We start from the raw sequence: 71870 nt of genomic DNA, 5'->3' as shown, positions 1-71870 counted from the left end.
GCAGGAGCTGAATGAGTCTCCAAATACTGAAAAGTCATCCATGAAGACTTCCAGAAATTTCTCTACCATATCAGAGAAGATAGAGAGCATGCACCTCTGAAAGGTTGCAGGTGCATTGCACAGACCGAAAGGCATCCTTCTGTAGGCAAACACTCCAGAAGGACATGTAAATGTTGTTTTCTCTTAGTCCTGAGGATCTACTGCAATTTGGTTATAGCCTGAATAGCCATCCAAAAAGCAGTAATATTCATGACCTGCTAGTCTCTCTAGCATCTGGTTTATGAATGGTAAAGGAAAGTGATCCTTTCTTGTGGCTGTATTGAGCCTTCTGTAGTCAATACACATACGCCACCCTGTAACTGTTCTTGTAGGAACCAGTTCATTTTTTTCATTATGAACCACTATCATGCCTCACTTCTTGGAACAACTTGGACAGGGCTCACCCAGGGGCTATCAGAAATAGGATAAATAATCACAGCCTCCAGTAACTTAGTGACCTCTTTCTGCACCACTTCCTTCATAGCTGGATTTAGCCGCCTCTGTGGTTGAACCACTGGCTTAGCATTGTCCTCCAATAGGATTTTGTGCATGCATCTTGCTGGGCTGATGCCCTTAAGATCACTTATGGACCACTCATGAGCTGTCTTGTGTGTCCTTAGCACTTGAAGTAGTGCTTCCTCCTCCAGTAGATTTAAAGCAGAGCTTATGATCACCGAAAAAGTGTCACCTTCTCCCAGAAATGCATATTTCAGGGATGGTGGTAGTGGTTTGAGCTCGGGTTTAGGAGGTTTCTCCTCTTCCTGAGGAAGTTTTAGAGGCTCTTTCAATTCCTCTGAATCCTCCAGATCAGGCTGAACATCTTTAAAGATGTCTTCCAGCTTTGATTCGAGACTCTCAGCCATGTTGATCTCCTCTACCAAAGAGTCAATAAGATTAACTTTCATGCAGTCTTTTGGTGTGTCTGGATGCTGCATGGCTTTGATAGCATTTAACTTAAACTCATCATCATTGACTCTCAGGGTTACTTCCCCCTTTTGGACATCAATGAGAGACCGTCCAGTTGCTAGGAAAGGTCTTCCTAGAATGAGAGTAGCACTCTTGTGCTCCTCCATTTCCAGCACTACAAAGTCAGTGGGAAAGGTGAATGGCCCAACCCTGACAATCATGTCTTCAATCACGCCTGATGAGTATTTAATGGAGCCATCAGCAAGTTGGAGACATATCCGAGTTAGTTTGACTTCTTCAGTTAAACCAAGCTTTCTGATAGTGGATGCAGGTATTAGGTTGATGCTTGCCCCAAGATTACATAAAGTTGTCTTGGTGCAATTATCCTCTAATATGCAAGGTATCATAAAGCTCCCGGGATCTTTAAGCTTTTCTGGGAAGCTTTTCAGAATGACTGCACTGCATTCTTCAATGAGGAGAACTCTTTCAGTTTCCCTCCAATCTTTCTTATGACTCAATATCTCTTTCATGAACTTGGCATAAGAGGGTATTTGCTCAAGTGCCTCTGCAAACGGAATCTTTATTTCAAGAATCCTGAGATAGTCTGCAAAGCAGGCAAATTGCTTATCCTGCTCCTCTTGGCGGAGTTTTTGAGGATAAGGCATCTTGGCTTTGTATTCCTCAACCTTAGTTGCTGCAGGTTTATTTCCTATAGAGGTGGTTGGAGAAGCCTTCTTAGAGGGGTTGCTATCAGCACTTGTGTGTGTCTGATCCCTCACTGGCATTTGAACGCCAGAACTGAGCTTCCATTGGGCGTTTGACGCCAGCTCCTTGCCTGTTTCTAGCGTTTGAACGCCAGAGCTGTGCGTAGGTTGGGCGTTTAACGCCAACTTTGCATCCTTTTCTGGCGTTTGAACGCCAGAGTTATTCCTCTCTGGGATCTTACTGTCCTCAGAGGGATTTTGGATAATATTTTGCTCATCCTCTATCAGTTGTTCTTTTCTTGGCTTTCTGCTGCTCTGAAGTGAGGTATTTAATGTTTTCCCACTTCTTAATTGAACTGCCAGGCACTCTTCTGTTATCTGCTTTGATAACTGCTGTTTTGTCTGATTCAATTGTGCTTCCATATTTTCATTAGCATTTTTAGTGTCTTGTAGCATCTCCTTGAATTCTGCTAGCTGTTTTGTTAGAAAACACAATTGTTGATTGAGTTCAGCAACTTGTTCTAGAGGACTAAATTCAGTAGTCACTGCTTTGGCTTCTTCTTTTATGGAGGACCCACTATTTATGTACAAATGCTGATTTCTAACAACTATATCAATAAGCTCTTAAGCCTCTTCAATAGTTTTTCTCATGTGTATAGATCCACCAGCTGAGTGGTCTAGAGATATCTGAGCTCTTTCTGTAAGCACATAGTAGAAGATGTCTAATTGCACCCACTCTAAAAACATTTCAGAGGGGAATTTCCTTAGCATCCCTCTGTACCTCTCTCAGGCATTATAAAGGGATTCATCATCCTCTTGTTTAAAGCCTTGGATGTCCAGCCTTAGCTATGTCATCCTTTTTGGAGGGAAATATTGATTTAGGAATTTGTCTGATAACTGTTTCCATGTTCTTATGCTTACTGTGGGTTGGTTATTTAACCACCTTTTAGCTTGATCTTTTACAGCAAACAGAAACAGTAACAGCCTATATACATCCTGATCTACTTCCTTGTCACGTACTGTATCAGCAATTTACAAGAATTATGCCAGAAACTCAGTAGGTTCTTCCTGCGGAAGACCGGAATACTGACAGTTTTGCTGCACCATGACAATAAGCTGAGGATTTAGCTCAAAAGTGCCTGCTTTGATGGGAGGTATATAGATACTACTCCTATATGCAGCAGTAGTGGAATTAGCATATGACCCCAGAGTCCTTCTGGACTGTTCATTTCCACTTAGATCCATGATGGATAAAATGGAATTGATATGAATTGCAAAGAAAATATATTTTTGTTTTTATTTTATTTAAGTAGGACAAACCAAATTGTTAAGATAAATAAAAATAATAAGATAAAATAAAATAAAATATTTAGAAATTAAAATGTAAATTTCGAAAACCAAGAGAAAAATAAATTTGAAAATGAAAATAATTGCTTAATTAAGAAGATTTGAAAAACTTTGGATATGATTTTTGAAAAAGATTTTGAATTTTGAAAAGATTTGATTTTTTAAAATAAAAATCTGAATTTTTAAAAGTAATTTTCGAAAATTCAATTTAAAATAAAGAGAAAAGATATTTTTGAGTTTAATAAGGAAAGATAAAAACAATAAAATGACACAAGACTTAAAATTTTTAGATCTAATGCTCCTTGTTTTTCGAAAGTTTTGGAGGGAAAACACCAAGGAACACCAAACTTAAAGATTTTAAGATCAAAACACAAAGAAGCCTCAAGAACACCTTGAAGACTCACAAGAACATAAAAAGAACACCAAACTTAAAACTTTTAGAAAACTAAAAATAAGTTTTCGAAAATAGAAAAAAAAATAACAAGAGAACACCAAACTTAAAAGTTTGACATGAGATTTAATCAAAGAAAAATTATTTTTGAAAAAGTTTTAAAAGGAAGATTCCCAATTACCAAGACATAAGCACAACGCTCTAGCCAATTGAGCTATAAATTTAAAGTGTTTTTTTTAAGTATTTAATGTATAAAATTTTTTTGAATACTGATAATTTGAAAACGCACAAGAAAAACAAAAAAAGACACAGAACAGAAAAAACTAAAGATCAAACAAGAAAAATAGCAAGAACAACTTGAAAATCAAGAAAGAACAATGAACACAAATTCGAAAATTTAAAGGAAAATAAAAAACATGCAATTGACACCAAACTTAAAATATGAAACTAAACTCAAACAGAAGACTAAATCATGAAGTTATTGGTTTTAAAAATTTTCGAAAATAATTTAGAAAAATAAAATAAGGATTTTAAAATTTTAACCAAAAACAATAATAGAAGACTCTAAACCAAAAAGAAAAATTTTTCCTAATCTAAGAAACAAAATAAACCGTCAGTTGTCCAAACTCGAACAATGCCCAGCAACGGCGCCAAAAACTTGGTGCACGAATTGTAAATCACACTTTTCACAACTCGTACCACTAACCAGCAAGTGCACTGGGTCGTCCAAGTAATACCTTATGTGAGTAAGGGTCGATCCCACGGAGATTGTTGGCTTGAAGTAAGCTATGGTTATTTTGTAATTCTTAGTCAGGAAATTAGTAATAAAAATGATTGGGTTTATGAAGAGTAAATAGCATAAATTAAATAATACTTGTTATGCAGTAATGGAGAACAGATTGAGGATTTGGAGATGCTCTGTCTTCCGAATCTCTGCTTTCCTACTGTCTTCTTCTTCACGCACGCAAGGCTCCTTCCATGGCAAGCTGTATGTTGGTGGATCACCGTTGTCAATGGCTACCATCCGTCCTCTCAGTGAAAATGGTCCAAATGCGCTGTCACCGCACGGTTAATCATCTGTCGGTTCTCACTCATGTTGGAATAGGATCCATTGATCCTTTTGCGTCTGTCACTACGCCCAGCACTCGTGAGTTTGAAGCTCGTCACAGTCATCCCCTCCCAGATCCTACTCAGAATACCACAGACAAGGTTTAGACTTTCCGGATCTCAAGAATGGCCGCCAATAGTCCTAGCCTATACCACGAAGACTCTGATCATGAACCAAGAGGCTAAGAGATATACACTCAATCTAAGATAGAACGGAAATGGTTGTCAGGCACGCGTTCATAGGTTGAGAATGGTGATGAGTGTCACGGATCATCACATTCATCAGGGTGAAGTGCGAGTGAATATCTTAGAATAGAGACAAGCGTGATTGAATGGAAAATTATAGTAATTGCATTAATTCATCGAAACACAGCAGAGCTCCTCACCCACAACCATGGGGTTTAGAGACTCATGCCGTAGAAGATACAAAATTCAGATGTGAAATGTCATGAGGTCCAAAATAAATCTCTAAAAGTTGTTTAAATACTAAACTAGTAACCTAGGTTTACAGAAAGTGAATAAACTACGATAGATCGTGCAGAAATTCACTTCTGGGGCCCACTTGGTGTGTGCTGGGGCTGAGACTTGAGCTTTACACATGCCTAGGCTATTTCTGGAGTTAAACGCCAGGTTGTAACCTGTTTTGGGCGTTTAACTCCAACTTGTAACCTGTTTCTGGCGTTTAACGCCAGAATGCAACAAAGAACTGGCGTTGAACGCCAGTTTACATCATTTATCTTTGAGCAAAGTATGAAGTATTATATATTTCTAGAAAGCCCTGGATGTCTACTTTTCAACGCAATTGAGAGCGCGCAATTTGGGTTTCTGTAGCTCAAGAAAATCCATTTCAAGTGCAGGGATGTCAGAATCCAACAGCATCTGCAGTCCTTTTTCAGCCTCTGAATCAGAATTTGCTCAGGTCCCTCAATTTCAGCCAGAAAATACCTGAAATCACAAAAAAACACACAAACTCATAGTAAAGTCTAGAAATGTGAATTTTAAATAAAAACTAATAAAAATATAGTAAAAACTAACTAAATTATACTAAAAACTACCTAAAAACAATGCCAAAAAGCATATAAATTATCCACTCATCACCTTCCTAGACCCATTTAATGTAGCACTACACCAATCCTTGCTCCTAAACTTAGATGAGACAACCACAGTGAACCTTGAATTTGGTGCCTACCACTAACTAACGCTTTCTTTCTTTCCATTCCACAAAGAGCTCTAAGTTGGCTATCCATTTCAAGCAAACCATATTCAAGTGAAATTACAAAGCTTAGAGATAAGAGATTTACCCACATGAATGAAATAATGGATGGTTGCTTAGTGAGGAAGGCTTCCAGTGGCATTGTAATTTCCACTCCCTTAAGCTCTTCTTTGGTTGCCTCCATCTCTTGACAAGCATCTTCCATGTCCACTTCTTGACAAGGCTCTTCACATTCAATCACTTTCTCACTAACCTCTTCTAGCTCTTCTACATTCTTCATGTCACAACTCAGAGGTAATGTGGAACTTATCTCAATATCAACCTCAATTTCAATGGGAGAAGACTCCTCAATCTCAAGAGGCTCATGTGTTGGTGTGGATTCATCCTCAAGATGCTGATTTGTTGTTTGCTCAACTTCTTCCAATTCTTCCTCATTCACCATATGCTTTGGAGGTTGCGCACCCTCCTTGACATTGCTTTCAAGCTCAATGGAAGAAGGCTCAATGGGATCTTCGAAGTGATTCGTTAGTGTGGACAAGAACTCATCAATGATTGAATTGAATCCAATTCTTGATTAACCTCTCCTAATTCTTCAACCACTCCTTCCGGCTCAATTATCTCAACTTCAGCCTCTTGTTGCAATTCTTGCTTTAACTCCTCTTCTTCACCCTAAAGCTCCAAACTCACTCCCTTACTATGCTCCTTGGTTGATCTTCTACATTTGTCAATGAAAGTGCCTTGAATATATGAACTTAGGTGGGAGGCCATGCGGTTAGCGGCTTCAGTCATCATAGCAACCATGATTTCTATCTTCTTTAGCTCCTTTTGCTGTTCTTCTTGCCTTTGGATATAAGAGCTAATATCTCTTTGTTGTTCTTGCAAGAAGGTTTGGAGAGCTTCATCCATTGAAGGAGGTGGTGGAAGAGAGGGTTCATTGTTTGGTAGAAAGGGTTCATAGTTAGAAGGTGGTGCATCTTGGTAAGGGTATGGAGGAGATGTATATGGAATTGATGGTTCTTGAGAATATTGATGTTGGAATGGTGGTGGCTCTAAGTATGGCTCATATGGTTGTTGGTATGGTGGATATGGATTAGGATCATGTGGAGGTGAATGGTGGTATGGGGTATGGGGCTTGTGAGTAAGGTTGTTGAGGGCTATGTTGAGGGAATGGTCATATGTATGTGGTGGTTGTGGTTGACAACCACAATGAGGGTCACCACATCTATTAGGTTGGTATGCATTAGATGTTGGATTATACCTATAAGAAACCGAAGGAGGTTGTTGCCAAGAATATTGTCTATATGCTTGAGGCTCCTCCCATCTTTGATTTCCAAATCCTTGATGCAAACCTCCATTGAAGCTTTCATTTCCACTTCCTACAACACAGTTTGAACTAAACTCATAGCCAAAGTGATGAGAATTCATAGTAGAAAAGGGAAAACAACAACAAAAACTAAGGAGAGATAAAGAAAACAAACTCCTAAACCAAAACTAGCAAACCAACAAAAAGTACACTATTCACACTATTCACATATGAACAATAACCAATAATAAACACACATTGCAACTCCCCAGTAATGGCGCCAAAAACTTGATGTAAAGGTTTTCGTCAGTTAGGAATTTCACAAAAATAAATCCGTTGCAAGTATAGTCCCAACCAACAAACAACCTTCAATCAAAGTTTTAATATGGTTGTCACAAGTACAAACCCTAATAAAAACCGAGAGTATTTAAACCTTGGGTCGTCTCACAAGGAATTGCAATGAAGTGCTCAATTATTGGCTATGAAAGAACAAGGGGGTTTGATTTGGTGATTGACAAGAAAAGTAATAACAAGAAAGTAAATGATAATTAACTAATAAAAGGAAGAAAAAGAACTTTTAGCTAAGGCATGGAAATTGAGATCACCATCATTGTCTACAAACCATATATTGACAATTATGAGGGACCAACCTGTTCCAGGGGTTATCTGAAACGTGGAGTTTGGACCGGACGTGAGATCCGGGTCATCTCCGAGGGTTGGTTTCCAACCTTCGGATGCTGAGGTGCTGCCTTACCCGAGCTCCTCGTGTGGTTCTGTGGTGGTACCTGCAAGAGACTCTGATACTTAAGTTAGCATGGACTTTAGGCAGGTTTTTAATAGAATTGGAATATGAGTTATACCTGGAGGATCCAATGTATTTATATTGGTTTTTGGTGATCTTCTTTGGGACGAAGATCCTTATCTTATCTTATATATCTTGTGGGTAAGATCATATCTTTTGGTGACCGTCTTCTAGTGGGCAGTGGCCATGATGGTTTGGGCCTCTTTGGGCCTTCTGATGGTCCTCTGAGCTCTTTAAGAAGAGGTCGGTGGAGGTGAGAGAGCCTTCTTCGAGGTCGGTCCCTTTATCCTTTGGCGACCTGACCCTAAAGCTCGGGTTAGGGTATGAACAGTGCCCCCTGCTTGAGCTTTGATCTTTTTGATAGGTCATGCTCAAGCATCCTTAGGTCGGACACCGCTGCCCTAAGTAGGTCGGTCGTTCTGTCCTTCTCGGGTGAGCTGTGTCCTTTGAGCTGCTCTTTAGAAATACGAAGCGTTAGCTTTAAATGCTGCACTTGTTTCGAGTGCGACAGTTCCCTTGGGTAATCATGAGCGCTTTTAAGGCTCATTAATTTGGGCTCCTTCCTATTTTGTCGCTTCGTTTTCCCTCTCTTTTGTTTTGTTTAAAACCAGAGGGACTTAGTTCATTTTCCCTTTTCACTTCCGTCTGTTTCGTTTTTGTTTGGGGAAAGAAACTTTCTTTCGCTCGTTCTTTGGCTGCCCCAGCTTTCTTTTCTTCGAGTTTTCGAAGCTTTTATCATTTTCTGGTGGGGATCATTCATGACTTTGCTGCTCGCTTGTCACTGTTTCTGCTTCTTCTTTCTAGGTTGGTATTAACTTCTTCATTTTGTGCCCTTTGTTTGATGATGATATGGGATTCTTCTTCGTTTTCTCTTTTCCTTTTCGATGATGTTGCATGTTTGCTTTTGCTTCAAAATTTTGGTGAAGCTTTTGATTTTTTTGCTACCGGCTGTTTAGGGTTTGCGGGTTTTTGATTTTTTGATCTTTTGAGTTTGTGCTTCTGTCTGTACTACCTCCAAAGGGTGTCTCTGGGTCGCAGCGTCAGTCGTTTTGTGAAACTAGGGCCCCATTTGTCGTTGTTTACTGTTTTTTTTCTTGGCCGGGTTGCTGATGGTGATGTTTTTTCATTTTTTCTTGCTGTAGGTGGTGGAGTGGGCTTCGCAGAAAGAGAAATTCTCGACAGGGGAGAAAATGGGTCGCTCATGCTACAATTCCTTCGCCTTGCTTGCCTTCCAACCGCACTGCCTCCGTCACGAGCTTCTGCCACCGTTTAGCTCACCGGAAATCATCACCGGAGCTGCATCTGCTTCGTTCCTTGGATTTTCTCTGAGTACAATAAGCTATCTTGCTTTGAAAACTTCTTTTTTTGCTTTTTCGTTATATATTACTAAGGTTTCTGCGGTGTTTTTGCTATAGGGTTGAATTACAGTGATTGTATGTCATGTTTAGAGTTGTCGATGTCAGTGCAAAGATGAAATAGAGCTGTGATTATGGTTGCTTTTGCTGCTAGCCGATAGAAAAAAGTGTTTTGCTCATTTTATAACTTTCGGGTTCGACTATTCGAGGTAGGGTTTTCTTAGAATTTATTTTATATTACAGAATTCTTATAAATAGATATTGATGTGAAACATATATTTTTGTGACTATTTTGTCTTATAGATGTGGCTGTTTGCTGTATTGAATTACTGATTGCTTTAGTGGTGTGTGGTTGTTGATAAGAGAGTGGTTTGTAAAGTTATTTGATTGAATGTTATTAAATGTGTTTTTTCCTGATTTTGGAGTTAGTTTGTTAATATAAATGAGTCACCTTTGGAAATGATTTGAGATATGAAAATGAATTGATTTTAGAAGTGGTTTGATTTTAAATTAGTTTGATTTTATAAATTATTTAATATTAGAGCTGTTTGATTTTGAAAAGGATTTATTATTGGAATTGGTTCAAACTGGATGAATTTTGAAAAATGGATGAGATTTAGAAATGGTTGAGAAAGGTTTGAGAAATGTTTGCATGGGACCCAAAAAGGGGTGGAGAGTCCAAGTATTAGAGGAGATACTGTCGAAATTTTTATAAAAATCAGAAAGCTTCTTTAAGTTTGATTTATTTAAAATAGAATGAATTATGTTTTGAATAGAAATTGTTGATGAACGGAATGGGAGGATGGATGATGATTATTGAATTTTGAATGATGATGAGGATTTATTTTAATGTATGATTTTTGGAATGAATTTGGAAATGAGATATGAATTGATGATGAAAATGAATTAAAAGTAAATGAGACTTGCAAAATTGAGACAAATTGTTGACCCTCTATACGTAAGATGTGACTGGGTACTTTAACTCTCCAGATTCCCCCATGGGCATACATGTATATATGAGTTTGAGCTTGGGGCTTTGTCTCTCTCCATGGATGAGCTTGGGATTTTTTCCATGGATATTATTGAGCTAGGGGATGCGCATACAGAGGGACTTTCCAATGGTTAACTACCAGGACATGTCAGGTTGGCTGTATAACCGACAGATGAGCTCATTAGCCATAGGACAGGCATTCATCATATGCATTTATGTGACATTATTTGGGTATGCATATTATAATTGGTTTGCCTATGTGAATAATTCTGTTTAATTGCTAATTGCTATACTTGACGTAACTACTCTTGATTGTGTTTGAACCTCATTACTTGTGTTTGTAACTGAAATTGGTTGAGTTGTGGTGAATTGAATGTTGATTGAGCTGTTTGGGCCTGAACCCGTGATTGATTATGTAATGGGCCGGAGGCCGTGATTGGTTTGAGTTGTGGTTTAGTAAAGTATGAAATATCAAGCTTGTTCAGTATAGACTTAATGAATCTATGTTTAGAACAAGTTGGTCATTCATATTATTAGGAAAGTTTTAAAATTCTTTTATAAGGAAAGTGAGTTTGGATTTCTGGTTAATTAACTGATTTCTTTTAAAAAGGTTTTGATTTTTTTATGGTTAAACCATCGGTTTTTAAAGGATTCATAAGACAACGATAATCACTGAGATTGAAAACGATTTTCTTATTAAATATCTTCTTATGAAAATTCTAAAGGTCTGTGGTGAGACCATATGGTTAGGTTATCACTCCCCTACAGCTTTATCTTTTTAGGAGACGAACGAAGAGTCTTACAAAGAGTTTAATCGCAACTTTGCTTATACGATTTTGTTATTATATTAGTTTAATTGTTATTTATTTTTCCCTCGCTATCAATATTGTATTTTAAAATAGGGACAGGAAATGTAGGTTCTGTATGTATATTATATTCATAAGCTACTTATGTAAGATAAAATCTTTTTCCGGTTTTTCAAAGAAAACAGCGATACGGTTTCGAGTCAAAGGTTCCTATTTTATTATAAAGTATATGAAGTTGTCGTAATACTTCTTGTTATCAGAGTGGCGCAGCCAGAAGCATGACATTCTGATAGTGAGGGTGTTACAGTGGACCTAGGTACATGATGAATAATTGCAAAGATGCATTTGCGATTTGTAGATATGCAAGATATCCTAGCTATTTTATCACTATGACCTGTAACCCTGAATGGGATGAGATAAAGAGAGAAGTGACTCCCGTTAGATTGAAAGCAGAAGATTGCCCTGATATATTGTGTCGAGTTTTCAAAATCAAGCTTTATGGTTTGATTGATGACCTAAAAGAGGAAAAAATCTTTGGCAAAATTTTGAGATGTAAGTCTGTGTCTATGCAACACCTTATTAAAATCTTATGTTGTAGATAATGTTTTACTCATTTATTTTTTCAATTTTCAGATGTTTGCACTATAGAGTTTCAAAAGAGAGGGCTTCCACATGCACATATCCTTGTATTTATGAGTGATGAGTTCAAGCCACAAATACCAAGTGACATAGACAAACATATAACGGCTGAGATTCCTGATAAAAATGAAAGGTCAAATCTACATGAAGCTGTTCAAAATTACATGGTATATGGTCCATGTGGTCCGTATAACAAGAATTCACCTTGCATGAAGAATGGATCCTTTTCAAAGTTTTATCCTAAAGAGTTTAGGTAGCGGACACTCATTGATGAAGCTGGATTTCCCAAATATAGGCGTACTGATAACGGTCGAACTGTGACGAAAAAGGAATGTGTACTAGACAATAAGTTCATTGTTTCATATAATCCATAATTGTTGTTCAAGTTTGGGTGCTACATAAATGTGGAATACACATTCCAAATAAGTTCTATTAAGTATCTGTTTAAGTATGTACACAAGGGCAATGATCATGTAACAGCTACCCTATACAATGCTGGTGATTCATTAGAAGCCACACAAGTTGTTGACGGAATTAGGAATTACTATGATTGTAGGTACATTTCAGCATGTGAGGCAGTTTGGCATATATTTGGATACGAAATCCAAGAGAAAGAACCATTTGTGATTAGACTTCCATTCTGTTTGGAGGATAAGCAACATATGGTCTATAGCGAAACTTCGAATGTGAATGATATTGTCGAAAGAGCAGTATCTCATAAGTCCATGTTTTTAGGATGGATGGCGGCGAACATGTCATATCCCTATGCTCGAAGTCTTACTTATGCTGAGTTTCCAACCAAGTTTGTTTGTAAGGACGATGTTTCGAAGTGGCTTCCTCGAAAGCAAGGTTTTACAATTGGAAGGTTGACTCATGTACCTGCAAGTAATGATGAGTTTATATTCAATTTTGTTCTTATTTTTTTGATTATTTAAATTTAAAATCTTAACATCATGTACCCCACATCCATTTTATTTGATTTATCTACACTGGAAAATAAATGTTCAAATAACTTTCAACAGTTATAATCTAATGCCCTATAAATTATACAATTTTATCATTGTTTTTTATTTTTTAGAAAAATAATTTTATACGCATGTGTAGCTGCATAATAATTGAAATCATGTAGCATAATCAATTTAGCAACTTAGAAGTGGGATTTTAACCAACTTTTTTGCAGCGAATACCGAATAATATTACCAATAGCTTCTCTTGAATACTCAAAGAGGATGTATGAATTTTCAAGATATAAGAACAGTAGGAGGAACAATTCATGCTACTTATAGAGATGCATGCTTCGCTCTTGGACTCTTGTAAGATGACAGAGAATTCATGGATGCAACTAAGGAAGCAAACTTGTGAGCCTGAGGATCATACATTAGGAGGTTATTTGTCATTCTACTAACATCTAAAAATATCTCAAGACCAGAACATGTTTAGGATAGATGTTGGCACGAAATCTCAGACAATGTTCTGAAAATTGGACCAAATCGGCCGGTTGAATCGGTTCAATCGGGAACCGGCATGGAAAATGATCCGGTCTTCCTCCTAAAACTGCCAATCTCCAAACTGCTCTGAAACCACAGAACTGGCCGGTAACTAGCTGGTTGGACCAAACAGGGAACCGACTAGTTCTTGTGAAACGATTTCGTTATTTAAAAAAAAATCCCCCACCCCACTCTAGTCCCTCACCCGGTTACCCCCCCCCCCCCCACACCCCTCCTTCGATACACACTCACCAGCAAGCCCTAAGGTTCCCCAAAGTCCCAAACCAAAAACCCAGCTTGGTCAACGAAACCGCAGCCGCCGTTCGCAGTTGTCGGTGACCCCGCAGCCTCCTCCTTCCCCTGTCCCAACCTACAACTTGTGCCCCCCTCCCCCTTTCATTTCTAACCGTGGTTCTTTTCAACTCAGAGAGAAAACCCTAACTAGCCTCCACCATCGCCGAACGGAGTGAGTGAGTCATTGCCGCCGTCCGTGGTTGTTCGAGGCTTCTCTCTTCGTCCTGTCCTCAACTCCCTGTTCGCACTTCGCTCTCTTCTTCCTCGCTCGGCATCCATCCTCCATCATCTTCGTCCTGCGCGCCATCGTCTTGTCGCCCCTGTTTCCGATTCTAGGGCTTTCCTCGTTCCTAATTCGATTTGGGAACCCGATGCGCTAAGGTTTCTGGGCCTTGCCAGATCCGATTGTTTCTTTTACCTCCTTTAAGAATTCAAGATATTTTGGCACATGACTGGCTTGTCTACTGCGTCTCCTGTGAGTTTCGTACTCTCTCATTTCATATACTTTTTCAATTTTTGTGCGTTGTTCTGCAAGCTGCTTTGGCACTGATTTGTTGGTTATTTTAATTTGTGTGGTGTTTGCTCGAATTTAATTTTCCATTTGGCTCTATGGTAAACGTGGTCATACGGAAGGTTCTTGCAATTAATTTACTATGCAATTGATTTGATTTAGTTTTTGGATTATTGATTATGAAACCTGATGATGTTGCTATTGCTATTGTGAGAATCAAAGAGATCGAAAGTTTACCATGATTGGTCGATGTGAATTTTTCTTTTTGGTGGTGAAATTTGCATAATGTTACATGAAATGATTTTTTTGAAATTTGATATACTATTCCATAATCTTAGATGTTTTGATTGGTGCATGAAGATCCCTGCCTGAATAGAATGGCGACGGATTTCTTGTACGTCTTACTGTTTGTGGTTACTGTCACATGAGTTTTAGGGATCTTAGGGCAAATTCTTTGCAGATATTATACTAAACCAATGATACTGAGAGCTGGTGGTTGGCTTAATTTTTCTTTAATGAATTCAGAAATATTTGAGTTTGTAAATGATCAGTATAATAGTAGTAGTATGTACATAATCTGTTGCATTGTAATTTATGAGAAGTGAATCCTGAAATCATGAAATGCTGATAAATTTAAAATTCTTGTTGTAGTGTTTTAAATTTGTAAGGTATTTTAAGATTTATATTAGACAATAATTATATTTTAGGATGTTTGTTTATAATTTATTTATTATTTTATTTAAAATAATTTTTCCAATTGAACCACAGTTAAACCGATTGAACTAATAAACCAGTGAACCAGTGACTAGAGCGGTTTAATGACCAGTCCAGTTCTCAAAACCTTACTCTCAGATGATATTTTGTATTGACAAAGAACCATGATGAACATGAGAAGTGAGTTTTTATTAATTGTAATTATAAAAGTCCTTCATTATGGATAATTTTTAAACTAATTGAATTTTTACAATATCGTATAATATACAGAGTTAACCATGTCAGATGATGAGATTAAGTAGTTGTGCTTAATAGATATAGACAAGATCTTACATTCCTATGTTAAAACCTTGAAAGACTATCCTCCTATGCCTTTAGCAACTGAAGTTGATAGTTCTTTGTTAACCGAAATGGTTATCGGGAAAGAATTAAACTTTAACAGGTATGAGTTATAGAAAATTGCCTCAGACATGTTGGCCATTGCAACACCTGAACAGAAACATTCATTCGATAAAATTGTTACAACTGTGTATTGTGAAGAATGGGATTTTTTCTTTGTGTATGGTCAAGGGGGTACTGGAAAGACATTTCTCTGAAACTTTATGTCTGTTGAAATCCGTTCAAGGGGTGATATTGTATTAAACATTGCTTCAAGTGGTATTGCATCGTTACTTCTTTCCAATGGAAGAATGGCACACTCAAGGTTCAGAATACCACTGAATATAACTGAGGATTATGTATGTAACATCAAACCTGGTTCCCCTCAAGTAATGCTGCTGTTGAAACTAAACTTATAATTTGGGTTGAGGCTCCAATGATTGGTAGGTACTGCTATGAAGCACTTGATAAAGGCTTGGGTGATATCATGAGATTTTCTCCAATGTATAACAAAGATTTGTCCTTTGGAGAAAAAGTAGTTATACTAGGTGGAGACTTTAGACACATCCTTCCTATCATTCTACGAGGATCGAGACAAGATATCGTTCATTCAATTGTGAAGTTGTCTTACTTTTGGAAGTTTTGTCAGGTGCTCAAACTAACAAAAAATGAGACTTTCTATAGGGACAACTGCTTCAGATCAAAATGAAACAAAGTAATTTAGTGAGTGGTTATTGAAAATTAGTGATGATCTAATAGATGACAATATAAATGGTGAATCTGAGATATTTCTTCCATAAGATATTGTACTGTTATTCCTTCTTCAGACCAGACATTTGATAAGTTGATTCATTTTTTTTATCCAAATATTTTGGAAAACATGTCTTCAAAGAATTTTTTTTAAAGCAAGAACTATACTGGCTTCCACGCTGAACATTGTTGAAGAGGTCAACAGTTATTTAATGGCTATCATCCCTCGAGGAGAAAAATTATATCTTAGTTTGGATTCAATTTGTGTGGATGAAGGGAATATGAATAGTCAACTAGATCTTTATGGTCCTGAATTATTGAATAGCATAAATTGATTTGGTTTTCCTCCACATAAATTAATACTCAAGGTTGGTGTTCTGGTGATGTTACTGAGAAATATTGACTAATCCAGTGGTCTTTGTAATGGTATAAAGCTACAAATTAGGAAGCTTGAAAATCATATCATATAATGTGAAGTCTTAACGGGTAACATCGTTGGTCATATTGCTTTGATTCCAAGAATGAATATGGTACCAACAAATGAAACCGTCCCAACTAGATTTCAATGAAGACAGTTCTCCATAATAGTATCTTTTGCTATGACAATTAATAAGTCTTAGGGACAAACTTAATCTCAAGTTAGATTATACTTGCTTAAATTAGTTTTTATACATGACCAACTATATGTGGCACTTTGAAGAGTTAAGAGCAAGAGATGTTTAAAAGTTTTACTCATGAATCACGTAGAAATGACTGTAAATTCAACCATCAATATTGTTTATAGAGAAGTCTTTGAAAAAATAGGATTCTAATGTAAATATTTTGATTTTATTTTAAATTCTATATTAAAATTAATAAATAATTATTTCACTTCGAAAAAGTATAAAATAATAATTATTCACTATTTTCAAGTTAAACTTTGATTTTAATAGTGATTTTATAAACTTTTTGAAATAGTAATTGTTTTAGTGTTTTTTTTAATATTTAAAAATATAAATATATTTTATTTTTATGAATTTTCTCCTGCTGCACTCGAGTTCATACACTAGTTTGTTATAAAAATAGAGTAGTTTTTTTTATTTTGCTTTCTTATTAGTTGTCCAAATTTGGACTATTGTAACCATTCTATTTACATGAAATGAATGAAAGTCTATGTTTGATTAAAAAAAACTAATGGTATATTATAACATTAATAAAATAATTAATTTTTAATTCTATTACTTAAAAATCAAATTTGATAGATAACTAAATAAAATTTTTCATATTGTTAGTATATTAAAATTTAATTTAAATACATAATTAAATATTTATATTAAACTCTTTTAATTAATATCTATAAAACTTTTATATAAATTTAGAGTGCTTTTAAATTACAGTTGAAATTACTGCGTGCATTTCAAAAATTATACAAATATCAACATCGAATAAAATAATTAGTATATTTTAAATTATCCATTCATATCAATTGAAACGGAAAATAAAATCTTTTTAGCAAACTAACAAGAAGATTATGAATGAAGATCTCTTTTTAGTATAAATCCCGTAATCTCCTACCACATTAGATTATATTAATAAGTGAATTCATATTGTGAAAATAAAAAATAAAAAAGAAAAAAAGAGGGTTAAATTAAACGGGGATGGGCAATAGAGTCACAGCGTTCCGGAAACCAAAACCCTTTGACGTAAATACCCTCGTTGTGTGGTTAGCCTCAAACCTGTATTTCCCTTCTCAACCCTGAGAAGCCGATCCCTCTGCTACCCTTCTAATTCCCATTCTTCCTCTCCTCTCCTTACCTTTTTCACCCTAAATTCCGATTTTCTCCACTTCTTCCCCGCCAAATTTCTCCCCTTTTTAAACCTCCCTTTTCAAATCCCTCCTCCTCCTCTTCTTCTTCTTCCTCCTTCCAGTTCTTCATCTGATCCGTTTCCTAGTTCTCCGAATCCTTCTTGTAGTGCCTTTCTCAACATTCTTCACTTCGTTTTCGTGTTTCTGGAAAAAGGTGAAAGCTTTCAGGTAGTTTCACTGTTATTCTTATTGTTATCGAACTACTCTTTATATGTATAATGGTTATCTTATTGTGTCTTGTGTTTTTACCGAGTTGTACGTTTTGACAATCAATTCAATTCCGTTTGTGTTGTGCTTTATGAAAGTTTATTTTTTTCAAAGTGTTATTAACTTCTGTTCCGCCTTTTTCTTAAGTATAATTAACTTCTATTGACAGGTTTACTTAATTATAGTTAATCGGAGATTTTAAGTCAAGCTCAGTGCCTTTTTCTTTCCCCTTGGAGAGTGATGACTTTAATCTCAGTTTCTGGCAAAATTTATAAAGTAACTGAAGTGTGAATGGAATGTTTGTGGATAGATATCGAGTCTATTTGAGCATCGATGTGTGGGTTTGAAATTCCGGCTGTGCAATTGTAAATCTGTAATTAGCAGATTTTGCATTATGCAATTTATGATTTATAATGTGTGATAGTAGTATAACCTGCTAACTTTGGCTAGCTCCTCTTTCATGTTTGTATGTATAACTGTAATCTTTAATTATTGGAGCAATTTATTTGCTGTGTTTTCTTCTTAGAAAACTCACATGATTCTGTTGCATGTATATACCACCAAAATGAAACTGTCCATTTAATATGTACAGAAGGTGGGAGTACTTGAAGAAAGGAAAGAAAAATATGTTCATTTGTGTAATTGATACTGCATTACCTGCCCTTCTATTTGTTTGCTACATCTTCTGCCTACAGATCTCACCTAACATGTTTGGTATTCTCTGTGTGTCACGGTTGTATGAATTATCTACACTTTGTTCCTGTTGTAGCTTTCTTGTGATGCATGCAATTCAGGAATTTTAATGTTTCTGTGCAGAACATATGGTTGATATGGTATATCTGACTTTTCCATAGTATCTACAGGATCTTGCAGGCAGTGTCTCGGCCCTTGTTATACTTTGTGCAGTAATCATTCATATCGTTAATGACTAATCGAGATTTGATGCTTGGTCAAAATCATAACTTAGCAATTGGCCATGACCAGCAATTAGTGATGGGCCATGATCATAATATGGACCTGAGCCAGAATCATGCATTGGAACTGGGGTCTGCCCATGAGCATCACATGGATCTGGGGCAAAGTCATGATCATGAACTTGGTCTGGAAAATGCCCACGACCAAGACCATGGGTTGGAGATGGGACAGACCCATGATCAAGAAGGCGAGCATGGTCACAGTTATGGGCATGAGCATGAACTCTCCAGGGATCACAAACCTGAGCATGATGACCGGGAGTTACCCCTTCCTGAGCATAACCATGAATTGGTACTATCAGAGAACAATGATTTGACCGTTTCTGAGAACCAGGAATTTGATGAGAACACAGCCCTGACTGTGATTCAGAACACGGAAATGGGCATTGAATCTGCCGATCATATGGATATTGAACAGTCCCAGCTTATGATATCTACTCCTGTAATTCAGGCTCGTGTAGTTGCTGTAAATCCCACTTATGAACTCTCAGTCGGGCAAGAATTCCCTGATGTGAAGAGTTGTCGAAGGGCATTGAGGGATGCAGCAATTGCTTTGCACTTTGAGATGCAAACCATAAAATCCGACAAGACCCGCTTTACTGCTAAATGTGCAAGTGAAGGCTGTCCTTGGCGCATTCATGCGGCCAAGCTCCCAGGGGTTCCAACATTTACCATTAGGACCATTCATGAGAATCATACATGTGGAGGAATCGCTCATCTTGGCCATCAACAGGCCTCAGTTCAGTGGGTCGCTAACTCTGTGGAGCAAAGGCTGAAAGAAAACCCTAATTGCAAGCCAAAGGAAATATTGGAAGAGATCCATAGGGTTCATGGTATCACCTTATCTTACAAGCAGGCATGGAGAGGCAAGGAGCGTATCATGGCTGCAATGCGTGGTTCTTTCGAAGAAGGGTATAGATTGCTTCCGCAATACTGCGAACAATTGAAACGCACAAACCCCGGCAGTATTGCATCTGTTTATGGAAGTCCCACTGAGAATTGCTTCCAACGTCTCTTTATTTCCTTTCAAGCTTGTATATATGGCTTTTTAAATGCTTGTCGGCCACTCTTGGGGCTTGATAGAACATATTTAAAAAGCAAGTATCTTGGTACCTTACTTCTTGCTACCGGATTTGATGGTGACGGTGCCCTCTTTCCTTTGGCATTTGGTGTCATTGATGAGGAGAATGATGATAATTGGATGTGGTTTCTGTCTGAGCTTCACAACCTGCTTGAGATTAACACTGAAAACATGCCAAGGCTTACAATTCTGTCTAACAGACAGAAGGGAATTGTTGATGGCGTTGAAGCCAATTTTCCCACAGCGTTCCATGGATTTTGTATGCGTCACTTGAGTGACAGCTTTCGGAAGGAATTTAATAACACCTTGCTTGTTAATCTGTTATGGGAAGCAGCCAATGCACTTACTGTGATTGAATTCGAAGCAAAAGTTCTGGAGATCGAAGAGATATCACAAGATGCTGCATATTGGATTCGAAGAATTCCCCCCCGACTGTGGGCTACCGCATATTTTGAGGGGCAAAGGTTTGGTCATTTGACAGCTAATATTGTTGAATCTTTGAACACTTGGATATTGGAGGCATCCGGGCTTCCCATAATTCAAATGATGGAATGCATCAGAAGGCAGCTAATGACTTGGTTTAATGAACGGCGAGAGACCAGCATGCAGTGGACATCAATACTTGTACCTTCTGCTGAGAGACGTGTTGCAGATGCTCTTGAACATGCTCGTACATATCAGGTTCTTCGTGCAAACGAAGCTGAATTTGAAGTTATATCTCATGAAGGAACAAATATAGTTGATATTAGGAATCGTTGCTGTCTTTGTCGTGGTTGGCAGCTCTATGGTTTGCCCTGTGCGCATGCCGTGGCAGCACTTCTTTCCTGCAGGCAGAATGTCCACAGATTCACGGAGAGCTGTTTTACGGTTGCAACATACCGGAAGACATATTCCCAAACCATTCACCCAATTCCTGATAAGTCTCTGTGGAAGGAGTTGTCTGAAGGGGATCCCAATACAACCAATGTTCTTGAAGTTGTCATTAACCCTCCTAAATCACTCAGACCACCTGGACGACCAAGGAAGAAGCGAGTTCGTGCCGAGGACCGCGGCCGTGTCAAACGTGTGGTGCATTGTAGTCGTTGCAATCAAACAGGCCACTTTAGAACCACATGTGCAGCTCCCATCTGAGGTTTATTCTCTCTCGTTGCATTAGTGTTTTCTTAGGATTGGGAGCTTAGTAAATTGGCAAGTAAATGATGTGTTTTATTTAATTGACATTAATGTGAATTAATTTATTTCTGAAACTTTCTATGTATATACTCAATAATTAGAGTATTATTCAATAGTGTATTCGGATTTGAATCATCTCATTTTCAATAGCCTTCTTCTACCTCTGATCTTACACATGTATGGTTTTAGTTTTATGTGATGAGAATTTTTAACGTTATTGGTTTCCTTCTTGTGAAGTAAGCATCTGGAGGTGTTTACAAGTGTATGAATATCAGCAACTTATGATATGCCTAGGGTCCCAAGGGATTTTGGACACTTCAATTTTGAACTTGCAAATGCTTTTTTTTTTTTATGAAAATTAAAATTAACTCCTTTTGAAGGCACCAATATTGCTGAATGCCTGCAACCATGACGCCATGTAGCACATTATATAAACTCATGGCGTAATGGCAAAGAAGTTGCTTAATCAATCCAAAGTAATTATAGTTTATATGTACATAATTTTGGAAATTTTATGCATAAAGGATATAGTGCAATGCATCCCTTTTAGATGTCGTCACATTTTTATTACAGAACTGCACATAGACAATATTACATGTAATTAATAGGTGAAGTTGATTTGCCCAAATGTCAAGCAGTATTTCCTTGTCATAGAGATAATGTTGCAAATATAAATTGAGATACATGAAGGAATCTAATAGCCAAGTTGGGAATTTATGTACCACAAAAGAAGTTGATGGAATATTTAAGTTGCTTTGTCTCATCCCTTGCTTATTTATTAAGCTAGTTTCTCTTGATTTATTTTACTTACTTGAATTTGGTTTAAACTCAAGAACAACAAAGTAGAAGGCCAACTTGTCTCGTATGCTTTTTTTCTTCTTTTAAAAAATAAAATAAAATAAAATAAAGGATTAATCTCTACAAACAAGTGTTTTGCATTTACAAGCTTTACAAATTTGAACGAAATCCACCCATTAAACGCGCTGCTTATGTTACGTGTCTTTTTAACAAAATTTTAAATCAATTCAAATCAATTAACGCGCAAATATATAACTTTCATTTTTCAAAAGATTTCGTTTCTTTTTTCGAGTTTCTTGCCAAATTTGTTGGATCTCCTTCGTGCGTTCTCTCTTTGCTTCGTTTTTTTTCGATTTTCATGGTTTTTGAAATCAAGCTTTGAAATCGTTTTGAAGATAATGAAACTTCAGAAATACACCCAAACGGTTATAGAAATACACCCAAACGGTTACAGAAAGGATTACAGAAATACACCCAAAGGATTTAAGAAATACATCCAAAATAGGAGGAGACAGTATATTTCTTCTTGAAATCTTTTAATGTTTTGCTGGTTAAGGATGAGACACATAGCAAAGACAATCTAGAAGAAAAACCTAGAAGAACAGTAAAACAGTACCTTGAATAATGTTTCTTCCTTTTTTTTGGTGATTTTTGATGGAGATTTGTAACTTTTCTTCTTGATTTCTTCTACTCTTCGCGAGAAGTTGGAACGTTTCTGCAGAATCGTAGTAGTTTGTTTCGAATGCCCCTTGAATCTTGATGGTTTGCGTTTTGATTGAGGAAGAAGAGGAAGAGTGAACTTGTTGTGGAAGGGACGCGCGTTTTTTTCTTGGACTTTGAGCAAATTGTATAGCTTGTAAGCCAAAAAGGCTTGTATGTGTAGCAAGCCTATAAAATCAGTTTTGAGCTTAAAAATCAGTTCCAACCATTTAAAATCGATTTTCCGTGTTCCAAGTCACTGTATTACCGGTTTTAAAGTTCTTTTTGTCATGTTAAAGTGTTAAATTTGATTGAAAGATGAGAATTTTGTATTACAAGCAAAGTGCAAATGTTAAACTGTTGGAGTCAGAGACCAAGCAATTGACCTTTGTTGCAAATGGTTGCATTTCATTGTTATGATTATGTTTGCGTATTATCTAAAAATAATTGATATTGTATAGCAGATGGAATATGGAATATATAAACGAGACTAACAAAGAATCTGAGATAACAAATCATTAAAAGAATCATGTAATAATGATCATTATCGTCATATATGTGCAGTGAAGGGAAAATAAATTTAAAGGTGATAATGGAAAATATGCAGCTTCACGACCCTTTTTAATTGAAGCAATAGTTATCTATAAAATCTACTCCCCCTATTTACTTCTACTATGGATGCAGAAAAAAGAAAAATAATAATACCCAGTACAAAAAGAATCAGACATATATTTGGCTACAAGTAGTTGCACATTGACATGGCTCTTCTCCTCTCTTTCTCTTCTCTTTCTCTCTCTCTCTCTCTATTTGTCATTTCTTGTCATCATTACCAGCTGGTTGATGTGATTCACTTGTGTTGGCAGCAACCATCAGGTTATCAAATTTCTCAGATTTCCCCAGCACAATCTCAATCTACAAATACCAACAAGAATATATAAATCACCGAGGAAAATTTTGAACTTAATATGGGTGTGTTTGTTTTCGATTCTTTGATTCTTCGAAAGAAAAAAAAAATTTTGCAACTTGATTATTTTATGTAATTGACAAAATTGATAACTTATTTGGCTACCCTAAAAGAGATTTTGAAACTAACCTTTGCCTTCTGGACCAGACGACCTTTGTTCTCATCTTTCATGCCAACTGTTGAGGTCAAAACTTCTGAATCATCCCAAGATTATTAAATTGATTAGCACAACTACATGTATGTAACCAAAATTAAAATGTAATAATAAATTATGAGACTTACTCTTTTCAGTGGCAAGTCCATTGTTCTTCAAAATCTCAGCTATTGTGACAACTGTAGTTATAGCTGTGCAAACATAACATTTTTTTAATAGATTGAGAAATATTTGGATGCTATATCACCAATGTTAATTATTCCCATGAATTCAAGTGTTACTACTTCAAACTAATAATACGCAATAACAACACTTAAGAGATAACAAAAGCTGCCAGCGCTATAATTAGTTAAAGGATGTCAGAAACTAGTTAATTAATAACTAAGTAATAATGAATGAAAAAAATATAATAATTTTGAGTGAACAGCGGTACCCATTCCAAGAGCAGAGAGCTCAACCTCATCGTGCTGCTGTATGTACCTCTGCATCAAACAACAATATTTATAATAATTGCACCTTAATTAATCATTAAAATTAACTGACTAATAAGGCTATCTAGATTAAACATTGTTTTTCTAGACAGTGTGCGAGATTTATTCATAGCACCATTTTAACCAAGAATTTGATAGATTTAGCTAAATGGATAATTCAAATTAGTGAAGATGGTTCAATCAAAAGTTTAGAACAACGTGACATTCTTATACGCACGTAGATAAGTGGGGCGACACAGATACATCTTCATCCATGTGAAAATATATAGTGAAATATAAAATATATATTAAAAATAAGTCAAATAATATATATAATAATATAATAATTAATTTGATGAATAATTTTTAGTATGCACATAGTATATATATACTTAATTATTTTAAACTAACAAAAAATTAATGGTGACTATTCACATGGAGATGTTTTAAAGTAAAAATAATAATTGAGAATTGTTAGATGATTTGACATATTTAATTAAATTATTTAACATAACATGTGTTAATATTTTAGATATCATTTTTACGTGAAAGTATCTTTATGTGAGTAATCACATTTAATTATTATGTATTAACACATTTTTTAAATACGAATGAATATAAATACAAGCCGTTTTGAGCACAGCCATACGTACAAATTAAATCTTAAATAAATTGATATATAATGTATTAAAAGAGTTCACTAGACAAAATTTAGGTGGTTCGACATCAATCAACCCATTAATTATAATTAGAATATGCCCCAATTCTCTTGAAGGGTAAATGTTTGGTTTCTTTTTTTTTTTTTTCTTATTTCGAGCAGACTCACCTATCCCATCCCATCATCGATCATAGCATATAAAACAAAATGAGAAAAGTAAAATTTCAATAATTAAGTAGTAAGTAATTAATTAATTAAAGTGAAAGTAATTAACCAAAGAAGAAATTGTGTACCTTAGCGAGATTAACGTAAAAGAAAAGAGGTTTCTTTGTGTTGGAAACCTGAATCCTGTTCTTCTTGTGGGTTTCGGTGTTATTGTTGGTAGTAGTAGGAACGGGAGGAGTAGCAGCTACGGTCGCCATCGTATCGTATATATGTACGTATACGTATATGTATGTAATATATGTTTTGATGGTAACTGTAAAACTAGCGAATCAGGTTACTGCCTCGTTTATATATAAAGGCATCACTCTAGCCACGTGGCAACCCGTGAGAGGTTGTGGACTCAGTAATTAAGCTTTGTTAGTTAATTGGGGAGTCAGTTACGAGGAACAGAGAAACTCTGGGGGTTTGCATGGTCGTTATTTTTTTGGACCGTGTTGACGGAAATGCCCTATACTCTCAACCCTAGTAGTGGACCAATTCTTCAGAGCCTGGAAACCGTGCCACGTCAGTGGTCAATCCATACTCTTTTTCATTTTAGTCAATCCATACTATTTGCATGTGGTTGCGGGTCACATATTCGATTTTTTTTTCGGTCGATCATATTCGATAAAGTTGCAATTGAAATGCTCAGTCAGTCACACAGCCTATAGGATTCACGCAAAAAGATGTGGGCATCAATTCAATGAAGAAAACAAGTATATTCAAAGCCCAATTTGATTCAGTTATCAAAGACTAAATTAAATTGAATATTTTCATTTATCAAAAAAAAAATTTGATATAATTGATTAATAATAATATTTTTTTTTGAAACAAAGAAAGCTCAACACACTAAAGTGGAGCAACAAACAATCCAAACACAACAAAAGTCAAACCCAACACCAAAGATCAATCCCCTGTCATCTTCGGCATTGCCATCAACAACCAAATGGATCAATACCAGTCCACTCTTTGTAACTCAAAAATGTCCTTCTTTGGATGATCTCAACACCTGCTTTTTTATTGTTGAAAATTCTGTCATTGCGTTTCAACTATATGTTTCAAATTACTGAAAAGAACCCAATCAGCCACATCTTCTGCTCCGCTTCTCTATGAGGCATGATAGTCCAACTCTCAAGAAATTCTTTAACGGTTCCAGGGATAGTCCAAGCTCTATCAAAACACCTCAACCATGTGCACCACACCTGCCAAGTAAACTCACAAAAGAGAAATAAATGATGGACAAATTCCATCTCCTTTTTACACAACACACATTTACTGTCATTCTAATTAATAATGCCTAATCTAGTCAACCTCTCTTTAGTATTCACTCTACCAACTAGAACAAACCATCCAAAAAGTTCAATTCTAGGAGGTACCAACCCTCTCCAAATTGAACTTGTGAAACTGTAACTTGTAACCTCTTCCAAAAGAGTCTCTAATTGCAACACCTGCAAAAAGAGTTAGTAGAAAAAACACCTTTAGTATCAAATTTCCAAACAACATTATCCTCTCTATCAGTTGATAGCCTCACTGGCCTTAACCTATCATGAAGTTGATGAACAAGTTCCAACTCCCATTGAAACAACTCTCTCCTCCAATGGAAATTCCATATCCACTCTAACCCATCCCAAAACCCACAGTCTCCTATCACAGATCCTTGTTGGTTTGAAATAGATAAGAGTCTTGGAAAACTCGCTTTCAGAGGACCACCTTGAACCCAGTTATCTTTCCAAAAAAGAGTTCTTCTTCCATTGCCATCCCACTAATAATTATTTTTCACCTGTTGTTCTTTTATATTCAACTAACAGATGTCTTTCCACGGGTCCCCCGTTACCAGTACAGTCTGATTTGTTATCATCGCATTCGAGTTCATATTGTTACAAGAACAGACAATCTTCTTCCACAAAGGACAATCCTCCTTTGAAAATCGCCGCCACCACTTAAACAAAAGTGCTGTGTTCATGATTTCTGCATCCCTAACCCCCACACCCCCAGCCTTTTTTCGGTGCCTGAACCACCTCCCACTTAACTAGAGGTATACATAGCTACCATCCTCCTTACACCACATAAACCTCCTCTGTAATGTAATCAACTTGTCAACGACTGCCTTCGACATCTGGTACAGACTAAGGTAATAGATCGGTAGGCTATTCAGCACCGATTTGATAAGCACTAGCTTACCTGCTTTGTTTAGAACATTCGCTTTCCATAACCTGAGCTTCTCTTCCACCTTATCTATGATCCGTTTCCAAGTCTTCACCAACCGCGGATTTTCTCCTAAAAAAATCCTGAGATATCTAACAGGTAATACAGCTTGCTTACACCCCAGAAGGCCACACACATGCACCACCCACTCCTGCTCACAATTTATCGAGATCAAATTTGACTTATCAAAATTGATGACCAGACATCAGCTCAAAACCATGCAATAGCCTATTATAATTCACAATTGTCTCTGTCTCCAGAGGACAAAACAAAATAGTATCATCCGCGAATTGAAGATGTGACAGTTTAATATGATATCTCCCAACCAGTAACGGAACAATGCGACCATTCCTTACGGCTTCCGCCAACATCCTATGCAATACATCGACCATAATAACAAACAAAAGAGGAGATAGTGGATCACCTTGTCTTAGGCCCCTCTCCATTTTGAACGGCTTGGATGGTGACCCATTAACCAGGACTGACATGGTGGCTGTACTGACACACTCCTTAATCCAATTCCTCCATCTTTGTCCAAAATCCATCTTCTGTAGCACAATATCCACAAAAATCCATCTGACTCTATCATATGCTTTCTGAAAATATAGCTTGATAATTGCCGCCTTCTTTCTTCACGCCTTGAGCCATTGTACCGTTTCATAGGCAATGAGGGCGCCATCATGAATTTTTCTACTCTTCACAAAAGCACTCTGTGTGTCTCCTACGAATCCCGACATAATTGATCTCATTCTTCTCACCAGAACCTCCGAAATCACCTTATACACACACCCTACCTTGTTAATCGACCAACAGTCCTTGATCTCCTTGGCACCGCTAGCATTACCCACGTGACATTCGCATATTGTATTTTGTGACAAATTAATTTTTTTGAATTTTGTGACAAATAAATAACTTGTTACAAAAATATTTTATTTTGTGATAAATTAATTTTTTGTTACAAAATATTTTGAATTTTTGCAACAATATAATCTTTTGTTACAAAATATTATAATATTTTGCAACAAAACAACAATTCGATACGAAAGCCAACATAATTTGTAACAAAAGAAATCACGTTGTTACAAAAATATTGAAATGTTTTGTAACAAATTTTCTTGTTGTTACAAAATATTCTTATTTTGTAACAATAACTAATCATTGTTACCAAAAAATCATAATTTGTAACAATTTTAAATTTGATACAAATTTTTTGTTACAAATATTCTATTTTCTTGTAGTGGCATCAGTTGGTAGCTTAGCACTTTGGAAAAACCCATCACCACTGCAGTGAACTCCTACCCATTCTCCTTCTAGCATTGTTAAATGAAGTTCATATTGTACCCATCATTACCTGGGGCCTTAGAAGATTCACAGTCCCAAACTACGTTCCTAATTTCCTTCACAGACAGCATAACCTCCAATGCTAAAGTCTTATCTTCATCAATCTGCTTCACCAAACCGTCTCAAAAACCAATCCTTGGAGCATATTCCTACTGATACAGATCCTTATAGAACCCTCTAATTACAACCTTTATTCTTGCCTAATTCCGCACTAGCCGTCCATGTGTCCTCAGAGTGTTAATTCTGTTATTCCTTCTTCTAGCCAAGGCAATGGTATGAAAGTATCTAGTATTCTTATCCATGTTCTTAGCATGCTGAGACCTAGACATATGCTTCTAGTGGATCTCCTTCCTAACAAACCACTTCTCATAAAAGATCACCAACACTTTCCTTCTAGCCTCCGTCGTGCCATTATAAATGCCCTCACTAACCAGATTGTCAAGCCTCTTAATCTCCTCCTCAAACATCATCAATCTCTTATCCATATTGCTAAAATTATCCTTGTGCCATTGTCGCAGAGGTACCGTCATGGCCTTCAACTTACATGTGAACTGAGCATCTCCCAAATTTCTCCATTCATTTTTCACCATCCTCAGAAAACCCTCATGGGTAAACCAGGAATCCAAACTTCTGAAAGGTTATGGCCCCCCGCTTGCTCTAGTCCACAATCAGCGAGTTGTGATCTGGCAGCCCTTTGGGTCCCCCTTTCAGTCGAATATCAGGAAATTCATCAAAACCCTATCAATCCGATTGCAAGATCGACCCTTGAACCATGTGAACTCCCTATCATTGAGAGAAAAGTCCACCAACTGCATATCATGTACCCAACTCTTAAACTCTTCCGCAGATGACGGTAAACTACTCACCCCTTTGCAATCGTCGACCTGCAATATCTCATTAAAATTCCCCAAAAAGCATAATGGAACCTAACACAAACCCACAATATAGCTAACCTCTTCCCACACTAACCGCTTCTCCTCTCTCCCATGCACCCCATACACCAAACAAAAAGCACAATTAAAATTGTTTTTGGCCAACACTCTTTTAATGCACAACCATCTCTCCCCTTTATAGCAATTACTAGATTTAAAAATTTCATCATCCCACATTAACAGCAGACCCCCAGAAGTGCCTGTAGACTCTACAAACTCCCATCCCACAGAACTATATCCCCAAATTCGTGCAACTTCAAATTTAGTGATCACCTCCCTCTTAGTTTCAAGAAAACCTAACATATTTAATTTATTATTTTTCTTCAAAGATTTTACCATGCTCAAATTTTCATCTCCCCTCAACCCCCTAATATTCCAGCAGCTAAAAATCATTTGACCATAATATTACTTAACTTATTGAGATTCTTAGGCCGACTCCGTCTTCCTTTATCTTTTTGTTTTGCCATCTTTTTCTTCGCGGCTATTTCTTCATTCTGAGCTTGCAAAATAGCCATAATATCCTCTTCATCATCATACAAAATAGCACCCGACTCCACTGCCAAAGCCCAATATCCTCATTTTCCTTCATCTGTTCTTCCTTCGTTACTCTCACCTCATCAGCCCCATTTCATTGCTCAGCCTCTGTGTTTGACCCAACATCAGCCACCAACCTTCTTTCACTATTGGCCACTTCTTGTTCCATTGCATCTGCCCATAAGTCAGGGTCCGAAGCTCTTTAATTCCCTTCCACTCTTAGCAAGATCTGTGAACAAGTCCCATAAGAGAGATGGTCCTCTCCCTCACTACCCTGTTCCCTCAGTTCCTGCATCCTCGTCGTCACATTGTGGTCTGCCACGACGCCACAGGTGCTCCATTAACGGCAGCACCACAGACGGGTTCGTTTCTCTCCATAGCCTCCATGGAACGACGATCCCCAGCCTCCCAAGGTCCCTGTTCAAGCAGCACGACCCTCTCCACGACGCCATCACTGACATCATGGGTTGCTGGGCAGCCTCGCAATGCTAGAGAACAAATCCCCTTGTTCTGTGTGGCTCCCACACCCGATATCCCTCTGACCCGAGCTCCTCCTACCCGACCCGCGTCTTCTCTCCTATCAACCCCCCGTCCACATTATGTAACCCTTGAGCCTGTTGGACCGAATTCCCACCTAGTTCAGCCCCTTCATTAATCCTACTCACCCCCCTGCATGCCCCTATCATCCCAAGGCCCACCTTCCCTTCCTTTAATAGTTGGGCCACTTGTAGCTAAGCCCAAACCACACCCATCAGCCAAACAACACTTAGGTAGGCAGTTATAAGGGAAGCCCAAATGATGACAGCCCCCACTCCTTGTATCCCCAAAAAGGACCCCACCTTCACACGGCCCAAATTCCTGGGTAACCGTTCTTTCAGACCCTACCTCATCATTCAACTCAGATCCTCTATAATCTGCCTTTCCAGTATCCTTGGTACAACTACCAGAAGCAGTTATACTATTTGCATTATTCAAATTTAAATAAACAAAATTTGAATCATTCAAAAACACATCCTAATTTACCAATCTATCCTCCTCGCCAATAATCACCTTTGCCCCAACGTCCATCAGATCAGCCCCCGGATCCCATGGCACCACCCCCTTTGTCAGGATACTGGCACAAAAACCATAATTTCCAATCACAGTACATTCAACTTGGCTCCCCACTATACTTTCTTCACCACATACCTCAATATCTAACTTTTTCACAAAAACATCAAAACCACTATTTCCAACAGTGATATAGACCTAATCTCTAATAACGTCAAAAACGCAAATATCCACTTGAAACCATCCAACTCTAAAAGATGAACATGCCTCTGTTGCTACGTCATACCTAATCACGTTTTCTCATTGTCTATCTATAGTTTTAAAAGTTTCTAGTGACCAAACATATAAAGGCACCCCATAGCATTCCAACCAAACTCTACGAGTATCACAGCATTCAGACTCTTCCCATTTCCAAACCCTATGAAAAAATTGCAGCAATCTATCCAGTTTGAAAGTATAGGTCTCGTCTGCATGCTTCGCCATATCAAACATTAATAAAACTTCATAGGGTTTTGATGTGCTCCCTACTAAACTCCGCACCAACCACTCCATATTCTCCCCCACTATTGACACTTCATACTTCTTCGCGCACCCACTCCCATGTTGGTTCGCGGCTTGCGCACTCATCTTCGTCCCTTCCTCCTTTTGTGCGTTAACCACCTCTTTCCCACGAACAAATTCGATACGCCCCCCTCATGCTCACCACTTGGACTCACATGCACCATTCATTCCCTCGCTTGTAGTTTCCTTTTAAATTTAGCTTATCCTACGGATATTAACTTACCTCGCATCTCATCTGATTCATCTCCGTAATAGCCTTCAGAGCGCCCCTTTTCGTTATGTATCTTACAAAAGCAAATAGATAAATCACTCTATTTTTCTATTTTGGGGAAAGATACGTTAATTTGTCCCGTCCAACAGAAAAAGTGATATAATTTCCTCTTCGATATATTCTCCAGTAGATTATCCACAAACACAGAGAACGATTCATATTCCAAATGATGATACTCTTCTCGATTTCAAACCCTTGGATCCTTTATGTGTGATTGGAGAACCCTATTCCTACCCCCAAGTGTTCCCCCCCTCTTGTTCTCTCGTTCTCTCATGCGGGAATAATAATAATATTATTATTATTATCTACTAACGTTTATTGAGTAAGAAATGTTCATCAAATCGTATTTTTATATATTAATTTTTATATAATACAATAAATAAAAAAATTTATAGTTTAATGTAAAAAAATTTGTAAAACATACAAATTGAAATAGTTGAGTGTTTGTTAAATCGTATTTTTATTGATCATTTTATATAACAATAGATAAAAAAAATACTTGAGCGTTAAAAAATTTGTAAGTAATACAAATTGAAATGATCAATTGATGTATGAGTATCTTTAATTGTTATTTCATTATTTTTTAAATAAAATTAGTAATTTCTTTATTTTAATTGAGATGTTTGTGTTTTAATCAATATTTTTTGGAGGTGCTTTGAGCTTTGATATATTTAAGAAGTTGTTGAAAGATTTTTGACAAAAATAAAGGAGGAGAAAGATAACCAAATAAGCCCCTGAGAAAACCAAAGACAATGGCATGCAAAAGGAAGCAACCTAGGAAACCAAAAAAGGAAGCAACCTCCCAGAAAAGTGTAACTCTTTTAGGGTGCGTTTGGTTCAAATATTAGTTTTCATTCCTAAGAATATCATTTCAGGAATACAATATCTCTAGGAATGAGATTATTTGACATATAACATTTCTATGTTTGGTTTACAAAGTCTAATACTTTAGAATCTTGTATAATATTCCTGAAAATGAATAATTTTTTGTTTGGTTGGATCTAAATTTTTTGGTCATATTATATAATATATCAAAATTATCCTTACTTATTCAAATTAAAAGATTAATGACTAAACTTAATAAATACATAAAAAAATTTACATATAAATATATTTCAAGATAAATTCAATATAATCATTTTTAGATAAAAATATTTATTTTTTCCAAAAATACCCCTAATATCAAATTTTTTAATTTTCTTAAAAAATTAAATATAAATATATTATTACTTTTTTTACATTGAAATTTTTTTGAATTTACAAAAATATCTCTAATAATAAATTTATAAAAATACCCCTAATAACAAATATGTTCAATTAAAATTAACATGATCACAATTAAATTTACCAAAATATCTTTAATAACAATTATCACAATTAAATTAACACAAAATACTTATCTAAATTTTTAAAAATTCCATAATACATAATTCGTCACATAATTCATAATTGAACTTATACAAAACAAATCTCAACATTTCTAAATACATGTATTCAAAACTTAAAAACGACAATCTAATATAATCCATAAAAATTCAAAAATAGCAAGATTTAAATCAATTTCTTTAGAAATGGCAAAAATTTTCCTGTTAAAGTTGGAACACCATGTCGATCAGATTATGCTAAAATTTTAAAGTTTCTGTAGAAACCATTGCAGGGCAAACTCTAGCTACTATGTTGTCAGACCCAAAATGTAGACATTAATTAATCTACCAATACCAAAAAATCTGCCCCATGATACAGTAGCAGTCACTAGTTACCCTATTAACCATAACATGATGCAGTAAGTTAGTAACATCGATATATACAAAACAATAGTTTGTTTAGGCTAATAGTAAATAGAATAAGAACATCTAATTAACAAACTATACAATTATAATACAATTATACAATTATAAACGAAAAAACAAGTATTATATAAAAAATTGTACCTTAAGATTACATCCAGGGATCTTTTCATGAAGCATTTTTTTCAAATATTTTTCATAACCAGATTTGAATGTGCCATTGTCACACTTCCAAGAAGTAGTTACTGTAATACTGTCACTATCAGAATGTCATGCTTCCAGCTGCGCCACTCTGATAGCAAGATGCTTTACGACGACTACATATACTTAATAATAAAATTGGAGCCTTTGACTCGAAACCGTATCGTTGATTTCTTTGAAAAACCGAAGATACTTTTTTAAAACAAACATGCATTTATAACCAAAACTTAATCACATTACTCTCACACACACACACACGCACACGCACACGCACGCGCACGCGCACGCGCACGCGCACGCGCGCGCGCGCGCGCACACACACACACACGAGACTTCTTATACAAGTACTTACAATTATACATACATGCATTTCATTAAAAAACAGGAACACACACACACACACACACACACACACACACACACACACACACACACACACACACACACACACACACACACACACACACACACACACACACACACACACACGAGACTTCTTATACAAGTACTTACAATTATACATACATGCATTTCATTAAAAAACAGGATTCCTACCCCTCTTACAACAATATAATGTTAATGGCGAGGGAAAAATAATATCTAAACTAAAACATCAAATAAGTAAAATGCAATAAAACTCTTCGTAAGCTTCATCATTCGTTTCCTGAAAAGATAAAGCTGTAGGGGAGTGAGAACCTAACCACACGATCTCACCACAGAGATTCAGAATTGTCATAAGATAATTAAAGAGAAAACTATTTTCAAACTCAGTGATTATCGTTGTCTTATGAATCTTTTGAAAACGGACGGTTTAACCATCCTAAAATTCAAAACCTTTTAAAAAGAAGTCAGTTAACTATGCAAGTGCAAAACCTTTCTTTTTGTATAAGAAAATCTTAAAAAGTTTTCTAGACTGTATGAATGACTAATCTGTTCCAAGTATAGGTTCATTAAGTCTATGCTGAATCAGCTTGATTTCTCGTACTTAACTAAACCTCAATCAGGAACCAATCACTACCTCATGCCCATTCATGCAATCAATCAACACTTATCATCAATTCAGCACCAAAACTCAATCTCAGAAGTACCACACCAGAGCAAACACAGGCAATACAGGCAAGAAAACATAAGTATAGATAGCAGTTACAGCAAGTAGCTCAGATAGCAGTTAATGCCAGTTAAGCAATCAGGCAAACCAAAACAAATTCAAACTCAAACAAAGCATGCAAATGCATATGATGCATGTCTGCTCTATAGCTGATGAGGTCATTTGTTGGTTATATAGCCAAACCCGACTTGTCCGGTAGCTAATCTGAACACTATCTCTCTGTTGTGCATTAATACTATTAGAGGGAATACGTGCTCTGTCACCTTTAGAGGGATTATGTGCCCTGTCACCATTAGAGGGATTAGGTGCCCTATCACCCTTACATCCAGAGAGAAAACACAGACATACTTGTCATCAATCATCCTCAACCATGTTTCATTTATCATATTCATTCAATTTTATAATCAAACTCGGTTTTCTTCATTCTTCATCCTCATCTCTTTATCAGAGCAAGTGGACAACGCCACTACCTCTTACCTGGGGTCTCAATTCTTAATCAAATTTAATTTTATTTTCAAATTCATTTCTCAATATCATTCAATTCATTCAAAAAATCATACTTTTAAAATCAAATCTCATCATTCTTCATTCAAATTCAATCCTCATCATTCCTCATATTTCGTTCACTAATAATTCAAACTCAAAACATAATCTTTTTCTTAATAACTCAGAAATAAGTCATAAAATTCTTAAATCTCAATCTTTCTAAATAACCACTTTAAACGAAGTCTCTAATTTTTATAAAAATTAGGGCAGCAACTCCTCTAAAATTCGGACTATGCCACCCTTACGGGGCCCATCAAAACTATATTTTCCAACCCGTTCTCAACCAGCTTCAATATGAAACAATTATCAAATACCAAACCCTTTCTAATTTTTAACCAATTTCGATATCAGATCAGGCTCGATGTCGAACCATTTCAAAGTCAATTTATTTCTCTATTTCAATTTATTTCCAATAAATCAAACTCATTTTCAATATCAAAACAATTTTAAATCTCAAGAAAACTGATTTGGCAACCACCGATTTAACAAAATTAATCAATAACTCAAAATATTCGAATTTCTCAAATAACTAATAATTTCAACTAGACAAACAATTATAGTTATCTAGAGCAACTCCATCCAATCCATAAGACTCACGAAATCATAAAAGTATATATATTCCACTTCAATATCTGTTTATAACAATCCTGTAATATAAAATAAGTTTAAAAAAAAACTCCTATCTCAGTTAGACGAAACCCACAAAGCCAAAAGGGTCTAAAAATTCTTTTCTCTTGGCCCAAATTCAATGGCATCGAATCTGACCATTTTCCGTAATAGTGACAGCCATCAAGCACCATACACAATAGTAACTCAACCCTAAAACATTAACATCGCAAAATCCTCAATAAACTATAACAAAACGCTAACAGCGAGAGCTTCAAGACAAGAACAATTTACTCCAACGGTTGACTCTGATGACGTCCGTGTCATTTTTCCGGTGACTAGGCATGACGAGCAGCCCCCAGCAGCGGTTTAACAGCAGCAAGGGTGGCGGGGCCAGCCCTGCTTCTCACATGCAACATCACCAGCATTCACCACATTCAACCTTTCCTCCCAGCCCACCCAAAGGCGACGGCGACGACAGCCTAGCCGCAGTGGTAATGAAACGGTGGCGGTGTAGGCACGGCAGCGCGAACCAAACTCCTCCTTCGCATTTCTCTCTCTCTCTTCGTGAAGCCCATACACTGTGACAACAACAGTGGCGCTCCTCGCGACTTCATGGATGGCGATGGGCTTGAACGGTGGCACAGGCAGGACATGATGGCGGCGGCGTCTCCCTTCCCTTAGCCCCTGGCTCGTGTCCTCAGCAGCTCCCTCACGAAGTCACACTCTCTCTGCCCGATCTCTCTCTCTCTCTCATCATCGGCGTTGGCAGCAGCGGCGGGACGGCTCGACGGCAGCTCCAAGATAGATCGGCAGTAGCACAACAGTAAGTTAGGCTCGGCGGTGAGCTGTCTGTCCCTTCCTTTGCGATTATCTTTTCCGTGCATGTGTGAGCGCTGCTTTGGGTGTGTCTGTGTTTGTTAGTGGTGTGATTGTGTATCTGTGTATATTCATTGGGTGAGGGATGGGTTGAGTGGTAGTGAAGCTGAGTGGCGGTGATGTTTAAGGTAAAATTAGGGTGTTGATTTGGGAATTAGGGTTTGGGTAGAGTATTAATTTAAAACAAAATTTAATCCAATAATAATATCTATGAGAATACTATTTAATTATCAACTTAAAATTTATTTTCAAATAAATACTCTAATTCAATAATTAGAGATAATAAAAATCGATTTCTTTTATAATTATAGAATAAAGTTAAAAATCTAATTATTCAACTTAAATCATATAAAATTCTTATTATTATTCAATTACTAAAGTTTTAAATCATAAGTAAATTTATTATTTATTTTTTTTTGTAAAAATCCGGAGTCTTACATCTTACCCCACTTATAAAAATTTTCGTCTTCGAAAATTGCTTCAAAATCAAAGAGGTTCATATTAACTTCACTTTTTAAACACATTTAAGGAAGAAGCAAAAATATCTCAGTATATATACATATATACAATTTTTAAATACTTGGATTGTCGTATGGCATAGAGATACAAGCGTAGAAGTGTGATTGCAAAGTAAAAGTTACAAGGCAGGCTTAATGCAAAAGATAACATGGTTCAAACATGCGATGATAAAGCAAGGCAGCAAAAGGTTATAAAACAGGATGGGGTTAAAATGACATACTTAACATCCGCACACTAATTCACACCAACTTCAGAGCTTCAAATTTCCAAACTTTAACTTCTAATATTTCCTAATCCCCATGATATGTGTTACCTATTAGTTCTATTTCGCCTACGATATCTCGTTAGTGCTATGATGGTGACCAAACTGCTAGTTAGGAATTTCCTTAACAAGAATTGCGTTGTAAGTATAGCCCCAACTGACAATTACGGCCGACAATCAAAGTTTAGAATAAAGATTGTCACAATCTAAAACAAAATAACCGGGAGTTCTAAACCCCGTATCGTCTTCCCTCAGACTAGCAATTAGGTGTGCACACTGTTGATTGTGAAATAGGTGGAGTTTTCAAGCATGGAAATGGAATTTAAAAGAACTAAAGAATAAATGAACTAATAATGGATCAAAAGATAATTAATGCCAATGAGAAAAAAACAAGAACAAAACTAGTGAAAATGGAGTGCAATGTATAAAAGAGCCTTAAATGAGAATTAAGGAATTCTATCTTTGTCATAACCACAACTATGGCAATTACAATGAGTTAATCTCACTTCGTCAACCCCTAACATCAAGGATTAAGTCAAGCAAGCATAATTGACCTTAATCCACAAATCCTAGCTAACTTACTAATTAACTTAGTAAAAAGCTAGCGTTAGTGAAAACAAGAGCAACTAACAACCCAAAAATTACCACTAAATGTCAAACATTATGACTCTAGTATCTTAGGGATTTATTTCCTAAGCCAAGGAGTGAAAATCTACTCATTATCTATACTTGCAAACACTTGGTGGGCAATAAAGCAAATTGCAAAAGATAATGAAAACTATAACCAATCTTTGCTCAAAATCAACCATAGAAACTCAATCAAGCATATATATATCATAACGTAACAAAATCATCAACAAAAGACTCAAAAAATAAAAAATTAGATATATTAACAAAGTAACTACAACTATAAGAAAATATAGCAAGAGTAGTGTAATTAAAGAGAGAATTAATAAGTACTTACAATGAGACAAGTAAATATCTAAGATCAAAATTGTAAAGTGGCAATTTCTACTATAAACCCTAATAAAAACTAAGAGAGAATTGAGAGAATACCTAAGAAAACTAACCTAAAACTAACTAAAACTATCTACTATAGTGTGTAATGTGCTCTCCTTGATATGGAATATTTCCCCTTTGATATAGCCTTCCCATCTGCTTCAGAAACTCCAAAATTGGGCCAAGAGACTCCCAAAAAGATATACCCTTCATATGGCAATCTCCTCCTCTATACCACTATGATCATACTTCATGCTATAGTACATACCAACCAACATAGTCCTATGAAGACTACCCTCAACATTATCCTTAACCACAACACCCTCAAGCCTCACTACATCACCAAATACCTCCACGGGATCCACTTCCATATCTATCTCACAATCTACCTTATGAACCACCATCACTCCAACATCACTACTCTCATAATCACCTTGACCAACTACTTCTATATACACCACCTCAATATCCTCACCCTTATGAACCAACCCCTATTTATGAAGACTTTCTTCCATATGATGAGCCTTCTATTACACCACGACCTCCCTTGGATGATAATGAGTAACAAGAATCGATAAAGTGTCATGAATCCATCATGGCTAGCTTGGCTGAAGTCTTAGCCCGCTTAGACTCGCCACATTCATGCGACAACCAAAGCAATTTCGTGGATGAATGTGAAAACCAACCGCAATTGAAGAGTGCGGAATAAGGAAAGGTTTGGAACCTCAAGTGGAAGATGAAGAGTTGAAGCATGATTCGCCACAAGTGAAAGAAGTTAAGATTATTGAAGTTGAAGAAGTGGTTGAAGAATTGGGGAGGATTAAACAAGAAGTGGAGGTGATCAAAGAGGAGCATAAGGGAGTGGAAATTTCAAGGCTGTGGGAAGTCTCCCTTCCTAAGCAACCATCCGATACACCATTTAAGTGGGTAACAATCTCATCCATTAACTTTATTAGCCCACATGAATATGCTTTGTTGGAAACGGATGGTCAACTTAGGATCCTTTGTGGAATGCTAAGTGAGAAAGAGATCAATGTTGGGTGGCATGGTGGATTAAGGCTAACTAGGGTTGAACCCTCAAGATTTGAGTCCAAATGGCGGTACAAGGCACAATTGAACAAATTTCAAAGGAGGATTTGGAGCCTTGGTGAGAATTCAAGAGTTTGGTCACACCATTGGAAGCTTGAAGATCAACAAGGAAGGGTGTCGACCAATAAGATTTGGGATCCCGGAGGCTATTGGAAATGCAAACATTGGTAGGGATTCAAAGAAGAATTCAAGCACAAGACACCATAGCAAGGGCATCCCTAATTGTCCAACATAAGGACAATAAACAAAAGTGTTAGGTGGGAGACACCCCACCATGGTAACATCTTTCTATCCTCCCTTTGTGTATAGCTTTAATTCATTGCATTTTGTTTCTTTTAGCTACCTTATGATTAGTTTAGTTTTGAGCTTAGTTAGATTAATTTTTTGTGTGGATCATGTTTTTGGGAAATTCCGAGTGTTTTGGGGTTGAACCCTTTGTTTAGATTAAGTTTGGTACCTTAGAGTTGATTTTTTTTTTTGGAAATAGAGCATGTGTGGGCGCACCCACCTATGCGTACGCATACAACCCCAATTTCTGCACCTTGTGTGGATGCACCCAGCTGTGCGTACACACACTCATTTGCACCCACTCTGCGGGAGCGCTCTCACACACTTGTGCGTCGAACCCCAGCTTTTTACCCTCTCTGTGCATCCGCACGCCTATGTGTGCACGCACACATGATCCTTTTGTTAAAAAAAATTGCCTTTTTGTGCATAGGCACATGCCTGTGCATACGCACACTTTCAATTTACCTCCCTGCCTAGTGGGTGAGAACACATAAGTGAGTACACACATTTCTTTTTAAATTTGCTTGTCACGCATACGCGTCACCTTCTATTTTCACCCAATCATGCGTACGCCTGCCAGACGCGTATGCGTCACTCTCCATTTGCATAAGTCTCACGTACGCGTGACCTCCCCTGTTTCACATACTCTCATTTTCTTCTCTTCTCTCCATTTCTTTTCTTCTTTTCTCTTCTCTTCTCCCCTTTCCTTCTTTCCACCATCATCCACCACTACCATTTCCATTAGTTAGTTAGTTAATTAGTTAGTAGTTAGTAAGCTTAATTTTCTGTTTTAGGTGATAAGTGTTGGATTATTGGTTTGATATACTTTCTCTTGATGCTGAAATTATTCATTGTTGAATTCCTTTATTGAGGCTATACTTTATTACTTGCTATTGAATTTTGAATGTTGAATATTTGTACATACCAAGTGCTCATAACATTGCCTTTGAGAATGTCTTTGGACTTAAAAATTGCATGTTTTGGCCACCATGTGATTTGATTCCATTATCTATTATTAGGCAATTGTATGTAGTTGATGCATTTTTTGTTAGGTGCTGCATGATTATGGTTGATTTTTATTTATGTCACCAAGTTGATGCATTGAAATTGAGGAATTGTGAAATTGGATCACAAGCTTACCTAGTGATATTTTTTGAGCTTTTTAAGCTTTGCGGACCATGCTTGCTATGTGATTGATCTCTCTTTTTCTAAGTTGCATAGCAACCATGTCTCCCACTTCATGTCAATTAAGCATTACAAACAAACTTCAAGGTGTGTCATTTTTTGATGTGCGAGTTCCATATTTCATTTAGTTCATTAAAGTCTCTTGCACATCAACCAATTTCCATTCTTTATCCGTTTTACAATTGCTTGATTCTTGGTTGAATACTTTTTTGCTCCTTTATTACTTGTTTGTTTATCTTAACCTACAAGTTTCTTTTTAAGTATCTCAAGCACAATAGAATGAGTGAAGTGCATGCTTCTTTAGTGTGATTGTGACATACCTTTCTATGCTAGTGTGTGTGTTCTAAACCGCGCGCAACTTAGAATTCACACACTTATTTTTATCAATGTCACAAACTGATTCACTCACTTCATTTTAGTGCTTCTTACCACATTACAACAATCTACGCTTCCTTAATTTTGTATTTTCTCATCTTACGGTGTTATTTTCTATTTCTCATAGATGATTCATCATAAGCAATAAGGGAAGCGGAAGAAAGAACATGTAGCAGCCGGTTGATCCACCAGCTGAAGGTGGCAATCCATATCATCACCATACCCCCTTGCTCACCTTTGAATGTACGGAGGACCATGAAAACCTTTAAGTGTGGGGAGATTGTCACCGATCGGCAATCTTGGGTGACAAATTCTAATCCCAAACACTTTCACATATTTTTTTGAATTCTTAGTTGCATTTTCTTTCTTAGTTTGTATATATTTTAGAGATCTATTTGCATTTTTCCTAGTTTATTGCATTTTCACTTATATATACATATATAATAAGCTTAGTTAAAATAATAAAATTTTCCAAGAAAAGTATTTTTAATAGGGCATTGATATCCTAATTAATTTGAGTTGATATTTGTTTTATTGAAACTTTCTTGAATTATATATTGTGGAATATATTTTTGAGCTAAGAACACATAAGAATGTGAGTTTTGAGCCTAATTGTGTGGTTACACTATATTAATCACTATTTTCATTCTTGTGTGTGTTATTCTCTTTTTATGATTGCAATATTTGATTTGTTTGATTCTTTATGTCAATTGTTTAATGTATATATGCATTTATATGATTGAGGCCATCATTTCATTAAGCTCACTTAACCAAATAGCCTACCCTTTTGTCTTCCTTTGTTAACTATTTTTGAGCCTATATGATGTCCAGAATTCACTCCCCATATAAAATGAATCTGTTCTTTGGTAAGCGCACCAAAAATATCATCAAGTAATAACCCACTAGGAGTGGGGTCGAATCCATAGAGATTGGTAGATTTGAGCAATTTTAATCAATGGGTGAATTAGTCAAGCTGAGTAATATAGATTGTGATTGCAGAATTTTAAATGAGCAGAATTGTAAATGACTCAAAAATAAAGAGAAGCAGTAAAGTCCAGAAAAGTAAATGGTAAGAATGTAAAGTGCTGAATCATAAATGACTGAATTATAAATGGGAATGGGAAATAATAGAATGTAAAGAAAGCTATAAAGAATGTGGAAGATAAGAATAGGGGAAATTCATTGGGATTAGGAGATGTTGCTCTCTTTGGATTAAATCCAGCTCATCTCATCTTCAATCATGCAACTCATTGACCTCTTGGCAATCATGATTGATTGAATCCCAATCCCTTAGTGATTCAATCTCTCAAATCCTAATAATCAGCCAATTCCTTGGTCTAATTGCTCATGAAGAGAGATATGTTTGGTCCCTAATTATACCACACATTCTCATAGATCCAAATAGTGGGTGGATTATATGTCACCTATCCAATCACCAAAACCCAGATCTACTCAATTGTGAGAAGGGATTTCAAGCATAGTTTCATGTTTCCTTTTTCAAGGTTCCCATGAAACCCATTTTGCATTCAACCTCTTTTCCAAGATGATTGAACACTAGCATTAAAACGAAATTCCTTCTAGCAAATCAAAGAGAAGATGAAGAGAAGAAGAGATTCACTATCATTAATCCATCAAGTATAACAGAGCTCTCTCTCCCAATGAGAGGGAATTCAGCTACTCATAGCTCAGAGAAAAGTACAAGAGATGAAAGAGATAAAGTGTAAAGTAAAACTAAACTTGTCAATGCCAACTAACCAACTACTCAGCAACCCCTTTCTCAGTACTTTCAGGGGTTATTTATACTACTCCTATCACTAAAATTAAGAAAATACAAAAGAGAAAAGAAAATTACAGCTGGAGGGAAGGAAAACTCAATAAACGTGACTCCCCAGGCTTGGCGTGTGGCTGGCGTTTGAGTGGCGTGCCACGCCTAGCTGCTAAGTTTGGCTTGGCGCGCCACGCCCAGCTCCTCAAGTGGCACGCCCTTTGAATCACCCTCCTTGGCGTGCCATGCCTTGGAGCCCAAGTGGCACGCCCAGGGTCTTTTCAACAATTAGTTAGCCTGGCGTGCCACGCCTTCGAGCCTAAGTGGCACGCCCAGGGTCTTCTTCTTACTCCTCCCCTTCTGGAAATTTAAACTGGTGTGGCACGCCCATTGGGTGCTTCATCTTCCTCTCTGAAACTTTGAACTGGCGTGGGACGCCCAGGGTCTGGCGTGCCACGCCCATTGTGTGTGCACCATTTTCCTCTTTGGAACTTTGAACTAGCGTGGGACGCCCAGGGTCTGGCGTGCCACGCTCTGTGTGCGTGCTTGGTTCCTTGGTTGGTGTGCCACGCCCAGAATTCAAGTGGCATTCCTATGGTCTTCTTCTTGTTGAGTGATGAGGCTGGCGTGCCACGCCTTCGACACCAAGTGGCACGCCCAAGTGAGTGATTAAGCACTGGCATGCTACGCCTGAGATTCAAGTGGCACGCCCAAGTCAAGGATGATAGCTGGCGTGCCACGCCGTTGATACCAAGTGGCACGCCCAAATGTTTGGACCTTCACCTCCTTTTCTGGAAACTTGTACTAGGGTGCCACGCTTTGGTGTTCAAGTGGCACGCCCATAATGGTGTGACTCCTTCAAGCCTGGCGTGCCACGCCTAGGTCCTCAAGTGGCACTTCCAAGTTTTGATTTAGAGTTGGCGTGCCACGCCTTCGATACCAAGTTGCACGCCCAAGTGTTTGTCCCCTTCTGGCGTGCCACGCCCAAGTGTTCAAGTTGCACGCCCTTGGTGTATGATGGGGTTGGCGTGCCACGCTCAGCCTGGCATGCCACGCCCCCTTTTGTGGCCTTCAACTTTGCTCTCTAGAGAATGTAACTGGCGTGCCATGCCTGACTCTTGGCGTGCCACACCCATATACTTTCATGGCATTCGTTCCAAGTGGCACGCCCAACTACACACGCCCAGCCTTTTTTTTGTTGTTTTCTTCCCTTTTTGTTGCTCTTTTCACCTGAAATTCAACACAAACTCATTTCAAAGAAATGTACCATAATATTTATCATTTGGTTCTTGAAATTGCATTGATTCAATGAGATTATGCTTTTTTTATTGTCCTTTTAGATAAGAAAAAGGGGTAGATGATGCAAGTCATCACTATACTAATCCCTTTTTATTCCTAATTTTAGCACGTCACTATTCCTAAGTGAAAAACAATAAATGTCTTTAATTTGGATCTTTGATTAGCTTAGGCTAGTGAGAGTGTGTATCATCTAAGTGTGGAGGAAGTTTGGGAACATTGGTTGAGACAAAATATATTTTTGTATTTTTGTTGAAGATCTTGGGAATTGGGTACATACTCATGCATTAAATGCTTAAACCATATGCATTGACACTTTTGTATATATTTTTTATTGAAAAAAAGTGAAAAATAAAGAAAAAGAAAGCAATTAAAAGGGGACAAATGTTAACCCCAAGTAATAAAAATAATGCATATGACTTGTGATTAAAAAGAGAATGCACGAGTGTGTGTGAAAAAGTGAGGAATGGGTAGTTAGGTTTGAAATTGAATTGTATAGGTTGTTATATGTATTAGGTGAGAGTTTAACTTAATTAAGGATTCAAATTTCAAGCTCACTTGACCATATGCATCCTTACCTTGACCCTAACCTCATTACAACCTATGGATAAGTCCTCATGATACTTGTATGCATTCATTGAATAATTGTTGATTGTTAGATGAAAAACAAATCTTGGAAAGCATTATTAGAGGAGAAATGAGTGGATCAACCCCAAACACTTGAGCGAATAGAGCGTATACACATCCGATGAGGGGTTCGATTGCTCAATTCTATGTTTCACATGGTTATTATTTCCCTTCTTGCAAGTTATTAAATTTTTTTCAATAACTCAATTCAATTTTGGATTTGACTTGGTTGTGATTGCCTTAGCCCTTATGTTCATATATGTATTCTTGGAAATTGATTTATTTTGACCAAGTAGTCACATCCATTTAGATAGATTGCATATAGGTAGTTTACTTGCATTGAATAAATATTGGTACCCCTTTCTTGTTTCTTTCTTGAGTTTAGCATGAGTACATGCTATTGTTTAAGCGTGGGGATGTGATAAATCCACATTTCATGGTATTTATTCGCTTTAATTGGGTGAATTTTATCAACTTTTTCTGCATTTATTCAATGAAATAGCATAGTTTTGTGAATTCTTCCTAATTTGCACTTAAGAATGAAAACATGCTTTTTAGGCCTTTAATTTGCTAAATTTAATTCACTTTAATTCCATTCAATGCCTTGATGTGTTTGTTGAGCGATTTCAGGTTTATAAGGTAAAGATTGGATTGAAGAAGTGAAGAAAAAGTATGTAAAAGTGGAGAATTCACGAAGAAATGAAGTTTGAAAATCTGCCCAGTTCTGCGTACGCGTGACCAGAGATTTTGTCAAGCGATGCGTACGCATGACCCACACGTATACGTGACACTCAACACGTGCCTTCATTTAATGCAATACGCTGGGGGTGATTTCTGGGCTTCCAAAACCCAATCTAACTCATTTCTGAAGCTATTTCAAGCCTAATTCAAGAGGGAACAAAGGGGAGAGCAATTAGGATAGTTTAGTATCATGCTTTAGGATATTTTCTAGAGAGAGATGCTCCCCATTCTCTCTAGAATTTAGGGTTGTTAGTTTAATTTCTCTTTAATTTCTCTCTTTAATTCTTGTTTTAGTGTAGTTTCATTTACTTTTCCTTGTTTAATTGCCTTAATACTCTTAGTTCTTCTTGTTAATTTCTCTTTTATGTCACTTTTTAGTTTATGAACACTTTTGTTAATTTCAATTTCTATTTGATGCAATGTGATATTTTTATGTTTATTGATGTTTAATTGAGCTGTTATTATTATTTTCTTGCATTTGGTAGCTTTAGATTTTATTATTATTGTAATTAAATATGCTTTTATTTTCATGCAAACCAAGTGTTTGATAAAATGCTTGGGTTAGTTTTAGTATAGTTTTTCTCACTCTTGACTTAGAATTGAGGACTTAAGTATCCTTGAGTCATTGATGTCCATTCTTGATTGATATATTAGGGTACTTAGTTGATTTGGTTTCCATTAACGCTAGTCTTTCACTAAGTTAATTAGTGAGTTAGCTAAGACTTGTGGATTGAGATCAATTATGCCTATTTGACTTATCCTCGATGTTAGGGTTGACTAAGTAGGATTAACTCTTCATAATCATCTATGTTTGTGGTCAATGGCTAAGACAGGTAACCTTAACTCTCACTCCTTGCCAAGAGGTTTCTTAGCACTTGAATTTTTCTTTCTTTTGATTAATTGCCTTGAGTTTGATTCCTTTTGATATTCAGTTAATGTTCATTTCTTTAATTCCTTACTATTTACATTACTTGCCTCTTTCTATCAGACCCCCTTATCTCATAGCCAATAATTGAACACTCAATTCTAATTCCTAATGAGAACGACCCGGGATTTCACACTTCTGATTATTTGATTTGAATTGTGACAAATTCTTATTTTAAACTTTGATGTAAGGATCCATTGCCGTTTGGACTATACTTGCAACGGAAGTTATTTTTGTGAATTCTGAATCGGCATAAATCCTCTTCATCACTACTATCAAGAGGAATTCCATCTAGTGGGACCTCATTTCGGTCCTCAGCTTGATGCACCACCAGAGCCTCAACCATATTCCCTTCCTGTTGATTCATTGGCAGCACAGTTCGACCCCTTGAGAAAGGTACTTGCTCTGGCGAGGGCCGTCAGACTTTTGACTAGTTCATCTGAGGAGGAGGATTTTGAGGACGACTCTATATGTGAGACTTAGACTGCAGTAGAGGAGGTTTCCGATTCTTCCCGAGTGGTGGAGCTACATGAGATTACTCAGATGCTGTGCTCGATGACCTTGTGATAATGGTAGTAGACTGTGTTTTTCGTTGAAGATAACCATGGATGGGAGCATGTTTGGATGCTAAATTTTGTTCCGCTCCCTTTTGTAATATTTTTTGAGGGGTAGGATTTCACTGTCCTTAGGTTAGTTTGGGCACCAGACTAGAGATTGCCATGTAGGTTAGGTTTTAGGTATCATATGTATTGTGTGTGTGTGTGTGTGTGTGTGTGTGTGTGTATAAGTCTATTAGGTACTAACTTCTAGATTACATATCTGATTTTGATTATCTGTTATGACTTATCTATTCTTTATTGATATATAAACTAAGCGCTTGAGGCATCTATGTATGATATCTATTTTATTATATATTCTGCTATATAAATGTATGCATTTATTTATATATGTTCTTAATCGCAAATACAATGTTATAAAACTTGGCTAACTTATGAGATTCCAATAGTGCGACAGGCTCATATTTATATACGTAATACAAAGTCTATAATGGTGATGCCTGACGATTGGCAGTAGTTGCCTAGATATGCCAAAAAGTTAGGTCATTAAAATTATACTATATACACATACAGTACTATTAACTTATATGGGAACTATTTACAAATACATTTTTTCGTGAAATTTATTTTTTCTGTCGATGAAATTAATTCTCGATAAAAAACAATTTGGTACTTTCATAATGCACAAATCAACAAATTTTCTCAAGTAAAACCCCTTTTTGGCTTTTATCTTTTTTCAATTTAGAAAACTCACACCTTAATGATTAAAAAATGACAATCTGCCACTTATCATTCCTTTTCATTAAACCCATGAGCTCCTTTATGGGAATTTTCACTACAAAAAAGGGTTAAAACAGCGGTTATTTTGGGGAATTACGACGGTTAGAACCGCCATTATGACCAAAACTGGCGCCTCCAAGAAACGCCGTTATTCTGGGCACCATTCTGGTTATTACGATGGTTTTCAGAAAACTGTCATAACCTGTGGATGATACGACAGTTTTTTGAGGGTTAAAATGGCGGTTTGTAACCGCCATTATTTCTGGATAAAATGGCAGTTTTTTAACAGTCGCCGTTTTTACCAGGATGTTGTGGCATTGGTGCACGAAATTGTGATCATCAACAATGGCGCCAAAGGACTTGGAGCTCTCAAGTGTGAATCACACTTTGTCACAATTCCGCACAACTAACCAGCAAGTGCACTGGAATAAACCTTACGTGAGTGAGGGTCGATCCCACGGAGATTGTCGGCTTGAAGCAAGCTATGGTCATCTTGTAAATCTCAGTCAGGCGGATTCAAATGATTATGGAGTTTAAGGTGATGAAAATAAACATAAAATAAAGATAGAGATACTTATGTAATTCATTGGTGGATTTTAGATAAGCGTATGAAGATGCTTTGTTTCCCTTGAACCTCTGCTTTCCTATTGCCTTCTTCCAATCATTCATACTCCTTTCCATGGCAAGATTTATGTTGGGCATCACCGTTGTCAATGGCTACATCCCGTCCTCTCAGTGAAAATGTTCCTGATGCTCTGTCACAACATCGGCTAATCAGCTGTCAGTTCTCGATCATGTTGGAATAGGATCCATTGATCCTTCTGCGTCTGTCACATGCCCCACAATCGCAAGTTTGAAGCTCGTCACAGTTATCCCTTCCCAGATCCTACTCAGAATACCACAGACAAGGTTTAGACTTTCCGGATCACAGGAATGGCTGCCATTCATTCTAGCCTATACCACGAAGGTTCCAATCTTAGATTAGAAACCCAAGTGATACACACTCAATCGATGGTAGAACGGAGGTGGTTGTCAGGCACACGTTCATAGGTGAGAATGATGATGAGTGTCACGGATCATCACATTCATCAAGTTGAAGAACAAGTGATATCTTAGAGAAGAAGTAGGCGTGAATTGAATAGAAAAACAGTAGAGAGAGGCATAAGGTTTATGCTTGACCCTAGGTCACACAGAGCCTTCTCAAAGGTCATGGTGCCTATGGTACAAGAGATTGAGAACTTTCCAGGGTCCTGTCTCTTTTGAGGTAATCTCTGCCTAGTCAAGTCATCCAGTTTTTTGATGAGCAATGGAGGTTCATTCTCCCAAATCTCATTACCAAATAACTTGGCATTTAGCTTCATGATTGCTCCAAGGTACTTAGCAACTTGCTCTTCAGTGACATCTTCATCCTCTTCAGAGGAAGAATACTCATCAGAGCTTATGAAAGGCAGAAGTAAATTCAATAGAATCTCTATGGTCTCGGAATGAGCCTCAGATTCCCATGGTTCCTCATTAGGGAACTCCTTAGAGGTCAGTGGACTTCCATTGAGGTCTTCCTCAGTGGAGATCACTGCCTCTTCCTCCTCTCTAAGTTCGGCCATGTGAGATGTGGTTATGGCCTTGCACTCTCTTTTTGGATTCTCTTCTGTATTGCTTGGAAGAGTGCTAGGAGGGAGTTCAGTAATTTTCTTACTCAGCTGACCCAATTGTGCCTCCAAATTTCTAATGGAGGACCTTGTTTCAGTCATGAAACTTTGAGTGGTTTTGATTAGATCAGAGACAATGGTTGTTAAGTCAGAGAGATTTTGCTTAGAATTATCTGTCTGTTGCTGAGAAGATGATGGAAAAGGCTTGCTATTGCTAAACCTGTTTCTTCCACCATTATTGTTGTTGAAACTTTGTTGAGGTCTCTGTTGATCCTTCCATGAGAGATTTGGATGATTTCTCCATGAAGGATTATAGGTGTTTCCATAGGATTCTCCCATGTAATTCACCTCTTCCATTGCTGGGTTCTCAGGATCATAAGCTTCTTCTTCAGAGGAAGCTTCCTTAGTACTGCCTGTTGCTGCTTGCATTCTAGACAGACTCTGAGAAATTATATTGACTTGCTGAGTCAATATTTTATTCTGAGCCAATATGGCATTCAGAGTATCAATCTCAAGAACTCCTTTCTTCTGATTTGTCCCATTATTCACAGGATTCCTTTCAGAAGTGTACATGAATTGGTTATTTGCAACCATTTCAATGAGTTCTTGAGCTTCTGCAGGCGTCTTCTTCAGATGAAGAAATCCTCCAGCAGAGCTATCCAATGATATCTTAGATAGTTCAGATAGACCATCATAGAAGATTCCTATGATGCTCCATTCTGAAAGCATGTCAGAAGGGCACCTTCTGATCAATTGCTTGTATCTCTCCCAAGCTTCATAGAGGGACTCACCATCCTTCTGTCTAAAGGTTTGGACTTCCACTCTAAGCTTACTCAATTTTTGAGGTGGAAAGAACTTTGCCAAGAAGGCATTGACTAGCTTTTCCCAAGAGTTCAGGCTTTTCTTAGGTTGTGAATCCAACCATGTTCTAGCTCTGTCTCTTACAGCAAAAGAAAAGAGCATAAGTCTATAGACTTCAGGGTCAACCCCATTGGTCTTGACAGTGTCACAGCTTTGCAGGAATTCAGCTAAGAACTGATGAGGATCTTCCAATGAAAGTCCATGAAACTTGCAATTCTGTTGTATTAGAGAAACTAATTGAGGCTTAAGCTCAAAGTTGTTTGCTCCAATGGCAGGGATAGAGATGCTTCTCCCATAGAAATTAGGAGTAGGTGTAGTAAAGTCACCAAGCACCTTCCTTGCATTGTTGGCATTGTTGTTTTCGGCTGCCATGGTTTCTTCTTCTTTGAAGAGCTCTGTTAGGCCCTCTAAAGAGAATTGTTCTTTAGCTTCTCTTAGCTTTCTCTTCAAGGTCCTTTCAGGTTCAGGATCAGCTTGAACAAGTATGCCTTTATCTTTGTTCCTGCTCATATGAAAGAGAAGAGAACAAGAAAGTAGGGAATCCTCGATGTCACAGTATAGAGATTTCTTGAGGTGTCAGAGGAAAAGAAGAATAGAAGGAGGAGGTAGATGGAGGAGAATTCGAACATATAAAGAAGGATAGAGTTCGAATTGCACCTTGAAGAGGAGTGTTAGTCCCTTAAATAGAAGGATGTGAAAAGAGGGGAAGAATTTTCAAAAATAAATTAAAAAGATTTTGAAATAATTAAAAAGAAATTTGAAAATTTGATTGAGATTTTTGAAAACTAAGATTGGGAAAGAAATAAAGTGATTTTTGAAAAAGATTTTGAAATTAGAAAAAGATTTGATTGAAAAAATTAATTTTGAAAAAGATGTGATTGAAAAGATATGTTTGAAAAGATATGATTGAAAATCAATTTAGAAAAAGAAAATTTTTAAAATTAAAGTTGATTACTTGACTATCAAGAAATTAGAAGATATGATTTTAAAATTTAAAGTTTGATCCTTTCTTAATAGGCAAGTAACAACTTGAAAATTTTGAAGTAAATCTTTAATTGAAGCAAGGATTTTTGAAAATAGTAAAAATAAATATAAAATGGAAAGAAATTGTTTTTGAAAGAGATATGATTGAAAAGATATGATTTGAAAAAGATTTGATTTTGAAAAATTATAAAAACTTGAAAAAAATGTGAATTAAAAACAAAATCTTCCCTCTAGTGTCATCCTGGCGTTAAACGCCCAGAATGGTGCCCATTCTGGCGTTTAACGCCCAAAACTCTACCTTTTTGGGCGTTAAACGCCCAGCCAGGTACTCTGGCTGGCGTTTAAACGCCAGTTTTCCTTCTTCACTGGGCGTTTTGAACGCCCAGCTTTTTCTGTTTGATTCCTCTGCTGAATGTTCTGAATCTTCAATTCTTTGTATTATTGACTTAAAAAGACAGTTTTGAAAATATTTTTGAATTTTTGATGATGAGAAACAATAAAAATGCAACTAAGATCAAATAAATAATACATGTAAGACACTAAACTTAAAAGTTTGTATACTAAGGACTATAACAATGTAAAAATGCATGTAAGAAACAACAAAACATACAAAGCAAGAGAATTTGGAGATCAAAGCAATGAAATCATCAAGAACAACTTGAAGATCAATGAAGAACATAATGCATGTATTCGAAAAAAATGCAAGAATAAAAATATGCAATTGACACCAAACTTAAAAATTGATACTAGACTCAAACAAGAAACATAAAATATTTTTGGTTTTATGATTTTAAATTTTTTTTGTATTTTTTCGAAAATTATATAGAAAAGAAAATAAAGAGAATCAAAACTTTTAATAAGAATTCTAGGAATCATGCAATGTTAGTCTAAAGCTTCAGTCTAAAAAAGATTAGACATGATTAGCCAAGCTTCAGCAGGACATTACATTCAATAGCTAAATTGATGAGAATCAATCAGCTTTTGTGATGGTGGGAACATCACCTTGAAACTCTAGAATTCATTCTTAAAAATTCTGAAGAAAAGATACCTAATCTAAGCAACAAGATGAACCGTCAGTTGTCCAAACTCGAACAATCCCCAGCAACGGCGCCAAAAACTTGGTGCACGAAATTGTGATCATCAACAATGGCGCCAAAGGACTTGGAGCTCTCAAATGTGAATCACACTTTGTCACAATTCCGCACAACTAACCAGCAAGTGCACTGGGTCGTCCAAGTAATAAACCTTACGTGAGTAAGGGTCGATCCCACGGAGATTGTCGGCTTGAAGCAAGCTATGGTCATCTTGTAAATCTCAGTTAGGCGGATTCAAATGATTATGGAGTTTAAGGTGATGAAAATAAACATAAAATAAAGATAGAGATACTTATGTAATTCATTGGTGGATTTCAGATAAGCGTATGAAGATGCTTTGTTCCCCTTGAACCTCTGCTTTCCTATTGCCTTCTTCCAATCATTCATACTCTTTTCCATGGCAAGCTTTATGTTGGGCATCACCGTTATCAATGGCTACATCTCGTCCTGTCAGTGAAAATGGTCCTGATGCTCTGTCACAACATCGGCTAATCAGCTGTCGGTTCTCGATCATGTCGGAATAGGATCCATTGATCCTTTTGCGTCTGTCACACGCCCCACAATCGCGAGTTTGAAGCTCGTCACAGTCATCCCTTCCCAGATCCTACTCGGAATACCACAGACAAGGTTTAGACTTTCCGGATCTCAGGAATGGCTGCCATTAATTCTAGCCTATACCACGAAGGTTCCAATCTTAGATTAGAAACCCAAGAGATACACACTCAATCGAAAGTAGAACGGAGGTGGTTGTCAGGCACACGTTCATAGGTGAGAATGATGATGAGTGTCACGGATCATCACATTCATCAAGTTGAAGAACAAGTGATATCTTAGAGAAGAAGTAGGCGTGAATTGAATAGAAAAACAATAGAGCTCCACACCTTAATCTATGGTGTGTAGAAACTCCACCGTTGAGAATACATAAGAACAAGGTCCAGGCATGGCCGTTAGGCCAGCCTCTAAACGTGTCTAAGATAGCATAAGACTTATCAAAGATTCAAAGTATATCAAGTGTATCAAAAGTATGAAAATACAATAGCAAAAGGTCCTATTTATAGGAAACTAGTAGCCTAGGGTTTCAGAAATTAGTAATTAATGAAGAAATCTTCTTCCGGGCCCACTTGGTGTGTGCTTTGGCTGAGCATTGAAGCTTCCATGTGTAGAGACTTTTCTTGGAGTTAAACGCCAGCTTTTGTGCCAGTTTGGGCGTTTAACTCCAGCTTTTGTGCCAGTTTTGGAGTTAAACGCCAGAATTCTTGAGCTGATTTGAAACGCCTATTTGGGCCATCAAATCTCGGGCAAAGTATAGACTATTATATATTGCTGGAAAACCCAGGATGTTTACTTTCCAACGCAATTAAGAGCACACCAATTGGGTTTATGTAGCTCCAGAAAATCCACTTTGAGTGCAGGGAGGTCAGAATCCAACAGCATCTGCAGTCCTTTTTCAGCCTCTGAATCAGATTTTTGCTCAAGTCCCTCAATTTCAGCCAGAAAATACATGAAATTACAGAAAAATACACAAACTCATAGTAAAGTCTAGAAGAGTGATTTTTAATTAAAAACTAATAAAAATATAATAAAAACTAATTAAAATATACTAAAAACATATTAAAAACAATGCCAAAAAGCGTATAAATTATCCGCTCATCAGGCATCACTTCTGTTTAAAATGGCGGTTAGAAAATGCTATTTTTACCATTATAACCACCATTTTTACCAGGTTATAATTGCATCTTTTGTGTTTAAAATGGCAGTTTTTATCTGCTATTTTTACCAAAATATAATGGCATCATTTTCGTTTAAAATGGCAGTTTTTAACCACCGTTTCTACCAGCGTATAATGGCGTCATTTTCATTTAAAATGGGAGTTTCTAACCGCCGTTTGTACCTAATTATGATGACAATTTTATGCTTTTTAAAATAAGATTGAAACCACGAATTTAAAGTGATATTTTCGAAACTCACTTAAAAATCTTGTAATAACCAAAAGGCATAGCCATAAATCAAACATCATAAGATGATGATTTTAATTTATACATGATCCAAAAGTCATAATCCAAGTCATAATTGAAATGTCATAATCCAAAAAGAAAGGTCAAAGTAACATTTTTCAATAATACGTCTTAACATATAATTCTTAATATACGTCTTAACATATTAAGCAAGGTCATGCTTCCTTATTACTTGCTCCAGAAGACCTACTTCCTAACTCTTTTGGTGATGGAATCTCACTCTCCTGATCCAATCCCTATAACAAAAATATAATTATTATGAGCACAAGAAATGCAAGAAAAAGGCATATATTGACTATAAAAAAAATATTCTAACCATATCTTAAAAATAAAGTGAAACTTAACACATTTATCATGTCTAATTACATAACATTGATACAATAATGAAAACAATTTAAGATTATAGAGCCAACTACACATGAAAACTAATTATCCTAAAAAAAGTGTTGTTTAATTAAGTATAATTTCATATAATGGATCTATGGTATTAAAAATGAATGTGGGTTCAATTAAGAACGTAACACTCTAACTACTCTACCTAGTGCCTAGGTAGCCCAATTGGAAGGGCCCATCACATTCTTAATTACACCTTTAATTGCACGAGTTTGTTAGAAAGTCAAAATCCTTAATTTAGATTAGGCTCTAAGAGAAAAATACAGTTCAGCCCCCATCTCATCATAGAGGAAGATGCAAAATACTGTACACACAAGACAAGGTTTACTATCACTCTAGCATAAGCTAGCACTACTACTAATTATATTAATAATAGGAATCATAAGCAGAAACAAGAAACTATATCAATATTCAACATATTTGTATTCAACAAGAAACTATGAACCTAAGAAAAAAAACTGAAGGAGATAAAGCAAAAGAAAAAATAGAGGATAATTGTATTTGTACCTGTGAGATTTGTTGAGTAGGGAACATTCTAACCAATTGTATTGGAATTTTACCTCCTTTCTTGGAAGCAATATAGGAGACTAGCACTTGCAATTGCGCTTTAACGGTATCCAACTCTTGCACATTTGGACCACAAGTAGATGATGTGTCAGCATCATTTGAAGAACCTAAATTTATTTGACTAATCCTTGTAGTGTTGTTCTTGAAAGCAATTGTTGGAACAGCTCCCATACCTAAACCTCGAACACGACCAGGGTGCTCTTTCCCAAAAACTACTCCAAGAGCATCAAGAGGAGAATTAACAGTTGATTCCATCGGTTGTTGGCTACTATGTACTTCAATCTTCTCCTACATATATAAAAAGAAGGAAAAAGAATAAAAAATAGAATTATCTTATAAAAAAGAAAGAAAAAGAAATACAAACATAACTTTAGTCTTACCGCTATTTCTTTAGCCTTTTCATTAACATAACTTCCATCTATTTTCTTGTGAGTGATGTCCCACATTTGAACCCTACTAACTTCTTTTCCCATCTCTTCCGTCTAAAATTTAAGAAAAGTAGAAAGACTCGATCAAAAAATAGCAGCCTACTAACTTCAATCATGTATATATCATTCATCTAATTATTATTTGAAATAGATTAGATATGCAGAAAATTAAGAGATGATGCATGCATTATATTTGAGATAGATTAGATATGTATGCATTAATTGATTACCAATTCAGCCATTCTTCTTGCAATTGATTTAGCACCTGAAGTATGAGGAATTATTTGTTTTTGCCGAATTTCTTGATTCCTCTTACAAAGTTTCTGCAAGTTAAATTTAGATACAATTAAATAGAGGCAAACATGCATTCAACTTTACATAAAATAAAATACAAGAGCAGGCAGCAGCAATATCTGCTTCATATAAGGCTTTTTAGTGAGTATGCCTAATAATTATATATATTCCAAAGGCTGTAAAAAAGGACAACATTTAACTAGGAGAGTAAGTACTTACCTGAGTTTCAAGCTTCAAACGATATTCTACAAATAAAGCCCACTGATCAGGAGCAATATCTTCTGGTGCATTATTTATGATCTCGGTTTTACTCAACCTCGGATCATAAAAATCATTCCAAAGCTTTATCCTATGTTCCCTCCATTTTTTGCCAAGCGATTGGAGCAAAAATCGTTTGGCCAAGTTATCACTCACTTTGAAGAAAATTCGAGCCTTCAATATTATAACAAAGAATATATATTAACCAGCAAATATAACTAAATAATGGCAAAGAAATAAGCTTTAGAGTTTGAGTAATCTTCTTACTAGGAAAAAATATTCCACTGATTTTCAAAAAAGCTTGCTGGAATGTCTGACCACTTATCAAAACTGATTGGAAATGCTAGGCCAATTGCCCACAAACTCCTGCAAGGAGTCTAGCTGCTTCTCCTATTACTGCATGATGTTTATCAAAATTGACAACTATGCGCAAACCTTCTGGCAAATTATGCACATCCTTCACTAATAAATGAAGGCGTGTACTAGCTTCGTATTCATCTAAAATAGACAAATGAGTATAAATAGAGATTTTAAAAAATCTATTCATTATATATATATATATATAAAGGCAAGAAATTTATTCTTGTATACAAAAATTAGATATTAAAAACTTAAATAGTATTCTAAAGAAAAATATAAAAAAATTATAATTACCTCTTTCAAATGATAATTTTCCTTCTTTTTTCTTTCCCAGCAAATATTAAAACTTGAAGCTTTCAAAGTAAAGTAGCTAGCTGCAAGAATTGAAGAAAATCACCTGTTTTACATGAAAAATTATCACTAACAAATTTATGTTAGTTAAAGCAAGTTAGCTAGTTATCTAAATAATCAAACATTAGTCAATGTCTGAAATAAAACTAATTTATTTGAAGTAATTTTTCATGATCACATTCAGTTTCATGCATTAAGGAGTTAGATTGATGTGATCATCATCAGAGGTGGAGAAATATTTGACTAATTTCAAATTTTATAGGATAATTTTGTCTAGTTTTTCCTTCCTCTAATCTAATTAGGTAAGTAAAAACCGAAAAAATATTATATGATGTAACCTATCCCACATTTCATTGAATAAAAAGCTTTAAAAGAAGGCTCTTAGCTTCTGCTTTTTATACTTAACTCTATGTATACTTATTTAGGCATGTAAAATTGAAACTGAAAGTTAAAATATAAAAAGGAGTCAGCAAAAATAAGCTATGTGAATTAAAAAGAGGCCTAACATGTGAATAAGGAATAGAAGATACTAAAAATCTGACTGGTCATTGAGAACATTTAAAAAGAGGCCTAATATGTGAATAAAGAATAAAATGGAGTGCTTTGAGAACTATTTTAATCCAGAAACTGTGCCTTAAAAATTGAACCAGCAAACAAGAAAAAACAAAAGCAAAACGCGAGTTAAGACCATGTAACACATTTTTTTCTTTTATTTTTTCACACAAGTTGAGCAAATTTTGTTGTCTTTCCTTCTCACAGAAATATAGATCCAAAACATAGGATTCAAATTTCAAACTGGAAGAGCATCTAATCTAATCTAACTGGAAGAAAAGAAGTAGGAACAAAATATAGAATTCAAATTTTAAATACTTCACTAATTTTCACTAACCTGAATGAGATTCACTTCTTTAAAGAACGAACCCAAACTTGTCTAAATCAGAAACTGATACAAATGCAAATTTAAACAAGCTAGAACACTAGATACTTGAATTAACATAACAGAACCAGTTCAGATAAGAAGTGGTCTTGTTATTTATCCCTTCCTTGCTTATTATTTTTCATGTCACATTTTTTGCTTGTTATTTATCCCTTTCTTGCTCCTTATTTATATATGGGAACTGAAATATTAGTGTCTTGTCTCATTTCTAGTTATTTGAAATGAGAGGTACTATTTATCAGTCTGGATTAGATTCAAATCTATGGCAAAGAAATAAAAAAAGATGCAAATTTAAATTATGAAGGGATGAATCAATGATTTAAGAAAGTATGTGATGTGTGAGCATCTTGTCTATTTTTTCTTATTGAATTTGCATCTAATTTGTTGAGTTTAATTAAGAATTAATTATATTTTAGCCACTATGGATGCTATTTTGAGTTTTGTGCAATTTTATTTATTTTAGGTAGCATTCGGATGGATTTGATGAAGTTTCTGCAGAGAAAGAGAAAAAGTCAAGGAGATGACCAGCGAATACCGACGCGGACGCATGGCTCACGCGACCGCGTGGAATGGAGGAAATCGCAATGACGCGATCACGTGCCTGACGCGATCGCATGGACTGGAATCTGCACAAATAACACGAACGCGTGGACGATGCGGACGCGTCACATGTGCCACGTGCAGAAAAATGCAGAAAACGCTGGGGGGCGATTTCTGGGCTGTTTTGACTCAATTTTCAGCCCAGAAAACACAGATTAGAAGCTGCAGAATGGACAAAACAAGTGGTCCCCGCCCATCAACTGAAGATCTGTTAATTAATTCAAATTTAAATTCAAATATTAAATTAGGAAAAGATATTATTTTAATTTTTAGTTTTAGATATTAGATTTTAAATTTATTAGGATTAGTTATAAAAAGGGAGAAACTTTCCTTCCTTGGTAGAGAGGTCCTGGGGGAGATTCCACCTCATCCCATCAGGGGAACATAACTGACAATCCTAATTTTCTCTCTTTTCTATGAGCAACTAAACCTCCACTGTTAAGGTTAGGAGCTCTGTCTATTTGTATGGATTGATTTTATTACTTTTTCTATTTTAATTTATGGATGGATTTATATTTAAGAATTGTTTTCGCTCTTTATTTTATGAATTTGGGTGGAACGGAAGTATGACCCTCTTTCTATTTGAGTTCTTGTAAAACTTGGAAAAGCTCTTTACTTGAACAACAGTTTGAAAACATATTCTCCTAAATTTTAATTATTTGGACTTAACGGGATATGTGACATATAATCCTTTTATTTTTGGGTAATTAGAGTTTTTGTGGCATATAAACTGGAATTTGATTATCACCCTCTAATTGAAATTAATTGACCAAGGAATTGGCTGTTGATGAATTTTAGAGGAGACTAGGAAGGTCTAAGAAATTAGGGTCTAGTCACATATAGTTTGCCATAAATTAAATCCTACATGATTAAAATAGTTAGTAAGAAAAATTAATCAGGAAAAATAGATAACTCTGAACCCTTAACTATTTTCTCCATATTTTCTTCCCAATTTATTTACTTTACTATTTTAATTTTTGCACGATTGAATATTCAAATACTCTTTTCTGTTTGTCTAACTAATCCTATCAAACACTATTGTTGCTTAATCCATCAATTCTCGTGGGATTGACCCTTACTCACGTAAGGTATTACTTGGTACGACCCGGTGCACTTGCCGGTTAGTAAGTGTGGTTGTAAATTACCGCACCAAATTTTTGGCGCCGTTACCGGGGATTGACTGTGATTAACAACTATTAGTTGTTTGATTGTTTAGATTAGGTATTTAAATTTTAATTTTATTAAAAAAAACTGTTTTATTATTTTTCGAAAAAAAAAAATTCCTTTCTTTCGCGTTAAGCAATCCCCCTGTTTCATTCTCTTTAATTTTTTTTCTTTTATTATAAAAAAAATTAAAAAAAAATAAAAAACTTTAATTTTCCTTGTTTTTTTCTGTTTTCCCCTTATTGTTTCGTTCTATTTTTATTTTTATTTTTTTTTATTTTTTGTTTTGTTTTTTTGTTTTGTCCGTTTTTAATTTTTATTTTATCCTTTTTTTATTTTATTTTCATTTTATTTTTATTTTCATTTTTTTTCCATAAATATTTTTTATTAGTTTTGTTTTAATTTTGTCTTTAATTTTCAATTAAAAAAAATTTAATAATAATTTAATACTAGTAATTTTTTTATTTCTGAAATTAAGTTTGGTGTTTCCTAGTTAGTTTTATTTTAATTTTTTTTATTTTAATTTTTAGAATTTTGTTCTTTCTTCTTTACTTTCCTGTTTACGACATGGTGCGTTTAATTCTGTCTGGTGTATTGTGCTAAGGAAAAATAATGGAGAGAGATCACATGGGTTACTACTCACACCCAAGTAGTGATCCATATTATGGTGGATGGAGGAACGACTCAAATTTTGGTTGGCAAAGTCAAAACCAAAGAAACTTCAATGCTCCATGTCCCAACTACCAAGAACCATCATATTTCTACCCATATCAAGAGCCACCTTCAGATATTGAAGCTCTTTAGAAGAAGGGTGTTATGGAAGTAGAAATTTTTAATGCCACTCTTGCCCAAAACAAGCTTATGACTCAGCAATTAAATCTACTTACTCAACAGATGGGTAGCATGCAAGTCCCAGCTATCAACACCCAAAATCTTTTTCAAGAAGTCAATTACATGGGGAGTGCTCCTAGAAACTCCAACAATGATCCCTATTCTAAGACTTACAATCAGGGGTGGAGAAATCACCCAAATTTTGGGTGGAGAGAGCAACCTCAGAGGCCACAAGATTTTAATCATAATTCTCAAGATGGTTCTCAACAGAATAATTTTAATAACCACCAGTTTCAATCAACTCAGCAGGCAAACTCTAAATCCCAAGAAGATTCTATTTGGGAGATGATGATGAGTTTTATGCAGGAAACCAGAGCCTCCATTAGAAACTTGGAAGTGCAAATGGGCCAAATGAGCACGCAATTACCTGAGAAGTCTGCAAGTACATTTCCAAGTGATACAGTGGTTAACCCAAGAGAAGACTGCAAGGCTATTCAACTGAGAAGTGGTAAAGTAGCTGGCTCTGAGATCAAGGTCAATGAAGAGTCAGTCGAAAAAGAAAGCCACCAAGAGGAAGAGGTTGAAATTGAGGAAGCTTGCAAAGAAGTGGAAGAATTCAAAGAAGAACACAAGGGAGTGGAGCTTGCAAGACCTCTCCCAAAGCCATCACCATCTAATACAACATTCAAGTGGGTAAAATTTCTATCTTTAATCCTTACTTTCCCACTTGAATATGGGCTACTGGAGACGGATGGTCAACTTAGAGCTCTCTGTGGTATTAAGAGTAAGAGGAAGATGGTTAGTGGTAAGAGTTGTCAAGCAAGGTTCAACATGGTTGCATGCTCCGAATTGAAGTGCAAGAATTAGTGTAGAGCTAATTTGAATGGGTCTAGAAGGTTGTTTGGATGTCTCTGTGAGAATGCAGATTGCTTGCCACCCGGTGGAAACAATGGTGATACACAAGAAGACGGGTGTAAAAGCAAGGTTTGGGACCCTGGAATTCATTCCCACAATCAACACTCTTGGGGCCCTGTCACTTGTTTCCACTTGCTCAAAGGCGTGATGCGCCTCGTTTGGGATCCCGGTAGCCATTGGAATTACAAACATTGGTGGAGATTCCTGGATCAGTACAAGCACAAGCCACCATGACAAGGAGCTCACCACATGTCCAACTTAAGGACTTTAACTAAAAGTGCTTGGTGGGAGACAACCCACCGTGGTATGATCATTCTTTTTCATTCTTAGTTGTTTTTCGTAGTAGTAGTTTTTACTTAGTTGATTTTTATTAAATTCTTACTAATTTTCTGATCATGCAGCTATTTTATCACAGGAACCGAACACCTCAGGCTAAAAAAAAAAAAAAAAGCACCCGACGCGAAAGCGTCGCTGACGCGTACGCGTCATCTAGGGGTGCAAGAAAATAAAAAGTTACAGAGAGTTGCGCGGGAGTGGTGCCAGAATGAAGTCTTTTGCACAAACAATCCCACGCGGACGCGTGCCCCACGCGTTCGCGTCGTTTGTGATTTTCGTCATTCACGCGGTCGCGTCACCGACGCGATCGCGTGACCTGCAAATTCGACGTAAAAGAGCGTTTGGGCAGAGAGTTGTGCCAGCTTGAGGCAAGAAGTGTGCTAAAAGCACAAATTTGGTCACGCGGACGCGTGCCCGACGCGTCCGCATCAATTGCATAAATGGCCATCCACGCGAACGCGTGCCTGACGCTATCGCATCATTATGAAGAATGCGCGACGTACGCGATCGCGTGCTGCATGCGAACGCGTCGCTTGCGCCGCCCAGTTTTCTTTCTCTCTCTCTCCCAATCCTAATTCTCTCTTATTTTCTTATCCTTTTATTTTTTTTCTTTCATTTTAATATTTGTCTCTTCTATTTTCAGTTCTTATTTTCTTGAGGACAAGCAAACCTTTAAGTTTGGTGTTGACGCTGCGCTTATAGGTTTTCTAGTACAAAAAGGAGGTGAATCATCTTCGCGAAGGAGCACAACCTGAAGAATAAAGTGACCGCTAGGATAATTAAGGTGGTTGAGTTCCTTTCATTTTTTATTCCTCCCCTCTTTTTCTATGTTATGTTCCGGTTTTCTGTTATTTTGCTTTGTTTGTTGCATGATCCTTTATTAGTTAGAATCCTAGGATTAGTTTAGTTTTCCTATTGCTTTAATTCTGAAAAGATGTCTTATGTATTACTCACTGAGCTTAAATAATAAAAAAAAAATATAGGAGTGATATATTGCATGAGAGAGTGGGTCTATATTGAATAATAGTCTTATTTACTTAAATGTGGTGGTATTTTCTGTGATTCTGAATGCATGACATGAATAGTGCATATTTTTTTGATAGTGAAGTTTATGAATGTTAAAATTGTTGGCTCTTGAAAGAATGATGAAAAAGAAAAATGTTATTGATAATCTGAAAAATCATAAAATTGATTCTTGAAGCAAGAAAAAGCAGTGAAAAACACAAAGCTTGCGAAAAAAAAAAAACAAAAAAAAAAGGCAAGTAGAAAAAGCCAATAACCCTTTAAACTAAAAGGCAAAGGGGAAAAAAAGGATCCAAGACTTTGAGCATTAATGGATAGGAGGGCCCAAAGGAATAAAATCCTGGCCTAACCGGCTAAATCAAGCTGTCCCTAACCATGTGCTTGTGGCGTGAAGGTGTCAAGTGAAAAGCTTGAGACTGAGCGGTTAAAGTCGTGATCCAAAGCAAAAAGAGTGTGCTTAAGAACTCTGGGCACCTCTAACTGGGGACTCTAGCAAAGCTGAGTCACAATCTAAAAAGGTTCACCCAGTTATGTGTCTGTGGCATTTATGTATCCGGTGGTAATACTGGAAAACAAAGTGCTTAGGGTGACGTCAGGATTTCTGCCAGTAAAGAATGTCATAAAAACAGTCGTGTTGTAGATATAGTCTCTAAACCGACAAAAATCCCTTCGTACAAACGTTTTGGTTGTCACAAGTAACAAACCCCTTAAAAATTGTTAACCGAGTATTCAAACTTCGGGTCATCTTCTCAAGGAACTGTGAGGAAGTATGTTCTTATTATTGGTTATAAAGGTTGTAATCGGGGTTTAGAAAGTGAGAAGCAAGTAATTTAAATGACGAGTGAATTAAATGGCAATCAAAAATAAATAATAACTGTAAAACAACTTTTGGCAAGATAAGGGAAATTAGAAGTCCAACTTAGCTATCCCTCTCAACAATAATGAAAGTTGTATCTTAATTCCACTTGGTCAACCTGTACCAGGGCAAGGAAAGTCAAGGGACTAATTGAATTGACCTTTGAATCCTATTTATTTCCTAAGAAAAGGTTGGGATTACTTAGGTTCAGCTCAATTAGTAAAATAACGATTATCAATTACGTTGAGTTTAATAACTGTTGAGTTACTGAATTCTTAACCAAGACCAAAAGGGAAAAAGGTAAATTGCTGGAATAATAAAAGTGTCCTTAGATGGGAAGCAATGGTAACTTAAATCAAAGAGAACAATCATAAACTGAAAATACCTCAAATATCATTAATTCAAATAGAGATTTGTAACATGGAATAATTCATAAATCAAATTATAATAATCAATTCAAATGTTGGAATAAATAAATAAAAGTAAAACTAAAATAAAAGAACATTAAAACCTGGATCCAGAGTTACTCCCAAAACAAGAAGAAGTCCTAAATCCTAAGAGAGAGAGAGAATCTCTCTCTAAACTAAATCTAAATCATGAAAACTAGAAATTGGCGAGCTCTCTTTTGAATGGGTGCATTTCTCCACTTTATAACCTCTGGTCTATGCTGTCTGTACTTGGATCTGGGCCAAAAAGGGCTTCAGAATTCGCTGAGGGCGTATTCTGTAATTTCTGGTGCGTGGCCTCTGTCACGTGTCCGCGTGGGTCATGCGGTTGCGTCATTCGGAGCTTTTCCTTGCCACGCGGTCGCGTCAGTCATTCGACCGTGTCATGTGTGTTCTGCTTAAGGCACGCGGTCGCGTCAGTCATGCGGCCGCATCGCTTCTGATTCGTGCTTGGCACGCGATCGCGTCATCCATGCGATCGCGTGGATACCAGTTTCCTTAAAGCTCCGTTTTGCTTCCTCCTTCCATTTTAGTATGTTTCCTTTTTCATCCTTTAAGTCATTCTGCCTTAGAAAATCTGAAACTACTCAACACACTAATCACGGCATCGAATGGAAATAAAGGTAATTAAATTAATTAATTTTAAAGCTTAGAAAACATGTTTTTCATTTACATCACATAATAAGGAAGGAAAAGTAAAACCATGCAATTAATGTGAATAAGTAGGTGAAGGATTGTATAAATCACTCTAATTAAGCACAAAAGAACTCATGAAATATGGGTTTATCAACCTCCCCATACTTAAACACTAGCATGTCCTCATGTTAAATCCAAGGTAAATAATTAAGGTTTAAAGTGATGGAATGTTATGAAATGCAACCTATGCTAAATGCATCTACCTAATGAGTCATGCAATTCTAATTCATCCACTCATATATAAAGCCTACATGTAGTCAAATTATTTCACATTCTCAAGGAGATGTATATACATATATAGCTAACCCTCAAATAATAACGCAAATGAGACGCGAAAAAACTTGCAAGACAATCAGAGATAAATGTTAATGAGCTTTGGAACCCTCACTGGATTTTATGTTTTCTCTCTAATCACTCAGTATTTATTGGGTTAATCACTCTATTCTTCTTTTTCATTCTTCTTTTCTATAACTTTGTTTTTCGTCTAACCAATCAACAATTATAGAACATAGTCATACCAAAACTCATGAGGTCTTTAATTAAGGTTGTAATGGGGTCAAGGCAAAGGGTAAGGATATATGTATAAGGTTAAGTGAGCTAATAAGTGAATCCTTAATTAGATTAAGATCTCACCTAACATACATACTTAGTAAAACAATGCTTCTTTACCTATTTTTCCTATTTTCTCACTTTTGATGTCACATGCTCATGTTTCAATTCTTGTTTTTATGCCATGTGCATTGCTTTTTAATTTGCATTGGGGAGTTCTTTTTTGTATCCCCTTATTTACATGCTTGAAAACTAACTTTAACTTTTTTTTTTGAATACACATGGTAATTTAAGCACTTTGATTTTTTCATGAACATGCTTCCCAAATTTATTTTATTCCTTTTAACTTTTCTACCTTTTGTTTCTATCATCCATGTTCCCAAAAGGTTTCCCACATTTAACTCTATTAAAGATTTTCTATCTTAAGCTAACCAAGGATTCACTTGGGAATTTCTTTTGTTTTTCTGCTTAAGGCTAGTAATTTGGCTAAATAGAATAAAGGGGTTTTAAAAGGCTCAAGGGGGCTAACAAGGGTGATGTAAAAGGTAGGATAATTTGGGGTAAGTGAGCTAAAATCAAATGATGGCCTCAATCATTATTTTGAGATGTACCTATATTCTATAATCGGACATATAGACTAAAACAAAGTAAAGAACACCAGAATAAGAAAGAAGGTCGGAACACACAGGAATAAAAATTATGGTTTGAATGTAACCATACAGTTAAGCTCAAAACTCACAGGCTATGTGTTCTCTAGCTGAAAAATCATTTATCACTTATGTATGTCATGCAGGTTTAGTTAAAAATTCTCATTATTCTCTTAAAAAGTAATTTAGGGTAGCCTTTGAAGTTTTAATGTTTTTTCTTGATGAAATGTTGTCAGTTTAACTACATCATGTAATGCTATATATACAAGGTTTTATGGATCTAAATCTATTATGTTCAAGTTCCTAGCTTACTCTTTTTATATTTGTCAATTTAAACTAAGCTATAATTAAGCTATCTTATGTAAAAAGGGTAAACTATACTAATTGATCCACTAATAAATCAAAATTGCAAACTAAACTAAATAACTAAAATGTGAACAAAAAATTCAAAATGCAGAAAATAGAGTAAAATACACAAGTAGCAATGTATAAGTACTCAGAAAATAATAGTAAAAGAAAAAGAGAAAAAAATACAGAAAAATATCCAAAATAAAAGAAAAAGTATGTAGTAGTTTACCAAAATAAATGCCAGAGATGGCGACCTCCCCACACTTAAACTGAAGCATCGTCCTCGATGCTCAATCAAGCCGGGTGTGAGGGAGTGTCATCACTGGGAGGGATGGTAGCTGGGGTCTCTGTGGCGGTGGTGGGCTGAGAGTCTGGCTGCTGTAGAGGAGGGACTGACTGGAGCGGGATCGCCGGATCTGCAGCCTCAAGCTGATGTGGGGCCTCCTGCTGTGGTGTGGCGTGCTCTGTGCCTGCCTGCTGATGAGTCTCCGCCTGGGAATGAGGCTCCTCCTTGTGCTCATCCTCCTCCTTCTCTGATGGCTCCGATGGTGTGTCGGGCTCGGAGGGATGTCGGCGCCCTGTCTGATCATCAGCTTCAGATGGGAATAGCGTCACCTGCTGCGGTGCTCCAATCTCTCATACCGGCGCCTGTTACGGCGCTCCATCTGATCAAGATGGCGGAATAGACGGTGCACAAGGCGATAAACTAGCTCAAAGGCGGGTGGAGGTGCAGTGGTGGCAGCAGGGGCAGCTGGGGCAGCTGTGGATGAAGAGGGTCCAGCAGACGGAGGGGATGTCTCATCAGTAGCAGTGACAGGTGGTGGTCTATAGCCCAAAGCAAGGAAGTTCCTGCTGTGAGGAATGATCTTCCTGTAGTCCGCTGCTGGTGGTCTCTCATCGGCATCCTCCCATGGCACGTTAGCTCGACGGCCTAGCTGTGTAATCAGATACGGAAAAGGGAGGGTGCCGCGGACGTGGACCCTGGCCATATAGTGCCGAATGAAACGTGACAGATAAAGGTCCTTACCCTCCAGCACACACCAAAGGAGGGTGATCATGGTAGCCGGGATCTCCGTCTCGTGAGTACTCGGCATCACAAAATTACTCAAGATCTGATGCCATAGCCGAGCTTCATCATTCAAGTACACTCTCTTGATCCCTCTAGGCATAGTGGTGTTCTGACCCATCTCCCAAGGAACAGCAGGGTCGAGAGCTATCCGTGCCTTCACAGCATCCCAATCAAACCGCATCTGGCCCATGTCCTCCTCAGCCTGTGCAAAACCATCTGACTGATCGGACTTGGCTGGGAGCTGGAGAATAGTCTCTATGGCCTCCTCAATGACCAGAATTTGCTTTCCCCTTAAGTTCACTGCATCTAGGGTAGTAAGGTAGTAGTTGCAATAGAATTCCCGTACCCAAGATGCATTGACCTCTGTCAGTGGTCTCTCTAGAAAGAACCAGCCCCGTTGCTTGATTTGCTCAGTAGTGTACTACTGGAGGGCCTCTGGAATCTTCAAGGTACGTTCCAGGTATAGATTTTTGGAGTTCGCAAAAGCCGGGTACTTCAGTTTACAGTACCGGTTTGCAAATTTTATAGGATCATTTGCAGGAAGCAGCTGGTTAGCTTTCTCCTGCTGTGTGAAGTTCTTCTCCCGCCATGATGAATCGTGCATTAGAGCAATGATGGACTGGGAGGAATCTACTCTCTTGCGCTTGCCTTTACCTTTCCTCTGTGAGGCAGACATCCTGAAAAACAGAAAACTAGGAATTGGATAAAATAGGAAAGCAAATAGGCAATTTAAACAAAGGAAACTCAAAGCGGTAAGGGAGAAATAGAAAAGGAAAATGAGTAATTGAAATGTGATTGAATTTATGTTAAATGGAAAAAAAATCAATATGCCATAGTGAGAAAGTTAGAGGAAGTAAAAGTAATCAGAAAAGAGATCAAGAGGGTTAGTATGGCAAAAAGAAATTAATGAATTAAAATTAGTGAGTTAGGAAAGTAAGTGGCATAGAAAAATTCCATATAACAAGGATTCACAGGTAAGAATAGAAGTACTCATAATCGAATAAAGAAAACAGGGTGATGCTGATTCGAATAGAAATAAAGAAATCAGAAATTGGAATCAGTGAATCACAAATGCAGGTTATGAACCAGGAAATCAAAGAGGATAAGAAAGTCTGCCATAGCATTCATGTAATGGTTTGGGTAAAGCAGAGTAAAACAGATTTCAGAAATGCCAAACCAAAACATGAATGAAAATAATTTTAAAAAAAAATTTGGGCAGCATTCCGGCTAAAATTGGATTGTCCCAGAAAATAAACAGCAATCATATCAGTTCATATGAATTAAAAAAAATCAAGTTGCATTTTACATAGATATAAAATAAACATAAAAACTCAATGTAAACAGCAGCAACATACAAGAAAGCAGCATATGAATCATGATTATAGCAGCAACAGATTTGCACATAGGATAAAACAGAAGTAAGAACAGTGCAAGTAAACAGACCTAGATCCACTAACCACAGCCTAAGCTACCTAACAACCTAAAAAATCCACTACAACATGCAAGTCTAGCTATCCTAATCATGAACATAAACGGAATAAAAAATACAGAAAAGTGATGAACGGATAAAAAGGGTTGCGGGTTGCGGAACCTGGTGAGCGAAAGGGGTGGAACAGGGAAGAAGGTGGCTGCAGCGGCGTCCGGCGCGGTGGTGGTGCACGGCGTCGCGGTGGCTGCTGATGGGGCAGTGGCAGCGAGGGTTTTGGGTTGGTGATAGAAGAAGGGGGGTGTGGTTGGGTGGCGGAGAGAGAGGGGGCGCAGTTGCATGGCCGGCGGTGGGGGGGCGGTGGTCGTGGAGGCAGTGGTGGAGAGGGGAGGAGAGAGGAGGAAAGGAGAAGAAGGGAGGGGAGGGGGTTCGGGCAGCGGCGTACGAGGTGGTGGCGGCGTCTGGGTGGCCGGCGGTGGCGGCTGGGTGGTGCTGGGTGGTGGTTGGAGGGAGAGGGAGTAGAGAGGGAGAAGAGGGTTGGGGGTGGAGGGGGGCTCGCGACTGATAGGGTTCGCGGGCTGGGGGGGTTATATTTTCGAATCCACGCGGCCGCGTGGGGCACGCGGTCGCGTGGTTGGGGCGAAAATGGGAGTGACGCGATTGCGTGGGGTGCACGATCGCATGAGAGGGGGGAAAGAAGGGTGACGCGATCGCGTGGTTGGGGCGAAAATGGGAGTGACGCGATCACGTGGGATGCGCGATCGCATGAGAGGGGGGAAAGAAGGGTGACGCGATCGCGTGGGTCGCGCGATCGCGTCGCTGGAATTTGTGCTAAACGCACGACTCCAGCGCCGTTTTAGCGCAACTCTCTGTCTCCTTTTGGGGTGATGTTCAATCCATGTGACGCGATCGCGTCGCTCACGCGGTCGCGTGGGATTGGTATTGTGCAAGTGACACGGTCGCATGGGGCATGCGATCGCGTGGGCCAATTTGTGCGAAACGCACAGGGGCCGCACGATTCCAGCCTAACTTTCTGTTCGTTGGATCCTTACGCCGATATATATATCACGCGGCCGCGTGGGTCACGCGGTCGCATGGGTGGTGTTTTTCGCGATATGACGCGATCGCACGGGGCATGCGGTCGCGTCGTGCAACCCATTTTTTTTTTTACATGCATGAAAAATGCAGAATGCAATGACTATCATGAATGCTTATGCATGATTCCAGGTTTAATAAATTAAAATGAAAAAGAAAAAATGAAAGCAATTAACAGGAAATAAATTGAAAAAGAAGCGACCATACCATGGTGGGTTGTCTCCCACCTAGCACTTTTAGTTAAAGTCCTTAAGTTGGACATTGGAAGAGTATCCTGTTATGGTGGCTTATGTTTAAATTCGTCCAAAAATTTTCACCAGTGCTCGGAATGCCAATAGCCTCCGGGGTCCCAAACTAGGCACGTAAAGCTTCTGAGCAGCTTCAAACAGATAATCAGCCTCCCGGGATGACGAATGTCAGAATATAATCCATGATTCCAAGCTGTGTTTTTAGATCCGCCTCCGTTTTGATTTGCAAGTTTTCATTCGGGCGGGTTAAAAAGTAGAATCTCACCGTGGTGACCAAATGTTCTCCGTGATCCATGCAATTGAGCATGATATCAATCCGTGTACTTCGAGGTGAAGCGTGGAACCTTATTGAACCTGGTGCACCAGTTCTGAGTACGAGACAATTCCCTCTTACTCTTAAAGCCGCAGAGAGCTCTAAGTTGGCCATCTATTTCAAGCACACCATATTCAAGTGAATAAGTAAAGCTATAAGTTAAGGATTGTACCCACTTGAAGCTTGTATTAGGTGGTAATGGCCTTGGAATTGGTGTTTTTGGTGGTTCTGCAAGTTCCGTTTCCTTGTGCTCTTCTGTGAATTCTTCCACTTCCTTGCAAAGATCTTCAATTGTATCTGTATCCTGGTCAAAGTCTTCTATGTCTTCCTCATCACTCGAGTCATAGATTGGAGGTTGAGAGAAATCTACCTCCGCATCATCTTCATATTCACTTGGGGAAGATTCTTCGATCTCAGAGAATCCACTTGCGGATGCAAGTTCATCACTAGGAGAACTAGACTTGTGACTATCATCATCAAGGAAATTTGCTTCTTGGATTATTCCGTCTGATTCTTCGTAAACGACTTGCCTTGGAGATTGTACGGTATCCTCCTTAGCATCAACTGTAGCATCTCGGACGGAGTTTTCCTTAATTCTGGATTCCCAAGGAAGTTCAGCATCTCCTAGATCTTCAACCAACTCTTCTTCTCAAACAATGACAGCTTCTTCCACTTGTTCTAGTATGAATTCATTCTCTGTCTTGTCCACTGGAGTCTCTAGTATTT

General features: G+C 37.0%; 5 protein-coding genes and 1 non-coding gene across 7 annotated transcripts; 3 read left to right on the top strand and 3 right to left on the bottom strand.

The window, feature by feature from the left end:
- The first annotated feature begins 11353 nt into the window (after window positions 1-11353).
- Window positions 11354-15406, top strand: LOC148545299 (uncharacterized). The gene is made up of 5 exons (XM_088499053.1): window positions 11354-11516; window positions 11598-11770; window positions 11990-12488; window positions 14925-15051; window positions 15235-15406. Exons 1-5 carry the CDS (start codon window positions 11354-11356, stop codon window positions 15404-15406), a joined length of 1134 nt encoding a protein of 377 aa, XP_088355179.1.
- A 1983-nt stretch (window positions 15407-17389) lies between these two features.
- Window positions 17390-21153, top strand: LOC107618931 (uncharacterized). Of its 2 annotated transcripts, none has more exons than XM_016321120.3 (2): window positions 17390-17751; window positions 18654-21153. In XM_016321120.3, exon 2 carries the CDS (start codon window positions 18715-18717, stop codon window positions 20974-20976), a length of 2262 nt encoding a protein of 753 aa, XP_016176606.1. In that variant the 5' UTR covers window positions 17390-17751; window positions 18654-18714; the 3' UTR covers window positions 20977-21153. The 2 variants fall into 2 exon arrangements, with proteins under 2 accessions (XP_016176606.1, XP_016176607.1); XM_016321121.3 differs by having other exon boundaries at window positions 17455-17751; window positions 18645-21153.
- A 1916-nt stretch (window positions 21154-23069) lies between these two features.
- On the bottom strand, window positions 23070-25228 carry LOC107616959 (uncharacterized protein At2g34160-like). The gene is made up of 5 exons (XM_016318817.3): window positions 25055-25228; window positions 24067-24115; window positions 23762-23824; window positions 23609-23673; window positions 23070-23427 (listed from the first exon to the last, which is right to left on the bottom strand). The coding sequence occupies exons 1-5, from the start codon at window positions 25181-25183 to the stop codon at window positions 23326-23328; spliced, it is 408 nt and encodes a 135-aa protein (XP_016174303.1). The 5' UTR covers window positions 25184-25228; the 3' UTR covers window positions 23070-23325.
- A 25535-nt stretch (window positions 25229-50763) lies between these two features.
- On the top strand, window positions 50764-50871 carry LOC148545298 (small nucleolar RNA R71). Its single transcript, XR_015902051.1, has one exon. It is a non-coding gene; the product is annotated as a small nucleolar RNA R71 (small nucleolar RNA).
- A 4278-nt stretch (window positions 50872-55149) lies between these two features.
- Window positions 55150-56427, bottom strand: LOC107615587 (uncharacterized). The gene is made up of 3 exons (XM_021110626.2): window positions 56335-56427; window positions 55895-56242; window positions 55150-55230 (listed from the first exon to the last, which is right to left on the bottom strand). Exons 1-3 carry the CDS (start codon window positions 56425-56427, stop codon window positions 55150-55152), a joined length of 522 nt encoding a protein of 173 aa, XP_020966285.2.
- Window positions 56428-56600: 173 nt separating this feature from the next.
- On the bottom strand, window positions 56601-57999 carry LOC148545297 (uncharacterized). Its single transcript, XM_088499052.1, has 4 exons — window positions 57984-57999; window positions 57299-57432; window positions 56896-57108; window positions 56601-56705 (listed from the first exon to the last, which is right to left on the bottom strand). Exons 1-4 carry the CDS (start codon window positions 57997-57999, stop codon window positions 56601-56603), a joined length of 468 nt encoding a protein of 155 aa, XP_088355178.1.
- Window positions 58000-71870: the final 13871 nt, after the last annotated feature.

Source organism: Arachis ipaensis, chromosome B9 (assembly GCF_059453495.1).
Source record: "Arachis ipaensis isolate K30076 ecotype BB chromosome B9, ASM5945349v1, whole genome shotgun sequence".
Classification (NCBI taxonomy): domain Eukaryota; kingdom Viridiplantae; phylum Streptophyta; class Magnoliopsida; order Fabales; family Fabaceae; genus Arachis; species Arachis ipaensis.
Note: the sequence above shows the minus strand (reverse complement) of the source record. Positions and strands in the feature narration are given on the sequence as shown.

Excerpts from the sequence above, each read along its gene's own strand:
- LOC107618931 (XM_016321120.3), top strand. The coding sequence starts at position 18,715 with ATGACTAATCGAGATTTGATGCTTGGTCAAAATCATAACTTAGCAATT.
- LOC107616959 (XM_016318817.3), bottom strand. The coding sequence starts at position 25,183 with ATGGCGACCGTAGCTGCTACTCCTCCCGTTCCTACTACTACCAACAAT. Across the intron at positions 24,116-25,054 it reads TTTACGTTAATCTCGCTAAG|AGGTACATACAGCAGCACGA; the intron begins GTACACAATTTC and ends TGTTTGATGCAG. Across the intron at positions 23,428-23,608 it reads GTCTGGTCCAGAAGGCAAAG|ATTGAGATTGTGCTGGGGAA; the intron begins GTTAGTTTCAAA and ends TGGTATTTGTAG.
- LOC148545297 (XM_088499052.1), bottom strand. Across the intron at positions 57,109-57,298 it reads CAGCTAGACTCCTTGCAGGA|GCTCGAATTTTCTTCAAAGT; the intron begins GTTTGTGGGCAA and ends ATAATATTGAAG. Across the intron at positions 56,706-56,895 it reads GTTTGAAGCTTGAAACTCAG|AAACTTTGTAAGAGGAATCA; the intron begins GTAAGTACTTAC and ends TTTAACTTGCAG.
- LOC107615587 (XM_021110626.2), bottom strand. The coding sequence starts at position 56,427 with ATGGGAAAAGAAGTTAGTAGGGTTCAAATGTGGGACATCACTCACAAG. Across the intron at positions 56,243-56,334 it reads AAAAGGCTAAAGAAATAGCG|GAGAAGATTGAAGTACATAG; the intron begins GTAAGACTAAAG and ends TTATATATGTAG. Across the intron at positions 55,231-55,894 it reads CTACTCAACAAATCTCACAG|GGATTGGATCAGGAGAGTGA; the intron begins GTACAAATACAA and ends TTTTTGTTATAG.
- LOC148545299 (XM_088499053.1), top strand. The coding sequence starts at position 11,354 with ATGACCTGTAACCCTGAATGGGATGAGATAAAGAGAGAAGTGACTCCC. Across the intron at positions 12,489-14,924 it reads GTTGACTCATGTACCTGCAA|ATATAGACAAGATCTTACAT; the intron begins GTAATGATGAGT and ends TGTGCTTAATAG. Across the intron at positions 15,052-15,234 it reads AAAGAATTAAACTTTAACAG|GGGTGATATTGTATTAAACA; the intron begins GTATGAGTTATA and ends AATCCGTTCAAG.